Source organism: Pongo abelii, chromosome 13, assembly GCF_028885655.2.
Source record: "Pongo abelii isolate AG06213 chromosome 13, NHGRI_mPonAbe1-v2.0_pri, whole genome shotgun sequence".
Lineage (NCBI taxonomy): Eukaryota > Metazoa > Chordata > Mammalia > Primates > Hominidae > Pongo > Pongo abelii.
This window is the reverse complement of record NC_071998.2, coordinates 95,041,102-95,113,190: the sequence shown is the minus strand read 5'-3', so window position 1 is coordinate 95,113,190 and position 72,089 is coordinate 95,041,102. Positions and strand designations below refer to the sequence as shown.

General features: G+C 36.0%; 1 protein-coding gene across 2 annotated transcripts; it reads right to left on the bottom strand.

Moving 5' to 3' along the window:
- Positions 1-48,527: 48,527 nt before the first annotated feature.
- Positions 48,528-53,461, bottom strand: LOC103891512 (uncharacterized). Of its 2 annotated transcripts, none has more exons than XM_054520389.2 (2): positions 53,080-53,461; positions 48,528-50,862 (listed from the first exon to the last, which is right to left on the bottom strand). In XM_054520389.2, the coding sequence occupies exons 1-2, from the start codon at positions 53,417-53,419 to the stop codon at positions 50,828-50,830; spliced, it is 375 nt and encodes a 124-aa protein (XP_054376364.2). In that variant the 5' UTR covers positions 53,420-53,461; the 3' UTR covers positions 48,528-50,827. The 2 variants fall into 2 exon arrangements, with proteins under 2 accessions (XP_054376364.2, XP_054376365.2); XM_054520390.2 differs by lacking the exon at positions 48,528-50,862 and adding an exon at positions 52,427-52,756 and having other exon boundaries at positions 53,080-53,455.
- Between the last annotated feature and the right edge of the window lie 18,628 nt (positions 53,462-72,089).

Here is a 72,089-nt window from a genome sequence, read left to right as displayed (position 1 = left end):
CACTACCTGACTTCAAACTATACTACAAGGCTACAGTCACCAAAACAGCATGGTACTGGTACCAAAACAGAGATATAGATCAATGGAACAGAACAGAGTCCTCAGAAATAATGCCGCATATCAACAATGATCTGATCTTTGACAAACCTGAGAAAAACAAGCAATGGGGAAAGGATTCCATATTTAATAAATGGTGCTGGGAAAACTGGCTAGCCATATGTAGAAAGCTGAAACTGGATCCCTTCCTTACACCTTATAAAAAATCAATTCAAGATGGATCAAAGACTTAAACGTTAGACCTAAAACCATAAAATCCCTAGAAGAAATCATTCAGGACATAGGCATGGGCAAGGACTTCATGTCTAAAACACCAAAAGCAATGGCAACAAAAGCCAAAATTGACAAATGGGATCTAATTAAACTAAAGAGCTTCTGCACAGCTAAAGAAACTACCATCAGAGTGAACAGGTAACCTACAAAATGGGAGAAAATTTTCTCAACCTACTCATCTGACAATATCCAGAATCTACAATGAACTCAAACAAATTTACAAGAAAAAAACAAACAACCCCATCAAAAAGTGGGTGAAAGACATGAACAGACACTTCTCAAAAGAAGACATTTATACAGCCAAAAACACATGAAAAAATGCTCACCATTACTGGCCATCAGAGAAATGCAAATTAAAACCACAATGAGATACCATCTCACACCAGTTAGAATGGCAATCATTAAAAAGTCAGGAAACAACAGGATGTGTTGGAGAGGATGTGGAGAAATAGGAACAATTTTACACTGTTGGTGGGACTGTAAACTAGTTCAACCCTTGTGGAAGTCAGTGTGGCGATTCCTCAGGGATCTAGAACTGGAAATTCCATTTGACCCAGCCATCCCATTACTGGGTATATACCCAAAGGACTATAAATCATGCTGCTATAAAGACACATGCACACGTATGTTTATTGCGGCATTATTCACAATAGCAAAGACTTGGAACCAACCCAAATGTCCAACAATGATAGACTGGATTAAGAAAATGTGGCACATATACACCATGGAATACTATGCAGCCATAAAAAATGATGAGTTCATGTCCTTTGTAGGGACATGGATGAAACTGGAAATCATCATTCTCAGTAAACTATCGCAAGAACAAAAAACCAAACACCGCATCTTCTCACTCATAGGTGGGAATTGAACAATGAGAACACATGGACACAGGAAGGGGAACATCACACTCTGGGGACTGTTGTGGGGTGGGGGGAGGGGGGAGGGATAGCATTAGGAGATATACCTAATGCTAGATGACGAGTTAGTGGGTGCAGCGCACCAGCATGGCACATGTATACATATGTAACTAACTTGCACATTGTGCACATGTACCCTAAAACTTAAAGTATAATAATAATAAAAAAAAGAAAAAAAAAAAAGAAAAAAAGGGCTCTCAAAGGAAGCATTAAACATGGAAAGGAACAACCGGTACCAGCAACTACAAAAACATACCAAATTGTAAAGACCATCGACACTATGAAGAAACTGCATCAACTAACAGGCAAAATAACCAGCTAGCATCAAAATGACAGGATATAATTTACACATAACAATATTAACCTTAAATGTAAAGGATCTAAATGCCCCAATTAAAAGACACAGACTGGCAAATTGGATAAAGAGTCAAGACCCATCAGTGTGCTATATTCAGGAGACCCATCTCATGTGCAAAGGCACACATGGCTCAAAATAAAGGGATGGAGGAATATTTACCAAGCAAATGAAAAGCAAAGAAAAAAAAAAGGCAGGAGTTGCAATCCTAGTCTCTGGTAAAACAGACTTTAAGCCAACAAAAATAAAAAAGACAAAGAAAGGCATTACATAATGGTAAAGGGATCAATGCAACAAGAAGAGCTATCATAAATATATATGCACCCAATACAGGAGCACCCAGATTCATAAATCAAGTTCTTAGAGATCTACAAAGAGACTCATACATTTTCTTGGATGTTGAAATTTGGGGGGGATTAATTTTTTGAAATTTTGTTTGGGACTGTATTGAATCAATAGATAAAATTGAGATGAAGTTACATGCTAACTATATTGAGTCTTCCAATTCATAAATATGGTATGTCCACCATTTAGATCTGTATTATTTATTCCAACAGGATTTTATATTTTTCAATATATAAATTCTTGACATATCTTCTTAGATTTTTATTTCATTTTTTTCCTTCAATATTGTTTTCAGTGATTTTTTTAGTCTCAAATTCTGAGACTTTATCCAATGATACATATACAATGAAAATGTGACATTTTCATTTATCAGTGTTGTATTGTGCAAACTTTCTAGACTCACTCATGTTTTTGGAGCTATTTTTGTAGATTGTCTGAAATTCTCTACATAGGTAAGCATGTCCTCTGTGAATACAGACAGTTTTCCTATATAATCTGTAAGGCTTTTGTTTTAATTTCTTGTTTTATTGCCCTGGCCAATATTAACAGTACTGTACTGATTAGGGGTGATAAGAGTACATCTTTGCCTCCTTCTCAATCCTAAGGGAAAATGTTCAGCCTCTTATCATTAAGTATGATGTTAGTTATAGGTGTCTTTTTAAAAAAGAGATGTCCTTTATCCTGTTAAGGAGACGTCTTCCTATTTCTAATTTGTTGTGTTTGAATCATAAATAAATGCTGAATTTTGGCAAATGCTTTGTTTATGTCTGTGGAGATGATCATAAGAATTTTCTCACTCAATCTGTTAATATGGCCACCCATTTGCACATGATGTATTATCCTTTATATATATATGTATATATAAGATATATATATAATATATTGTTGAATTTAATTTGCTAATGTTTTGTTAAGGATTTTTTAGTCAATGTTCAGGGATATCAGTTAATGGTTTTCCTTTCTTGTAATGTCTTTTTCTGGTTTTATTATAAACATAATGTTGGCCTCAAAATGAGTTTGAAATTGTTTTCTTTACTAATCCACCCCCATGAGGCTTTCTTTTCCTACTGCTCTTATAATTGCAGAAGCAGCTTTCTATTTTGTTATCTTTGTGTGTGAGCTCATATTTGTTTTATCTTGGTTTATGGAAATCAGGAGGACCTATATCTGATGTGCCTTCCTTCAGAAAGGATCTACACTTGCTCTGCTCTTGCCAGAGCCTCATGCCACTACCCAATGTGTTGCCATTTTAGCCTTCTTTGAAAATTCTTAACCTAATACAAGATTCTTAGTTTCAGCCTTCCCACTTCATAGCTGACCTAAGGTATTGTCTTCTGATAGCAGCCCTTTTACTGGAATTTGTACAGGGCCAACTAAACTTTTTGATTTTAGCACTATTAAAAAAAACTTAGGGGTGGTTACTAATTTTTTATTTTATTGTTATAAGTCCAGCAATGCCTTAGAAAGTGTATAAATACATACAAGATCTAGTTGCTTACTCTTTAGAGGGCCCTTCAGAATATCTTGACTCCATAGGACTCTGAAGTCACCTCATCATTTGAATCCGAAGTGCACCCCCCAACACATTTTAATAATGAGACAACTGAGAATAAAGATGATACATAGTCTGGCCACAATTGTATGGCTAGGAAGTGACAGATGTATGATAGGTCCAGAGTTGTCTTCACCAAAGTCCATGCTGTTTCCCTAAAACCACATTCCTGTAATCTACAGGGTACATGTACCAGGAAATATAATATAAGGCATTTAAAGTTCCTCATTCTTATACATGCTTTCACATTAGCTTATGTGCAGGAAATCAGTTGTTGATTTCATTAAGAAACTAGACGCTTTATTGTTATGGCACCTAACCTTTTGCTTTTATCTCTGCTTCCTCTCTTTTCTTTTCCACTAACCACACTGAGATTTGCAAGAGTAAGAATTTGTGCTTATTGGCTAGAATTTCAAGACTCCTGTATTCTGGTTGTCACCATTTATGTGGTCTGTCACTTTTCAGCAATTAGAGAATCCAGTTTTGGTTTCATCAAACCAATGCTGAAATCACAGCTAGTGTTTCCTGTAATTGGAGTACATTAATATTAAATATATGAATTTGAAGCCTTGAATGAAAGATGTTTATCCAAACCTTTTTTTGTCATCATAACCATTTTGTGATTCAAAGATTTTTAAGTATGTTGCATTATTGTGTACTTTTCTTTTTTTTTAAGCAATAAAAATCCACACCTAATTTGACATGATTTCTTTGGCAGTTAATACGTACACATTATACAGTTTAATGAATCTGCAAACTAAATAATGGTTGTAGTGGGTGTGAAAATAGGGATATTTAAATGCATAAGGAAATTTAGCACACATCCCAGTAGCCATGTAAATAGACTTCTGATTCTTTTATAAATTGCAAATACTTTCTTGTGCAGAAACACAGTGAAAAATATAGTGTCGCATCCACACATAGATCTCATTATCACACCTCAGAATGCTCGCTGCATACCTATTATCCACTTAAAAGCTCCATTAAAACACCCAGTCTGTTTCAGCAGCAGCTAAACAAGTCAAAAACTAAGCCTCATTTGTCACTATTTATCCCCAGAGATTAAAGACAGCTGTATTGATGAGATGTATTTAAAATTACATCTCCCGTTATTTTGATAAAAAGCTTTTAAATATGACCCTGTGTCATATAAAATCAGTATTCAAAAGCTCATTATCGGCATAAATTCTAGAACAGACAAACTTGAGAGAAATGTTTATGAAGAAAAATGATCATGGGCAATAGACATTTGGTGGATTGTACTGTTAACTTGCAATACAAAACTTAACCTTTTGGTATAATAGTTGTTTATTATTTACAATCGACATACAAAAAATGTTAACATATTCGATGTTTTATATAAAAGTAAACTAATTAACAAGATAGCATATTGCTGAGAAAGATAAATTGAGTTCCAGCTTAGAGCCAGGTAAAGAAACCATTATACATAGAGGCTGATAACATTCAGAATGTGCCACAGTGGTGATACATTTGAAACCTGTGTTTTTAAAAGCCATGAAATTTTCTCCTATTTTCACTGTGCTCCATCTATCCTTTATTTGGATACCATTGACCATTGTTTTATAATTGCTGTATTGCCATTAAATGGGCAGATGGTAGCAGTGTACATAAACACAAAACAGGATGTGCTAGATTATGTTTCTAAAACAAATACAAAATGCACGTCTAGTCATATGGATATCAAGAAATTATTTGTATGCACTATGCCTGTCCTTTGGATGTACGCCATGAGAAGAATGGTGGTATCTATATTTAGGTGAGCTTAGATTCAAACCGTGTGTGTGTGTGTGTGTGTGTGTCCTTTCTCATGTTTAAACATACAAAAATTTATTACTATCTTGATTCATTCCTCGGTTTTTATGGAAATATAATTGTTAGGAACTCAATAAACATATTTTTCAGCAATATAAAAATGTCTTTCAGAGTGAGTATTGAAAAAACATTCCTAAAAATAAAGAGATGCATATCACTGTTTAACTATTGTGTTTAAGCATTTGTCTCTCCCTCTCTCCCTCCCTCTCTCTCTAAAGTCTGGACTAATGCTACCATCTTGTTATTTCATGATTTCTAGATACAGCAGATTTTGGTTGTCTAATAACTATTTTCTTATCCACTGTCTCCTTCCTTCTTTCATTTAAAGAAGCCTGATTTTGTTTAGTAGGCAGCAAGCTAAGTTAACAACATTAATTATGATTAGTCTAAACACTTCCCTATTTCAGTGGTTGGTGAAGGAGTAAGTAGGTGACTTGTTTCTGGCCAAGAAGGTGCTCGGAGGTGTAGGGCTTCTATGAAGGCATTTGCTCTCTGATTAGAGGAGAGAAGACCTGGTGGCCCTTTCCTGCCTCAGAAATGTTCTGTGGAGACATGATGCTAAACACCATGTTGTACCTTACATCATCAAGTACCTTACTTACAAGTGCAGTGGATCGATTGGAAAGAAAAAATGTTTATTAAGGAGTAAGAGGTTGTTACATGGATCTGAACTAAAGAAATGGCAGTGGAGATAGAATAGATGGGTTACATTTCAGAGATATTTGAGAAGTAAAATTGACAGGAATTCATGATGTGTTTGATAATAAAATGAGAGCAGGAGTTGAAGATGACATTGACTTTTCTGACACTGAAATGGTGGTGTGCTGTTAACCAGGACAGGTGAAAGATAAGATTTCATATACCTCTAAATGTCAGAGCAGTGTTTTACAGAAAACAGTTGAGTAGGGATAACAGCTCAGGTAAATTATAAGGACTAGAGCTTTATATCTGGAATCTTAAGTTTATTAATATTAGTTAAATTCATGGGTATAAATGAGGTTAAAAGATATGTGGGACATTTCTATAAATTATTCTTTCTCTTTCTTCTTTGTCATTTTATATCTTTGGTTTTTGTAAAGCTTAATTCATTTCCAACATATACAACTCTAATGAATGTCTTTCTAACTGGAAGCCCTTATAGGCACCTCAAAAACAGAATATATAAAATTGAATTCCTACTTCTAACAAATCCAATCCTTCTATTCTGTTCTTTACTTTCAAGAAAAATAAAAAGTATCCTTTCAGTGGCAGAATTTTAGTCATTTAGAATCCTGCCTTTTTTCAGGATTCCACATCTACTCAGTTATTTTACTTCCTTAGTGTACCTTTATAACCTTTTCTCCATTTGAACATAGCCTCTGTTTTTTTCCTTTTATTTTTATTTGACATAAAATAATTGTACATATTTATGGGATACAGAGCGATATTTTGATAAGTGTATACAATGAGCAATGATCAAATCAGGGTAATAAGCACATCCATTACCTTGGACATTATTTTTTGTGTTGGAAACATTCAAAAATCTCTTCTAGCTTTTTGAAAATATACACTAAATTGTTAAAAATGTTTACTATACTGTCCTACAGAACACTAAAACTTATTCCTTCCATCTAGCTGTAACTTTGTATCTGTCAACCAACCTCTCCCTATCCTCCTTTCCCCTCCCCCTTCCCCACCTCTAATAAACACAATTCTGTTCTCTACTTCTTAGACTTCAAGTTTTTGTTTTGTTTTGTTTTGTTTTTAGCTCCCACATATGAGTGAGAACATGCGGTATTTATTTTTCTGTGCCTGGCATTTCATTTAAGATAATGCCCTCCAGGCTCATTCATGTTGCCACAAATGACAAGATTTCATTCTTTTTAATGGTTGGATAGTATTTCATTGTGTATATATACCACATTGCCATCCGTTTAGATAGACACTTAGGTTGATTCCATATCTTGGCTACTGTGAATAGTGCTGCAATAAACATGAGGATGTAGGTGCCTCTTTGATACACTGATCTCCTTTCCTTTGGATAAATACCTAGTGGAATTGCTGGGTCATATGGTAGTTCTATTTGTAGTTTTCTGAGAAACCTTCATATTGTTTTCCATAATGGATGTACTAATTTACATTCCCATCAACAATGTATAAGAGTTCCCTTTTCTCTGCAGCTTCTCCAGCATTTTTTTTTTTGTCTTTTGGATAATAATAATTTTAGCTGGGGTGAGATTATATCTCATTGTCAGTTTGATTTGCATTTCCCTGATGATTAGTGATGTTGAGCATTTTTTCATACACTTTTTGGCCATTTATATGTCTTCTTTTGAGAAATGTCTATTCAGATACTTTCCCCATTTTGTAATAAAAAATGTGCAGGTTTTTTGTTTCTGTTAAGTTGTTCAAGCTCCCTGTATATTCTGGATATTAGTTCCTTGTCATATGAATAGTTTGCAAATATTTTCTTCCATTTACCAGTTGTCTCTTCACTCTGTTGGTTGTTTCCTTTGCTGTAAAGAAGCTTTACATTTGATATAGTCCCTTTTGTCTTTTTGTTTTTATTGTTTGCTCTTTTCAAGTCTTAGCCATAAAATTTTTTCCTAGATCAATGTCCAGAAGGATTTCCTCTATGTTTTCTTTTATTAATTTTATAATTTTGGGTATTATGCTTAAATCTTTAATCCATTTTGAGTTCATTTTTAATTATGGTGAGACATAAGGGTCTAGAAACATTCTTCTACATATGGATATTCAGTTTTCCCAGCACCATTTATTAAAGAGGGTGTCTTTTCCTCAATGTGTGCACTTGGCACCTTTGTCTAAAATGAGTTAGATTTAAATACATAAATTTCTTTCTGGGTTCTCTATTCTGTTGCCTTGGCCTATGAGTCTTTTTAAGCTATGATAACTTTATGTAATAAAATTATATATTATTATTATATGTAATAATTTTGAAATCAGATACTGTGGTGCCTCCACCTTTGTATTTTTTGCTCAGAATTTCTTTGACTATTCATGGTCTTTTGTGGTTACATACAAATTTTAGGATCTTTCTTTCTATTTCTGTGAAGAATGTCACTGGTATTTTCACAGCAATTGCATTTAATCTGTAGATTGCTTTGGGTAGTATGGTCATTTAAAAACTATTAATTCACAGCCAGGTGCAGTGGCTCATGCCTGTAATCCCAGCATTTTGGAATGCCGAGGCGGGCGGATCACAAGGTCAGGAGATTGAGACCGTCCTGGCCAACATGGTGAAACCCCCTCCCTACTAAAATACAAAAAATTAGCTGGGCGTGGTGGCAGGCGCCTGTAGTCCCAGCTACTTGGGAGGCTGAGGCAGGGGAATCACCTGAACCTGGGAGGTGGAGGTTGCAGTGAGCCGAGATCATGCCACTGCACTCCAGCCTGGCGACAGAGCAAGACTCCATTTCAAAAAAAAAAAATTAATTCACTCCATGAAAATGAGATGTCTTTTCATTTTTTTGTGTTCTCTTCAATTTTTAAATCAGTGTTTTACAGTTTTCTTTGTAGAGATTTTTTATCTCCTTGGTTAGGTATTTTGTGTAGCTATTGTAAATTAGATTGCTTTTTAAATTTCTTTTTCAGCTAGTTAATTATTGGTGTACAGGAACATTATTGGTTTTTGTATGTTAATTTTGCATCTTGACATTTTACTAAATTCCTTCATCAGTTCTAAGAGTTTTGTGGTGAAGTCTTTACGTTTTTCTATATATAAAATTGTGTTACCTGTGAAGAAGGATGGTTTGACTTCCTCTTTTCCAGTTTGGATACCCTTCATTGCTTTCTCTTGCCTAATTGCTCTGGCTAGAACTTATAGTATATGTTGAGTAAGAGTAGTGAAAGTGAGCATACTTGTCTTGTTCCAGTTTTTAGAGGAAAGGCCTTTATCTTTTCCCCATTTAGCAGGATGTTTGTTGTGGGTTTGTCATATATGACCTTTATTGTGTTGAGGTATGTTCCTTCTATATTTAATTGTTGGGAGTTTTTATCATGAAGATATGTTAAGTTTTAGAAAATGCGTTTACTGCATCTATTGAGTAACCTTTTGTTTCTTTTCATTCTGTGAGATGTGGTATATCACATTTATTGATTTGAATATATTGAACCATTTTTGCATTCCTGGGATAAATCCCACTTTATCATGTTGTGTAATCTTTTTAGTGTGTTGTTGGATTCCGTTTGCTAGTATTTTATTGAAGAGTTTTGCAACTACGTTCATCAGACATATTGGCTGTAATTGTTGTCGTTATTGCTGTTGTGTCATTCTCTGGTTTTGGTATCAGAGTAATGCTGGCCTTGTAAAATGAGTTGTGAAAAATTCCATTCTCCTTAATTGCTTGGAATAGGTTGAGAAGAATTGATGTTAGTTCTTCTTTAGAAGTTTGGTAGAATTCATCAGCAAAGCCATGGAATCCTAGATTTTGTTGGCAGACTTTTTATTACTGATTCAATATCATTACTTGTTATCATTCTGTTCAGGTCTTCTATATCTTCCTGTGAACATAGCACTTCTTGACTAGATTATAGATAGTCTCCCAACTGATTTACCAACTTCTGGTTTTGGCCCTTCCAATTTATCTGCCATTCAAATTATTGTTAGAGTGGTTGTCATGAAGTAAAAATGAACAAACAAAAAAATCAACTAACTGTAAAATCCTTCTGCTTAAAATCTTTAAATGGTCATTACTGTCATTCAGGATAAAATTTACATTCTTAACTTGGCATACCAGACCCTTTACTGTCTTTCACTGCATTATTTATTCACCCTTTCCCCCTATATTCTCTCTATATAGCACCTTAATTTCCTATTATTTCTGTGAAGAATTACCACAAACTTAGGAGCTCAAAACAACAAATACTTATTCAAGTACAATTCTGGAGGTCAGAAGTTATTAATGGTTTGTCAGGGCTGCATTTCTTCTGGAAGCTGTAGAGGAGAATCCAGTTCCTTGACTTTTCCAGCTTCTAGAAGCCCCCTGTTTTCCAGCTTCTAGAAGCCCCGTGTATTCCTGGACTTGTGGGCCATTCCTTCATCTTTAAAGTCAGCAGTGTGGCTTTTTCAGTCTTGCTCCTCTCTGCCCTCTGCCTCTGGTCCTTTCCTTCTCTAATTCCCCTCCTGCCTCTCTTTTCCCATTATAATGGCCCTTGTGATTACATCGTGCCTACCAGGTTAATGCAGGATAATTTTACTATCTGAAGATCCTCAACTTGACCATATCTGTAAAGTCCCTTTTGCTATATAAAGTAATATATTCACAGGTTCTGGGGATTAGGAATATTGGCATCTTTGGGTGAGATGTTATTCTGTCTATCACACATATACTTTTAGTAACTATTAAAACCATATTTCTCTCCCTTCCTGGAATGACATTCTCCTCATTCCTATTTTCATTAGCATCAGGTATTATTATAAAACAAAGCTCAGCTTCAGGTTTCAATTCTCTTTTCTATGGAAAATCACACACAAACAAGAAGAAAAAGACACATACTCTAAACACATACTCTAGATAATGTCCACAACTTTAAAATATTAGTACATGGAAATGGATGGCACAATAGCATCTGATTTATCAGAATGAAGAAATTGAAATCTAAGAGCTTGTAGAGAGAGATACTGTAAAATGCAAGCAGCTTTGTTTTTTTCTCCACAGCATCTTGGAAAGGCCCAAAGAATTAGAAACATCAGATACCATAAAAGATCGAACAGGATAAAGTCAATGAGGTAAGTGAAAATAAAGTGGTTTGAAAATCTATATTTCAAAGAGAAGTAGAAGCTATTACTCCACATTGTCAACCAGACTCTCATCTTTAAGGTACCCAATCTCCACCCACATCCCTGCAGAAGACAAGAAATATTTCTGGAGAAACAGAACCAGAAAATCTTCAGGCTGTTTAAAGGTGGAGGTAACAACACAAAATTGAGTTTATGCCAAGCATAAACAGCTGAATTGCCTTTCTAATCATATAGCACATGCTGATCAGCCCTATGCAAGCCTAACCAATTCCCATTTCTCTAATTCTATCCCAATGTACCATCAATAATTGTTTTCACTATGTCTTGCAATTTTCCATCTGTATTGGGTTTGTAAGGAAAGAAAAATTGATATGAATAACAGTTCTTAGTAGCAAGCTCATTCATGGAATCTGCATACCAAAGGGTCGTGCTATTTGTACTTTTAGCCATAAAGTTAACAAAAACTAACAGCAATACATTGATTACTAGGGAAAACACTAAAGATGTTTCTCAAGTTCTTTCTTCAAACAATAAGGAAGACTCCTGGCTGAAGTAGAGGCAGAATCATAATTGGAGGATGAACAGAGCCACTGAGTATTCATAACACTGAGTATTCATAACTGAGTATTTTAACATTTCTTATTAGGATAAAAAGATGCTAGAGTTTGCAATGTGAAATAAGCAACGGAAACATCAGTGATCAGAAAATGAGACACTTGCAGAAAGTCATCAAAGTGCCAACTTTTTATATGCTTGGTCCTCTACCACCTAAGGGCATGGGATCCCTTCAAAGGCTTGCTTTGCCCAAGTCTATAACATGGAGATGGCTCCTCTCAAAGTACTGTAGTTTACGAAGGGACTGCAGTGCCTGGCTAAAATAATATTCCTTCAGTGCTCACTCTTTTTTTTTTATTTTATTATTATTATACTTTAAGTTTTAGGGTACATGTGCACAACGTGCAGGTTTGTTACATACGTATACATGTGCCATGTTGGTGTGCTGCACCCACTAACTCATCATTTAGCATTAGGTATATCTCCTAATGCTATCCCTCCCCCCTCCCCCCACCCCACAACAGTCCCCAGAGTGTGATGTTCCCCTTCCTGTGTCCATGTGTTCTCATTGTTCAACTCCCACCTATGAGTGAGAACATGCGGTGTTTGGTTTTCTGTCCATAAATCATGCTGCTATAAAGACACATGCACCCGTATGTTTATTGTGGCACTATTCAAAATAGCAAGGACTTGGAACCAACTCAAATGTCCAACAATGATAGACTGGATTAAGAAAATGTGGCACATATACACCATGGAATACTATGCAGCCATAAAAAATGACGAGTTCATGTCCTTTGTAGGGATATGGATGAAGCTGGAAACCATCATTCTCAGCAAACACTCCTTTTTTTAAAAAAAAAAAACAACTCTATAAAATCTGGAATTTTTAAATGTTGAGACTTTTAATTGGGCTTTTGACTTTGTGATCTGATGATGTTGCTTCATGACTGATGAACACACTGCTGGCAAACCTCATTCATTGGGTGGAAGTAGAATTAGTGACAATTCTACCAGGCTTAATACCTGGATGGCAAAATTATCTATACAACAAACTCCCATGACACAAGTTTATCTATGTAACAAGCCTGCACATGTACCTCTCAACTTAAAATAAAAGTTGAAAAGCCCCTCCTTGTTTTACTTTCAAGGAAACTAGATAATATAATATGACAATGTGGTTTAAGAGAATGTTTTTGGGAAATAGGTTCAATGAATAAATAAAAACAATCGTAATTAGCCTATCATCCCATGTATTTATACGCAAATGATGCCTTTACATTACTTGAGATTGCCTGAAAGTAATTTCTTCTTTGAATTAGTTACAAACTTTAAGCATACTGTTCACAATGGTTTTGCTCTATTAATTTGCCTAACAAACCATTTCTTTATCATTAGCACAAAGGTAAACATCAACATAATTAAGAAAATTTCCAAATTATTGTAATCTATGTAAGGGAAATTCATCTTACTGGGCAGAAGCAGATGTAAACCTAAATATCAGAAACAGTCACTAGCTATCACGTGAGTGTTTCTAATGCATGTTTGATCATCCAAGATTTAGCATAAGTGCCAGTACTAGTTACAGGATAATATTGCTTTTAAGGCTGCCTATGACACAAAGTCAAAGCACAGAGTCCACTTCTAAAGACTTTGTATCTCATAGTTCCACGCAGCATGTATGATCAGAAGAGAATCGTGTGACACTTTAGCTCAGAAAAATAAGACATAGAGAAAGCAGATTTCTGAGTGGTAGTGATGTTAAGGACTATTGAGTGAGTGGGAGCTGCCAAGCAGAATCAGCTCCTGTGACAGATGCTCTCAGTTTAAAGAAGCAAATGCAAAACCACAAGAAAAATAACTTTACAGCACAAAAGCTTAGAGGCCCTTGAGGATAGATGATGCCAGAAAAATGTGAGATTATTGTGTCCGCCAGGGTATATTAATACTATAAACATAGATGATTTACTGAGAAAAAAGATCCTTGAAAACGTACCAAATGCATGATGCTGAATATAAAGTTAAACATCAAAAACAGAGTGCCAACAAAACATAGATTCCTTGCCCTTCTTTCTTTTCCAGTGTACAGAAACATGACTGATGTCTCATAGAGATCCAGCGGATTCAACTGGGCACCAAACTGCATTCATTCATTTTCTTTCTCATTCTTCCTTCTCTTTTTAGATTCTTCATCTTCATTAAACTTATAGATAACCATCTACTAATTGAAGAGCTTAATGCTCAAGTTCATTATTTTGTTCAACAAATGTTTATCAAACAACTTTGAAGTGTCTGACACTCTTCTAGGCACCTAGGATATATCAGTGAACAAAATATACGAATTTCCTGCCCTATTGGAACTTACATTATAGTGGCAGGAGATGGTATAGACAGAAAACAATAAACATAACGAGTGAGTAAATTATATTGTGTGGTAGAAATTGCTACGGAAAGCAAGTAGATCACGTAAGCAGGGGGACCAAATTGTGGTGAGGGGGCTGGGCGTGGTGGCTCATGCCTGTAATCCCAGTACTTTGGGAGACAGAGGCGGGCAGATCACTTGAGGTCAGAAGTTTGAGATCAGCCTGGCCAACATGGCAAAACCCCATCTCTACTAAAAATACAAAAATTAGCCAGGTGTGGTGGTGCGTACCTGTAGTCCTAGCTACTCTGGAGGCTGAGGTATGAGAATCGCTGGAACCCAGGAGATGGAGGTTGCAATGAGCCAAGGTCACGCCACTGCACTCCAGCCTGGGCGACAGAGCAAGACTCTGTCTCCAAAACAAACAAACAAACAAACAAACAAAAAAAGAATTGTGGTAAGGGATGGTGGGAAGAAAGTGTTGCCATTTTAAATTGGATTGCCAAGGTAGGCTGAAATTGACCAAAACTCAATTCCACTTCTGGCCTCTTATTCCGTACCTGTTGTCAAACCTTGTTGAGTTCAGTTCTACCCACCCAAAATGTTATCTCCTCTGTGATTCCTGCCCTGAATCCCTCACCCTCCTTAAACTCCCTTACATTCCCATGCATAGCTGACTGTGTTGTTGCTCATCCTGTTTGCCTTCTGAGCTGTGGACAGGTGTCATGCATGTGCATGTGTGGTCTGACAATTTCTCAGCACAAGGGCTTTTGTCTCTGCTCCTCTGCCTGAGAACTTTTCCCAGTGCAGTGCTTGTAGTGCAGGGAAGCCCTGATGTGCTGAGGATATAACAGCCCCTAGAGGTAACCCTCAAACAATGAAAGATGTAAGTGAATAGATAAATATCTCAGCTTCTCAATCCCCGGTGGAGCCATTTTAAAATGCATTCCACTTAACTCCTCAGAGGCTTCTAGCAGAATTAAACATCAGTTGCCCCTGGACATTTCTATTTATTAATGCACTGTTTATTGGTATCTTGCCTTTCCCTGTCTCCCTCTCTCTACTCTCTTGCTTGTGCTTTCTGCACTCACTTTGTACATAACCTATCCATAGCCCGAATCTAAATTCAGACATTGTAATATTTCTTTTTTTTTTTTTTTTTTTTTTTTTTTTTTTTTTTTTTTTAAATATCAATGAAATGCAAGTAAAATGCAATTTATTATACACAATATCATGTAATATGTTTCTGAACTCTTTATGGTTTTACTAAATTTTTCTTTATATTTTATTATTCATGGGCATTTGCTTCATCTACTAACTTGTGAATTCCTTAATTTACATCCTGAAAATTCTATATTACTAAACATAGCTTTTGACCTTTAAGCAAAAATATTAAGATATTTACATATTTGATAAAGGTGACCTGGGTTTAATTAATCTATTATGTGTGTTCAAATCCTGGCTCTGTCGTTTGGTGACTATATTGGTGGACACTATTCTGTGCATCTGATTTCTCAATTTCTCGTTAGTAAGCTGAAGATAAAAATATCTACCTTGGGGGGTTATACTAAGGATAAAATAAGATGACATATGTAAAGTTCTCAGTATGGTGCCTGGACATATATTAACCACTCCATCAATGAAAGCCCTTTCCTGACTCTCCCTGCCTTAGTTTCTCTTGGTAAATTCAGTTCTTTAAAATAAAGGAACTGGAACAGGAACAGACTTTCCAGTCTGATGGAAATATTAACATAGTAAAGCAGAGGCATTTCATCTGAGTAAGAAGTACAACCATAAACTGATACGTATTTCTGTCTTTCCCCTGTATTCTTTTTAATTCAGTAAAGAATGAAGTTTTGAATTTGGCAACCTGTATGGCAAGCTTCCATTTATCTCTTTAAGGTGTTCAATATATATTGTAGAAAAGCACTGACAATAAAATTACTTTGGCAAGCTAGTTACCTAGGGCAGATGCATGCAAAAGATGTATTATTTGTAGCATCTGTTTGCCAACCAAAAAAATGTTAATTATTAGATACTTATTTTTCCCTCTTCTATACTTATTTTTTCCCTCTTCTATGTTTTAAAATACTAAGTTGAGGATAGGGACATACTTTTCTTAGTGTGAAACTTGCAAATTATAGTAAACAGTACTACTGCTCAACTCACTAATAACTGTACATTGTGAAATGTTTTCAAAATATCAATTTTAATAACTATTTACTCAATATGCAAAATTCTGTGTCAGATGTTTAAAGCATACTGAGAAGAGCATGAATAGGCAGAAGATTTAGCATTGTGCATAAAACTGTAGAATGTGGTTAAATCAGTGTAATGAGAGAAAATGTGAATTTATTGCAATATAGGTTTAAAAGACACAAGGATAAGATTCATTTCAAGAATCAGTAAACTTTCATGAGGAGATAATATCTGAGATGGGTAGGTCTGGAGGGTTTTAGCTTTCAGAAAATGAACAGAAGATATTTCTGAAATGTGGGGCAACCTGTATAAAGACGTTATAAAAATTAAAGTATATTAAAAATAGATTCTGGTCTTCCTCTAAAAAGTAGAGCGTACTGAAACATGTTTTAGATAAGAAGGAAGAAGAAGCTGTAGGTAAGGAATACTGAAAGCCAGAAAGAGAGAGAGAGAGAGAGTAAGAAAGAGGCAGACAGATGTATTAGCTTGCATCAAATGGAATGCTTTCAGCAGCAAGTAATGAAAACTCCACTTTAATTCATTTAAACAATAAGGAAAATGTATTATCTCACACTAGCAGAAGAGTATCCTGCTTTTAGGGGCAAGTTACCCACAGTTTTGGTTAATTCAGTATTTCAATAATATAATTAAAGAACCAAGTGATTTTCATTTTTCTCTCAGGCTAGGATGTCAGCTTTGTCTTCCGCTAGCTCACCTCATGATCACAAACTGGCTACTGAAGCTTCAGGCATTACATGCAGACAAGACATCAACCAGAATAAGGATAAGAAATGTATCCATAATCCTTTTTCGTGAATCTCCTTTCCTGAAACAAACTACCTCTCGCTTTTCAGAGGCTAGAATTAGATTATATCCTCCTTCCTAAATCAATTGCTGACAAAAGGAATGCAATGCAATGTCTATGTTGGCTAAGAAAATTCAGTTTATATCACTAAATCATTTTTAGGAGGAGTAAATGCTTAAAAAAAAAGCTGGGTTTTTTTTTGTTTGTTTGTTTGTTTTGTGTGTGTGTGTGTGTTTTTTTTTTTTTTTCCAGAAAGAAGGGAGGAATGATTGTTGAGTAAGCGATCAACAGTCCTTGTGGAAGTTAAAATGACCATGCATTTTGGTTTGCTTGGACAATTCCAGTTCATATGTGTCGTCCCAATGTAATTAATAATAGTGTCCTTTTTACTCTGAAAAGTATACTTATTTGGATAATAAATTATATGCTCACTGCAGCTAAACTGGTGATGGATAGACAATTAAGGATTTGAGTATGAGAGTTATGATTAAGAGTGATTAATTAGTTAATAACATGATCAAAACATCCAGAAGTGAAGACCAGGAGAAGAATTAGAAGATGATTAAGACAGATTCAAGCAAAAAAGTCTAAACTAGTGTGTGGCAGTGGGAATGGAAACAAAGAGGCAAAGTGTCCTTACAGAAGTAATAATTAAAAATTTGGCATCTGTTGATGTAAATACAGCAATAAGGGAGAAGCATAAAAGGTGAAAAGAGGCTTAAATATCTAAATTTGCATGACTGAGAGGATCGCACTGCATTAATGGAAATAGTAAAGTCAGGAAGACATAGTTTGATGGGTAGAATAACGAGTTTAGTTTTGACATGTTGAGTTTAGTTCTGTTAAGAAAATTGAGTTGAAGTATCAAGTAAGTATATTGAGAATTTTCAGTAGCCTCTGTGATAATTTAATTAGCTATATAGTTTTTTGATAGGCTGTCATAGGGTTTATAACCCAGTAAAAGTATGCAAGTAAACAAAAAATTCAATTTACCATTTACTTAATAAATAATTACTAAGTACCAGACTGTTCCAAGAGCTGAGGACTCAGCAGTAAACAAAGAGACCAAGTCTCCACTCTCTTGGAGCTTATATGCTAGAATAGGGAATCGCAATAAACAATGCATGTATATCATGGCATATTTTTATAAAAGCTGTGAAAGAAAAATAAAGATTTTGGGGTGAGCAGAAAAGTCTTTTGTGATAAGGTGATATTTGAACAAAGAACTGAAGGAAATAAGCCTACTGATATCCAGGCAAAGAATGTTCTAGTCTGAGAAACAGGAGATATAAATGCCCTTATGGGAAGGTTCCTGGAACCTGCAGGAACAGCAACGAGAGGAGAGTAGTATGTCTGGAGCCCAAGGAATGGGGAAGACGGTAAAAGGTAACAACGTCAGACAGGTAACCAGAGGCCAGGTTGGATATGGCCTTATGGGTCCTGGTAATCACTCTGGATTTTGAATTGAGTAAGGCAGAAAGCTATGAGGATTTTTAATGCTGATGAGTGGGGAAAAGGCTGTTAACAGGTAAGGATAATGAGTAGAGTAGGGATACTAGTTAGAAGCCAATTATGAAAATTTACTTGTAAAGAAATGATCATGCTTTGGAGTAGGGAAGCAGCAGTGGGGATGGTAATAAGTGCTCATATTCAGAATTTATTTTAAAGGAGTATGCAGGTAGGAGAAAGGTTAAAATAAAGTGGTATTGTAGATGGCAAGAAAGAAGAGTATTTCATGAAGGAATGGTGAACTGTTGAGGGTCCAGTGAGAGCAGAAAACATGGGGGTCATTGGAGACTTTAACAAGAACAGTTATGTAGAGATGGTGAGGGTAGAAGAGAAACTGCAATGAATTTGAAGAATGAACAGCTAGGAGGAGTGTAGAGAGCATGATGTGGCAACTCTTGTGACAAGTTTGGCCCAGAAAGGGAACAGAGAAATGGGAACAGAGAAAGAGGAGGTCAGGAAACATTGCTCCCAGATGGACTGTGGTAAACAGCAGTTGCATGCTAGTGGGAATACTTTAGTATAGATGGAGAGATTGGTGATGCACAAGAGACGTAGAATAATCAGGCAGCAAAGCCCTTCAAAAGGTGAATGGCAAAAGGACATGGACTTGTAAAGTTATCACCTTTGCTGAATGTTGGGAGGGAGATGCCTCCTCCATTGCATTTAAAGGGCAGAAGAAGATGAGTGCAGAGTTAGGTAGGTTTGTTGATTTGGTGTTGGGAAGAAGAGGAACTCCAATACAATGGCTTCTGCTTTATCTGTGAACTGTGAGGCAAGATCATCCCAATACAGTGGTGGTGGTGGGGGGAGGTATACAAAAAGCAATAAAAAGCAGCTGATTGGGAGGCCGAGGCAGGTGGATCATGAGGTTAGGAGATTGAAACCATCCTGGCTAATACGTTGAAACCCCGTCTCTACTAAAAAAAACAAAAAACAAAAAACAAAAAAATTAGCTGGGTGTGGTGGTGGGCACCTGTAGTCCCAGCTACTCCGGAGGCTGATGCAAGAGAACTGCATGAACCCAGGAGGTGGAGCTTGCAGTTAGCCGAGATCGCACCACTGCACTCCAGCCTGGGTGACAGAGCAAGACTCCGTCTCCAAAAAAAAAAAAAAAAAAAAAAAAAAAGCAGCTGAGTAGAAAACAGAAAAATAAGCTACTTAGAGAAATGCATTGGGATTACAGGGTGCTAGTGAATATCTACTATGGGCCGGTGATCATGGTGTTTATGAATTTAAAGTGACACTAATTACATCAATTTCTCCAGCTGTGTGATTTTGTCAGTAATTTTTATTATGTTGTGATTAGAAATCAAAATGAGGTTGTAAATATATATATCGAAAAAGTAACATTTATAATGTTTAAAGGAATGGAAGTTACCAATTTCCCTTCAACAGGCACTTATTGAGCACCTGCTATGTGTCAGGCACTACAAATTCACAGATAGAAGTTATGGTCCCTGCTGTGAAACCCACATTATAACAGTGCCACAAGTAATTTCAGAATAACTACAATCCACTCAGGATAGAAGAGCATGCTGGTCTAGGCCATGTAAACATAGTTTTATCTTGCATATGTGAGGTCTTCCAGCTCGAAGAATTCAGAACAACTTTATGATAAAAAACCAAAAATTATCAATACCTGATACTCCATCAATCATAGGATTATAAAACATCAGGCATTTCTGATGTTCTATTCCCTTTCCTACAGATAAATATCGAAATATTCGTCTACAATAATTGTCAAAGCAGCCTGATATTTTGTATCCTACAGAATATCAGACTCTCCAAAAGTAAATTATATGTGTTTTTGCAAATTTAAATACTGATTCTGTTTACATGTGTACATTCTGCCTCTCAATAATATGTGCTAAGCATTTAACCCTCATTATCTCATTCAAACATCAGACATACATGAAAAGTAGATGTCATTACTACCACTTCTTTTTAGATGAAGAAATTGAATCTAAGAGAAGTAGGTAAATTGCTGGGGATCAGAGTCTGCAGCTGATTAAACTAAAGCAGGCTTTAAATCTAATCTCCCTCAGTATGTACTCGTAAGAGACACTGCTCTAATTTTATTTTGACAAATATTTTTGTAAATTGTTTTAAATGTTCAAAATATTACAATTTTACTGTGATACTATCACCATCATCCCACATCAACCCAGACAGAGCATTCTTGTACATCTGACGATGTTGAGTTTTTGGACATTTCCAATAAGAAAAATATTTTTTCCATGTTATCTCTGAATAAATTTCTATTTTGCTCTTAATCCTCATCCAAATGAGCTTATGATGTGTTTCTCCTTAGAATTTCTGAGGGCAGACATTGTTTTAATCCTCCATTTATTCCTACTTTTTGGGTTCAGGTTCTGGCACAGAGAGCTCAAAAATGCCTGTTTATCTGAACTAAAGATTGGACATGATATCCTGTGTGGTTTCTCAGAAGACACTGCCATAGGAGTTTGACCAGCTTTAGCTCTAGGCTTAGATCATGGTGTTCTCTGGAAGTGCTGACCAAACGCCTCAGCAATGCCCAGTGATTTGTGAACAGCATTGCCTCCAGGATGTTTGAAAGACCATGTATGTGAGATAAATAGTGATCTCATGAGTATGGGGTTTTCTTTGACTAATATTCAAGGTCAGGTCTTTCTGAGTGGCAGAGACCAAGAAAAGTGAGGCAGTGACTCTTTCATGCTTTTATAGCATGGTTGTCTGGCAACTGCTAACTATATAGCTCTCATCCCATGGTAGTGAAAGAAAGGTAAGGAGTAGGAGTGAGGGGCGGGGGTTGGCAGGGGGGCTGGGAGGGTAGGGGGTGGGAGGAGGAGAGAGAGACATGTTCAATTCCTCAATCTACTACTTAGTAGCTCTATAACCTTTAGTAAGTAACTTCTGTGAATTTCACTTTTCTTACTATGCATTTTTCTTCCAAAGTTGATAGGGTTTATATTTCTTGTGATAAAAAGCTGGAAGTCTGCATAATGCAGAAAATGTTGAAAAAGTGGTAGCTGTTGATAGTGAGACATTTTTAGATTATGATTTCTTTGAAGCCAGGAATTATATCTTGTCAACCTTTATATTCTTGATGACAAGTCTAGCCCAACTTAGAGTAGTGAATCAAGAAAGAATTAATAATAGTGATAGCATTATTCCATTTTTTTGTCTTTTGTCTCCCAAAGACCAGTGACCTTTAGGAATCTGAGGTTATGCATCAGCAGACTTTTCTAATCACTTATTAAAATCATAGAGAAAACTCCACAAGAAGTCTGGTTAAACAATTACGAGGTACACATTTATGTTTTTAGTTATTAATCACAAACATTAAGTTAAATTGATTCTTTTTTCACTCAACCACTTGTCTAAGTGACAATAAACATAATCATTCTCATTATAAACTAATTTGAAAAGGTAATTTTCCAATTAATAAATATACACCAATGTAAAATGTGTCCTTATGATAAAATAATTAAAATAGCTGTTGACAACTTTGGAAAGAAAACAAAGAATTTTGTTAATGGCGAGACCTAATAAAAAATCTGATGGGCTAAACTAGAGAAACTGACAAGCACAATTCCCCCCACAAGAATAATTTGTTACCAATGATGAAACTGAGAAATCAACCAGAATGAAAGTTGTGAGATTTATAGTGAAAGCCCTCCGGGTAAAATTAATTTCTTTATAACACAGTTTAAAGGCAAACAAAAGGAAATTGCTTGTGCCAGATGGGGTACGGAAGGCATTGTGAATGAAAATGAGCATCTCTTTTCTGCTTACAAATATTTGAATTAAGATGATACCAGCGTGTCTAGTTAATGGAAAACAGTATTGATGGTTGTACAACTTTTAAAGATTTCCTCATTCCTTTTAAATGGACTTTGTCAACACAACAAAGTACTTTAAGCAATATATTAAGCCTGCCACTTACTATCACAGCACATGTATTCTCCTTGAATTATTGTTTCAGGCAAAACAGGAAGAATGCAATGGCTAGAATGCTGGGCTTAGAGTCAGAGAACCACTATGTAGCTTTTCTTCAGGTTCTATTGCTGAGCAGAAGGAGTCTAAGAAAGTCAACCAGTCTCTAAAGGACAATTTCTTCATTAGTAAAATTAAAACAGAAACACCTGCCCTTCTATCAGCTGAGTCTCATGAAAATTAAATTATATAATGAAGGTGAACATTTCTTGTAAACCATAAAGTATATGCATATAACCTTTCATTTTGTGGTTATCTTTCTGGAATTAGTCTAGAAATTGTCTCCAATTTTGCCTCGTATTTTATCTGAACTGTTGGTTCACAGCTGCTGGCTTTCTTTTTCTTGTAACCTCACGTATTTTCATGCATAACATTTCAAATCTAATCATTGATGTTGCAGCTGATGGTGATCTCTCTCTGCTCTAAGCACCTATAATAGTTATTTAGCACTTATGCTATACCACCATTTATCTTCATTGCCTATATCCTCTCTACTTGGCTGTAACATCAACTCTTGAATATTAACACTTGTACTAAAAAGTCTACTACTAATAGCTAACATGTATGGTTTACTGCATGCCAGACACTGTACTAAGCATTTTAAATGGACTATTAAATTTAATAAGAAGCAGGAAACACATTGTGTTTTACAGTGGGATCACATAATACATTTATTATATAATATGTATTAACATTTCACACTCGGCGAGGCATGGTGGCTCACGCCTGTAATCCCAGCACTTTGGGATGCTGAGGCAGGTGGATCACCTGAGGTCAGGAGTTTGAGACCAGCATGGCCAACATGGTGAAACCCTGTGACTACTAAAAATACAAAAATTAGCTGGGTGTGTGGCACACACCTGTAGTCCCAGCTACTCGGGAGAGTGAGGCAGGAAAATCACTTGAACCTGGGAGGCAGAGGTTGCAGTGAGCCAGTGAGCTGAGATCACGCCACTGCACTCCAGCCTGGGCGATAGAGTGAGACTCTGTTGCAAAAAATTAATTAATTAATTAATTAAAAAATAAAAAATAATAATTTCACACTCAGCAGCTCAGACTGTCCACATATCAAAAAGCCAAGATACTAAAAAGATATAGAAATATAAATTTATATAGGGTAAACATTTATCCTACCATTTTATTTAATGAGTTTATTCCCTAGAGTAAGAGTGAGATGGGAGAGGTAAATCTACTCTTTCTCCAGGTGAAGTCACTTCCCATATACCACTTGTTGTGTGTGCATCTTGCTATGGAATGTATAATGTTTAAAGACAGATATTTTTGGTACAACATGGACTGTGAATGCAGACTATATCTGTTACTAAACTAAAGAAACAGTTTAATGCTAGAAGAAAGCCTAGCTGTATTAAATGCAAGAGATGGTATGTCAGTCTCCAATGTGTTAACTTTCAAGAAATTTTCAAGACTAATTCGACTCTGTAGTTTTCTCTATATATGTTGAGTTGCCAATGAAGGAAAAAGTAATGACATAAACTTAAATTGAGAAGAGGAAGGAGGCTTTAAATGTTTGAGTAGAGAGGGGAATGTGTGAAATGGTTAGTAGTATGGTAGAGTTGGGGGTAAATGAATTAGGGAAGTGTAGATTTATCTGGCAATTGTAAAAATATGCTATGAATTTGCTACTTTGAATTTAAAGTGAAAAGGAAACAAAAATGAAAGGTTATATGCATACACTTTATGGTTTACAAGAAATGTTCACCTTCATTATATAATTTAATTTTCATGAGACTCAGCTGATAAAATTAGCAAGCTTGTGGTTTTTTTTTTTTTTTCCTCCCAGTAGGTTTACCTGCTTAAGTGAAAGACGAAGTAGGGAGAGGCTTGTGATTAATAGGTTTTACCATATAAGTTCTTTCAGAGTGGAGGAGGGTAAAAAGAAATGAGCATATTTGCATAGGGGTTATTTTAATGCTGGGCCATAGAATGAAATTTAAGCTGAGTAAGAAGAAAGGGAGACATAGATTGAGGGAGTAGACACTGAAGAAATGGTAGGGTCAGTGTGTTGAATATAATCTGTGAGTGGGAGTATAAGAAGGAATTTGCTAAAAACTCAAGAAGTATTTTTCCTAGAATGGGATGCTAGACATAAAAAATATTGGAGCTGATGCTGTGATTGGTAATGACAAGCTTTAAGGTGTGACTACGGGAATGGGTTGTTGAGGACGGGCAGATAAGCAATGTTTATTTCTCATGACTATGGAGACCATTATTAGTCATAGTTACTATTATAACTATGACTTTATTGTCCTAGCCCTTTGATATGGTTTGGATCTGTGTCCCTGCCTGAATGGCATGTTGAGTTGTAATCCCCAGTGTTAGAGGTGGGGTCTGGTGGGAGGTAACTAGATCATGGGGGTGGATTCCCCTCTGGTGCTGTTCTCGGGATAGTGAGTGAATTCTCTTGAGATCTGGTCATTTGAAAGTGTGTGGCACCTTCCCCGCTTCCTCCTGCTCCAGCCATGTGAAGCTCCTCATTCCCCTTTTGCTTTCTGCCATGGTTGGAGGCTTCCTGATGCCTCCCCACAAGCAGAAGCTGCAATGCTTCCCATACATCCTGCAGAACGATGAACCAATTAAACGTCTTTTCTTTATAAATTGCCCAGTCTCAGACATTTCTTTATAGCAGTGCGAGAATGGACTAATACATCCTTCCATCCAGAGATAAACTTTGATGAATCATAAAACAACTTTTTCACTGTCTATTGGGAATCTGGAGAAAACATTTCAAATTAATCACTGGACTGCAAACTAACATTTATTTTCTAGGCCCACCCTGTCCACCACTGTGTCCAGTATCTCTTTGCTTAGTGGCATAGAAAACAAATTATAACAAAAATCTGCAGGCCTGATTTCCGTTGCTATCCTTGGCGAACACTAACAGCTGATATTCTGTCAGTATGTACAGGTATGACCATATCAACTATTAAAGTAATGAAGGAATTCCATGCAATTTGACAAATTGTCATTTGCTATCTTAAGGCTTCCTCGTTCCCACGGCATAGATAACCAAGTCCTTCTCTTGGGACTACTCTGGTTCTCCCCAAGCTATAAGCGAAGGTTGAAATCTAGCCCAGAGAGAGCTTCTAAGATTTAATACTTGTGTGTCATCCATTCTGATCGACAGGATCAACTCTACCAACACCAAAAATAGAAGATTCTCGTGCTATCTACCCTCTCACTGCTCATACCTCCCTTCCCCACCACCGTGCTGTGCTTCTTTTCTACAGACCCATTTCTCCCATTCTTGCTTAACTTACTGACAAATCCTTTCTGTTGTGCCTTCAATTTTATTGATGACATTGAGAGCATCAGGCAGGTATTTCCTCTGTTATCGCCTACAAATTTATGATATTTATGATATTAGGAGTCACATTTAACAACTTTGCTTCAATTTTATAGTCTATTTGAAATACATATCTCTACCTGAAATTTGGAACCTATCTCTTTCTAATTCTTTAGGAATCTTGTGAAATCAATAATTTTCTTTCTACCAGTTTGTATCACCCCAAAAAATACATTCTATGTTCTTCCACATTAAAATAAAAGACCCTTCCTTTGCCACACAGTCCTCACTAGCCTAGATCTCACTGTGTCTCTATAGCCAAGCTTTTTGATAAGGAATCTCTTCTCGCTGAAGAACTGGTTTCCTCACCTGCCAGTTCCACTTCAACTTACTGAAATCTGCCTTCTGCCTCTGGCACCAAACTGAAACTACCCTCATGATGGTTACCAGTAATATCCTAGCTGCCAAAATCAACATTTTTCTTTCAGTCCTTACATTATTTGAACGTTCAGCAGCAGCACCCGACGCTGTTGATTACTTCCTCTTTCACAGGACTCTGTCCTCCCTTGGTTTTGGGGTCATTACCCTCACCAGTTTATTGTCATGTATCTGGGCCAATTCTTCTCAGTCTCCTCTGGTTCTGTTCAAGCCCTGTTAGTTTTCTCCATGATTCCCTCATCTTTCTGTTCTCATGCTATGTATTGATCCTGTGTGACTTAATCTAAATTTTTGTCACAAAATACCTCCGATGTGTTGTTGACTTTCAATGATGTAGCTTTTCTCTTTTTGTCCCATTTGATATCAATCCTATTTTGTGTCTTCTATTTATATGTTCTCTATTTTATTTTTAAATTTCAACTGTCTCATGAATATCTACGATTGCATCTTTCACTAACACCTTAACTTATGTGTACTTGAGCTGAATGATTTATTCTCTCCCACAAATTTGTATAATCTACAGTTCTTTTTTTCTTCCTTAGTAAATGGCACCATCTTCTTCCTAACCTCTGAAATAAGAATTCTAGGGCTTACATTATATTTCTGTGTCTTACTCATTTTTCTTCACCTCACAGTATTCACTAAATAAATAAGAACTGTAGCTTCTATGTTCTGATATCTTGTATCTGTATTGTTTACAACAATTATAGCTCATCTCCTTGCCTTCTGTAAGCCATTTTCACCCTGCCCTATCCCATTCTAGGGTATTAGTTCATCAAATGAAGAGTATGACTTAATTAATTCATTCATAAAATATTACTTCATACACTAAACTAGACATCTACAGATGTCTACTAGACAATCTGCGTTATTTCCATTTGACTTGCCAACAGGAAAATTATGCCATAGCTTCCAGTAGATTTCAGGATGAAGAGAACATAAGGGCCTTCACGATCTTGCTTTTGCTTGCTTATTCATTATTGCCATCACATTCCCTCTCCTAACTGCATTACCATGCACTAGTTAGTTGCCCCAATCATGCCTGCAGTTTCCACAGTAAGTATGTGACTTACCCTGCTTTTGCATGTCTTTTGCCACGAAACTGTATCTAAACATTTTGGTTTTCAATAAATGCCTAATAAATGAATTCCCTGCACAATGCTTTTGGAACTTAATCATCTGTTGTAATCTTTCATTTCAAAAAATGACATAGAATTCTATGGCCACTTAAAATTGATTATAAAGATCCTGAGTACATGAATTTCATTGTATTCCCTATACCACCTAATGTCATTTTAGGAGGTACTGAAATGTATTTGTTAGAAATGCATAAATAATTGAGTAAATGAATAAATGAAAACATTGTCTTTGAAACACATCACCACGTTTATGATTTGTTAGTGATTATCTTGCTTCATCTGGTGACTGAATTTAAAAATCTGAATTCTAGTTCAGTAGGAAGGCATTTTAAAAGTCTTGTGAGATTCCATGACTTTTTGCCACAAACAGCCCTGAAATAAGGTCCTTTCAAACCTTATTTCAAACCTAGAGATAAATAAGGTCCTTTCAAACCTAGAGATTTGGAGGTTCAGACTCACATCAATGGTTTAGTACTTTTAGGGTATTATTTTATCAATTGGAGAGTATGACTTAATTAATAAAATATTACTTAATACCTACAATAAACTAGACATACAAGAGTGAGCAAAAGAAGACTCAGTCCCTGCTCCAATGAAGTGTACAATCTTGTGGAAAAGACAAGTTTAATGTTTAAGTCATAGAAATAATGTAAATTATAAATATTTTAAGCACTGCAATGAAAAGACATATGGTGTTATAAATACTCATGAAAGAGAGATTTAACCTAGTCATGATGGTCTTAAAGGAAATGGTATTTGACCAGGGACCCACTCAGCCTTTTTGAATCTCTGGTTTTTCATCTCTGGAGTATAAAGAAAACCTTCTTTTAATCCTTAGAGGACTGCTGTGGAGTTTGGACAAAATAATACAGTCATGTGCTGCATAAGAATGTTTTGGTCAATGACAGACTACCTATAGGATGGTGGTCCATATGATCATAATACTATATTTTTATTGTACCTTTTCTATGTTTAGATACACAAGTACCATTGTGGCATAGTTGCCTACGGTATTCAATACAGTAACATGCTGTATAAATTTAAAGCCTGAGAGCAATAGGCTACACCTTATAGCATAGGTTGGTATTAGGCTGTACCATTCAGGTTTGCGTGAGTACACTCTATGATGTTCACACAATGACAAAGTTGCCTAATAACTCATTTCCCAGAATGTATCCCCATTATTAAGTAACACATGACTGTATACATGAAAGGGTTTTGAAACTATATTATTTCCACTGTATTTCTGCCTCCTCTATATGTCATATTTCCTTCTCTTTCAAGTGAGAGTAGGGCTTTGTTGTAAGTACAAGTCACAAAGCCATAAAGTTTTGATCATTGAATGAAATACTTTTCTTTTTTTATTTTTAATGTCTTTTAAATACAGATGGAGTCTCACTCTGCTGACCAGGCTGGTGTCAAACTCCTGGCCTTAAACCATCCTCCCTGAGATCTCAGCCTCCCAAAGTACTGGGATTACAGATGTGAGCCACTGCGCCCAGCCCATTGAATGAAATACTTTTATTTTTAAAGAAAAATAATTATACTGCCTGTCCCTTCAGGTCTTTAGTTTTTCAGCTCACATTTCAAATTTCCCAGGGATGGATTACAGATCATTATTGAATAGATGTTAATCAAGTGAATTAGCAGAAATAGGTAGCGAATCAATGGATTCAATAAACTTTGGCACATACTATCTTATCTTAGACAATGTGGGTTTCTGGAAAAGTAGATGGTTACGTCAAGCCTCCATAGCACTGCTGTATTCCACAACTAGGGCTTCTTGAGTATCTCACTCTGTCTGTATCTGTATGTAGTTTTCCCTCATCATCTCTCCAGCATGTGGCATTGCTAGCTAGACTTCCTACGTGGCAGCTCAGGGCTGCAAAGGTTCATGCCTGGGAGAGAGGGAAAGCCTACTAGACAATATTCTCTGTTATGACCTAGCCTTGGAAGTCATACAACATTCTATTCATTAGAATTTGAAAATGCATTTCAATATTGGTAAACACCACATAAGTTTAATTCTAAGTTACACTATTTTTTTCATTGATACAATTTTTAGAAGTTATTCCCAACACGGAGAAATAGCCTTATTTTCTCAATTCCACATAGGGGCATATAGAATAAAAATGAGACTTTTCTCTTTTTTTTTTTAAATATGCAGTGTCCTACAAAGGAATAGCAACTTAATTACATTAAACAATTTGTCTTTACTGAAAGAATACGTGAAATTTGGATGCTTTAGCTAATCACACCAATAGATCACAGCTGTAAATTTGAATTCTGGAAGGAAGACAATACTAAGGATATGAGCAGACATAGTTAATTGGCTGAAATCATACTGTAATCTCAAAGTAAATTTTAAAATCTCCAGAAATTCTTTTCTGTATCTAAGGAAAACTTTCAAACTTCCATAGGAAAATTAAAATTGACTACTAAAATGTTATCTAATGATTAAACATACAAAACAGAAAAATTCTGACTGTTTAGAAGAATTGGGAAATATTACTTTGTTACAACTATAACAAATAACTAATTTTTATGTTTCCAGAAAAAAGGAATAAATGATGGGTTTCGGTGACAAGGAGTACAAATTATATATAGAAATGTCCATGTTTCACTTTTTACTTAGTAACAGAAACTCCAAATTTTAACTTGAGATAATATTAACATTTACTGGCATCCTTTACATCTAGGTTTGGACATGTGATTAAGTGTGCAATTTCAGGGAAATTTAACTACTGGAACAAGGCATGCTTTTCTTTATCCTTTACTCCCAAAGATTGGTTAGAATATGGACTTGATTGATGAGCAAATGTGCAGCCATCTTCGAGAATTCAGCATCATATTACTTTGGGCTGGGCAACATGACAGAATGAGCCAGTTTTGCCAATTTTGTGGGGCCGTCATGCTGGCAGTGTCCTTGTTGCTTGAAATTTTATGTGGAGGATAAATAAAGATTTATTTCATTTAAGCTACTGTTATTTTGGCTTTTTCTGTTATCTTCAGCAAAACCTACTCCTAACTGATAATGTTTTGTGTGTTTTTTTTTTGAGACGGAGTCTCACACTGTCTCCCAGGCTGGTGTGCAGTGGCGCAATCTCGCTCACTGCAATCTCCGCCTCCTGGGTTCAAGCGATTTTCCTGCCTCAGCTCCTGAGTAGCTAGGATTACAGGTGCCTGCCACCATGCCCTGCTAATTTTTTTTTCTGTATTTTTAGTAGAGATAGGGTTTCATTATGTTGGCTAGGCTGGTCTTGAACTGCTGACCTCGTGATCCTTCTGCCTCGGCCTCCCAAAGAGCTGGGATTACAGGCATGAGCCACCATGCCCGACCGTGTTTTGTGTTTTTAAGCACATGGTTCCTTCTTTCTCTCTTCCCTGCTTCTTGGTTGTCCTCTCCTCTGTATTTATGTTCACCCTCTTATTTTATCTTTCTTTTACTACCTCTGTTTCTTTCTCTTTCTTCCCATAAATATCAATAACAGTAATAAACCATTATTTTGGTTGAATCATCCAATAGCAATGAGAGCTAATAGATTTTATTTTTCTTGTTCTTACTTTTTAAAGCCAGAAAATACAATATTTTAGATTTATATTTTTAAAAAACAAATCACCTCATCCTATGAATTTTTTTTTTGACTGGTACTCCACTGAAGGATTTTACCCTCTAGTCAGTCAGAATTTCATGATTGACCAAGGTTTCCTCATGCTGGTTAAGGTCATATGAAGACTATATTTATGCCTTCAAAAATGTCAACAAATCAATGTTTTTTTAGGTTTATGATTAAAATTTTCTGCCTTGAGGGTCTGCTCTACAGTAGGGAACTCTTTCATGGGAGTAATGGCTTAGAAGCAGAAAGTCTGTTAAAAACAAACATAAAACTCTCCACAGCTGGGAGTTGCCCTTTCATTTTTAGAAATTCATTCTTATTTCCATAAATGTAATAAAGGCTTAGCCTCTGATCTCTAGTCATATCTCACATGTTTTCACTAAAAAATAGCTGGCAGAAAATACATCTCTTATAATTTCAGCTACATTAAATTGTCATTTTAAGGTATTCAAAATGCAATAAACAGAATGCAGTAAACCAGAGTACTTAACATCCATCCCCACTGAACACTTAGCCATTATCCTAGAACTAGCCTGGATTCCTGTTTTGCATCTTTATTAAAAGACCACTTTAACCACATGGTCAGGCGATGTACTAAACATAATTGTACAGGGACCTCTTTATAGATCAGCATTTTATGATCTCTCTCAATTTTCTAAAAATGGTTCTATTTTTTCCTGAATAATTAATTTCATGTAAATTATTACTTAATATTTTTTGAAGATGTGAATGAAACTCTTGATCTCTTGGGAAAAGATTAAAAGCACTTTGTGCTCTATCCTTCAAAGTTGCTGTAAAATGGTTATGGATTTTAGTTTGTAATGACTCTGGCTATAATTGAGAAATCTGTTTAATTGTATAAAATATTTTATTTTATAAAAAGACTATGGATTATTCCTCTAATATATACATAAATACACAAAATGTATTGCTAAAACATATGTTAGTATACACACACATATATGAAAAACCACAACGTATGCTGTTCTAAAAGTTAAAGCACAATATACTACACAATACAGAGTACAATACAATTACACTTACAATACAGAGTACACTTACAGTACACTACACAATACAGAGTACACTTACAATATGGAGTACACTTACAATACAGAGTACGCTACACAATACAGAGTACACTTACAACACAGAGTGCACTTACAATACAGAGTACACTACACAATACAGAGTACACTTACAACACAGAGTGCACTTACAATATAGAGTACACTACACAATACAGAGTACACTTACAATACAGAGTATACTACACAATACAGAGTACACTTACAATACAGAGTACACTTACAATACAGAGTACACTATACAATACAGAGTACACTTACAATACAGAGTACACTACACAATACAGACTACACTACACAATACAGAGTCCACTTACAATACCGAGTACACTACACAATCAGAGTATACTTACAATACAGAGTACATTGCACAATAAAGAGTACACTTATAATACAGAGTACACTTACAATACAGAGTACACTTACAATAGAGTACACTACACAATACAGAGTATACTACACAATACAGAGTACACTTACAATACAGTACACTACACAATACAGAGTACATTTACAATACAGAGTACACAACACAATACAGAGTACACTTGCAATACAGAGGACACTACACAATACAGAATACACTTACAATACAGAATACACTACACAATACAGACTACACTACACAATACAGAGTACACTTACAATGCAGAGGACACTACACAATACAGAGTACACTTACAATACAGAGTACACTACACAATACAGACTACACTACACAATACAGAGTACACTTACAATACCAAGTACACTACATGATACAAATTACACTTACAATACAGAGTACATCGCACAATAAAGAGTACACTTATAATACAGAGTACATCACACAATACAGAGTACACTTTCAATACAGAGTACACTTACAATACAGAGTACACTACACAACACAAAGTATGCTACACAATAGAGTACACCTACAATATCAAGTATACTTATAATAACGAGTACACTACACAATACAGAGTACACTACACAATACAGAGTACACTACATAACACAAAGTACATACACAATACAGAGTACACTTACAATACAGAGTACACTACACAACACAGAGTACACTACACAATACCGAGTACACTTACAATACAGAGTACACTACACAATACAGAGTACACTTACAATACAGAGTACACTTACAATACAGAGTTCACTACACAATACAGAGTACACTTACAATACAGAATATACTACACAATACAGAGTACACTACACAATACAGAGTACACTTACAATATAGAGTACACCTACAATACAGAGTACACTACACAATACAGAGTACACTTACAATACAGAGTACACCTACAATATCAAGTATACTTAGAATACCGAGTACACTACACAATACAGAGTATACTACACAATACAGAATACACTACACAATACAGAGTACACTTACAACACAGAGTACACTACACAATACAGAGTACACTACACAACACAGAGTACACTACACAATACAGAGTACACAATACAGAGTACACTATACAACACACTTACAATACAGAGTATATTACACAATACAGAGTACACTTACAATACAGAGTAAGCTCTTTAAAGACTTAACCCTCTTTCCAGGCTATATGATGCCTGGGATATAGAGACATGTTAGCTACCTCTACCCCAATATTTGCTGTAGGAAAAGCTTAGGTGAACATACATTGTAAATATTAAAAACTGTATATACATCTATTTTCTGTGGATTTCCATTATATTATTTTGACTACTTTCCCCTGACTCCTGACACATGGATTTTGGTGGCCCAAAGACAATGGTGGCAATGATGGGAAAATTCGAATTATGGGTTCTTGGTATTTTCCCTGCTTAAAATGAATACAAAACGAAATACAAAAAAACATAATATAACAAAGAATAATAACCCCCCCATGATATAAAGTTGTTATATGGTTACAACCTAGTTATCAAACAAATCTTCCATTGAATCAACAAAATTAGCATAACTGATAGCTGAGTGATATGGAATTATCATCCACTCAATCACAGCCCCAGGAACTGATACAGCACAAATTTCTTTATTTTTTTTTCTTTGGCTTGCTCCTGGGAATGAAGGGTTAGAAAGAGAAGACACAGAGAAGTAAGGAAGTCTGTCCTGAATTTTCTTCTTTCTATGATTTAAGAATTATATATATGCCATGACTCTAGACTGCATACCTTTCTTTCAGATCCAAGCCTCTGGCTTATTTATTCTACTACTTGACATCTGTTAGATGTCTTACAGGATTGTCAAAATTAGTATGCAACAAATAAAACATATCACCTTTTCTATCCTATTCCCACAATTGTCTCAATCTGTCTATCGAATTAACCCAATCCACCCCTATATTCACACTAAAAATCTAAGAACCATTTTTAGACCTTTTACTTTAACTGATATAAATTCTGTCCTAATGACATGTCAATTCTCCCTTCAGAATGCATCCAGAATCTGCTCCACATCATCACCTTTTCAAATACCACCTTAGACCAAGGCATCATCCTCTCTTTCTTGGACTTACTGCACCAGTCTCCTGTCTCTGCCTTCTCTTGCCCACCTTCGCCTTATCAACACACACACTTTATACATGGAAGCCAAAGTATTATTTTAAATATGCAAACTAGATTATACCACTGCCCTGTTTAAACCTTCCCTGTGTCCAGGTTTTCAACTTAATCTACTTCTTGTAGTCTTGCTCATTATACTTCTGCCACCCTCATCTTTTCTGTTATTCAAATACATCAAATTCTTCTCTACCTTGAGACCTCTGTTATTACGGTTTTCTCTGTAATGTTTTCCTCATCCCACCTCTTCATCTTACTGGCTTCTTTTATCCTTTGAATCGCAGTTAACATATTGTTTCTATAGAAATTCTTTTGCTAACTATCCTCTTACTTTCTTTCATGGAACACATTACTTTCCTTGAAAGATATGTAAAGTTTCAGAGCCAAGATCATGAGAACTAAGTGCATTGATTAGCTAGTTCACTTCTAAGCTTGCTAATTCCAGGATATCATTATATCTTTACCTCTCCTTTTCCTTGCTTGGATACAGATAGGCTGCACCCTCAACTGGCTCATCTTATAATTCCTTTTCCAGTGACAACATAAGTGCTAAGATATCCTTGTTAACTTATTATAATTTTATTCTAGAATGTTCTTTCATTGGATATAAAAATCTCTCCTTTTACTTAATATTTCTTCCCTAGTTATCTTTTAAAAATACTTCTAGCAAAGGCTCTCAGGTATTTGCTCTTTCTAAGAACACATCTGTTTCTCAGGTTCAAGGAAACTCAAACGCTTAAAAGGGAAACTAAAGTGTCACATATTTGAGATCAAATTGGTTGGATGTGGGTGAAACATGATACAATTTATTCAAATCTATTTGTTTATACTTCACATCATTCAATGAAGGGTTTGAGGCAGTTTACACAAATAATTAATTTGATAAAATTATAATAAAATAAACAATGGCCCAGATATTTTCTGTAGTTGTATTCCAAATTGGGCTCTGAGTTTTTTGGCAGAAAAGATGAAAGCAGAGATTAGATATGTTACACACTTCTTGTGATCAGAGAGAAAAAACAAAATTCTGTGATTCCTTAAAATAATTAAAGGCTTTTCCTGCACTGATTTCATACTGCTCTTTCTTATAATGACCTTATTGCTGAGAGCAACATAAAACAACAAACAACTAAAAAAAAACTATAACCATAAAACAATAACAACAGCAATAACAGCAATGAAATCAATGTAGTGGTATTGATTCTGTGAAAGGCTAAGGTAATGAATTTAAAATATATATGTTGCTAAAAATGATTCATTTTTTTCAGGTCACATACAAAGACATTCAATTAATGTGTCTTGTGGTAGTAAACTTTTGACCAGCTCTCAGCAATATACAATGTGTGCATTTGAAGTGCTTAATAAATGCTGAGCCAAGTTTTCAAAGTACCCATGCTCCACCTGGATTGTAAGTATTGCACTTTTGAAGGCTGCTGTCTAATAATCTGCTACTTCGTTGTGCTTAGTCTGATTCAGTATTGATTAAGTCCTCAGCTTTTCCGAGCTCACCGCTCTTTTCTGTCAGTTGAAGATGATTGCCTCCAATTCTGTACCATTTCCTGGGAAATGTGTCCTCTTCAAAATGCTGCCTGAACCAATTTCTTAGCATGTGAAGGCAGAGCAAAGGTATGCTATAATGAAAAAGGCATCATCTACAGCACAATTTTTTTTTCTCAAACAAGAACCTGTGGATTTATAGATTTTAGATGGAGAAAACCAATAAATGAAATTTCCTATATAAAATTATATGTGAAGTCCTGAAAAAATTCACTTGATTTTATAATTCATGATCAGAAATTACATAAATCTCTCTACTTGACTTCTTGCCTTCTATGCTGAAATAAGGAAAGGACAAAAAGAACTACATACATTATTTTTTTTTCTAGTTGTAGGATCATTGGGTTTGAAATGGGCAAACTCAGATTTTAGAAGTCAATTTCTCTAAATAGCTATGTGTTCTCAGGCAAATAACTTTTTCCCTCTAAGCCTCCATTTCTACAAGAAAATTTAGCTGAGGAATTGAACTAGATCAGTAGCTCTCAGTTTTATCAAGGACAATATCCCCTTTTATAACAAATATTTCTAGTGCCCAAGAAAGTAAAATACCATATATGTGCATATTTCAATAGGCAAATATTCAGTGTTGTTTCCACAGAAGAACATATTGAAGTGGTCAGATAATTGTACTTTCTTAAAATGGATATTTTGATTTATTAGACATGAAGTGATCAGAAATCATTTTATAGGAGTACAGGAAAATAGAAGAGAGATAAAAGTATACATTAACATAAGAAAAATAGTGATGAGTCAATTAAACACAGGTCAGAATTACTTGTATACGGTAGGGAAAAGAGAAATAACCTTAATGGAAATATGTTAATATGCCAAGAAATGGGGAGGTGGATACAACAAGGGACTACAAAATATTTGGAAATAAAGTGAGCCCCATTTTTAGATATAGCATCAAATAATTCTTTTTTATTACATGGGAAAGGGTAGTGATAGAAACAATATGCCCTTCTATGGGTCTCTAATACTTATAAGGGTCTTAAAAACCAAATTTTTTGACATGCCATGGGGAATAGAGGGTGGATTAAAAGAGTAAACAGTAATAAAGAGAATACAAAGAAGTTGTGTGATCAATCTCTGAAAACACCAGGAAAAGATTGAAAACACATTGGTACACACAAAATAAATAGTTTTTACACCTGTGCTGTAGCAGGATAATAATAGAATATTATGAAATAACTAACATTAGTAAAATACAGAGAGATCTCTGATTTTCACATCTCTGCTAAATAATATTTGGTTCTAAGTTTCTTTTTTTATTATATTTTAAGTTTTAGGGTACATGTGCACAACGTGCAGGTTTGTTACATATGTATACATGTGCCATGTTGGTGTGCTGCACCCATTAACTTGTCATTTAACATTAGGCATATCTCCTAATGCTATCCCTCCCCCCTCCTCGCACCCCACAACAGGCCCCGGTGTGTGGGTGTGTGATGTTCCCCTTCCTGTGTCCATGTGTTCTCACTGTTCAATTCCCACCTGTGAGTGAGAACATGTGGTGTTTGGTTTTTTGTCCTTGCGATAGTTTGCTGAGAATGATGGTTTCCAGCTTCATCCATGTCCCTACAAAGGACATGAACTCATCATTTTTTATGGCTGCATAGTATTCCATGGTGTATATGTGCCACATTTTCTTAATCTAGTCTATCATTGATGGACATTTGGGTTGGTTCCAAGTCTTTGCTATTGTGAATAGTGCCACAATAAACATACGTGTGCATGTGTCTTTATAGCAGCATGATTTATAATCCTTTGGGTATATACCCAGTAATGGGATCGCTGGGTCAAATGGTATTTCTAGTTCTAGATCCCTGAGGAATTGCCACACTGACTTCCACAATGGTTGAACTAGTTTACAGTCCCACCAACAGTGTAAAATTTTTCCTATTTCTCCACATCCTCTCCAGCACCTGTTGTTTCCTGACTTTTTAATGATCACCATTCTAACTGATGTGAGAGAAGAATCAAATAGATGCAATAAAAAATGATACAGGGGATATCACCACTGATCCCACAGAAATAAAAACTACCATCAGAGAATACTATAAACACCTCTATGCAAATAAACTAGAAAATCTAGAAGAAATGGATAAATTCCTCAACACATACACCCTCCCAAGACTAAACCAGGAAGAAGATGAATCTCTGAATAGACCAATAACAGGCTCCGAAATTGAGGCAATAATTAATAGCTTACCAACCAAAAAAAGTCCAGGACCAGACGGATTCACAGCCAAATTCTACCAGAGGTAGAAGGAGGAGCTGGTACTATTCCTTCTGAAACTATTCCAATCAATAGAAAAAGAGGGAATCCTCCCTAACTCATTTTATGAGGCCAGCATCATCCTGATACCAAAGCCTGGCAGAGACACAACCAAAAAAGAGAATTTTAGACCAATATCCTTGATGAACATCGATGCAAAAATCCTCAATAAAATACTGGCAAACCGAATCCAGCAGCACATCAAAAAGCTTATCCACCATGATCAAGTGGGCTTCATCCCTGGGATGCAAGGCTGGTTCAACGTATGGAAATCAATAAATGTAATCCAGCATATAAACAGAACCAATGACAAAAACCACATGATTATCTCAATAGATGCAGAAAAGGCCTTTGCAAAATATGTCTTTATACATAAAATGAAACTAGTTTATCAGGCTCAGATAACTATAAACAGATTTTCTACCTACATAACTATCTATCTAGGGCTACAGTTTTCAAAGTATGGTCCCCTGGATCAGCAGCATCAGCATCATCTGGGAACTAGCTAGACATGCATATTATCTGGCTCTGTCCTGAGCCCACTGACTCTAAAACTGGGGTGAGGACCAGAAATCGGTGCTAACAATACCTCCAGGTGATTCTGATATAGGTTAAAGTTTGAGAACCACTGATCTTCCAGGAATACTTTCAAGTCCCATAGGATGTGACAGATGTCTTCATTTGGGGTAGCTGTCCTATACATTACAGGACATCTAGCATCTCTGATTCCCACTCTCTAAATACTAGTCACATTTTCAGTAACTGCAACAACCAAAAAAGAATGCACCCACAGATTCCTAAAATGCTCTCTAGAAGGTGCTATTCCTCCTACTGAGAAACATTGGATTAGAAAATGGCCAGTCACATTCACGTAGGCAGCAGGAACCTAAGAGTCAATGGAATTTATACTTGATAAGTTGAAAACTTAAACCATTTAGTGAGATTCCAATAGGACATTTGTCCGGAGGCTAAACTTGTGTTCAAACACAGACGTTGCTGAGTCTCATTCTTCTGAGGTTATTTGAAAGCATAACTTAGCAGGCAGAGTGGAAGGGTATAAAGTGAAGCTGAAATAAATTATAGCTTTAAATGTCTCAGGTTATTGCTTCAGATTTCAAGATTCTTCTTCTGAAAGCCCTAGAAGATGGCTGCTTTGCACCATTGGTTAGTTAAAATAGAGCAGATCATTAATTTCCATGATAGATTTGTAGGGTGGAGGATGTCAACCCTTATTGCTTTGTCAATGTTCCTCAGTCTCACCTAATACATGAACTTCAGAGAGTTCTTTAGTCAGACCCATGACAGATACAGAAAGACCCAACCAAGATTTCACAAGCATAGTGGAGTTATATTATTTTTATTTTATTTTTTATTTTTTTATTTTATTATTATTATTATTATTATTATTATTATACTTTAGGTTTTATGGTACATGTGTGCAATGTGCAGGTAAGTTACATATGTATACATGTGCCATGCTGGTGCGCTGCACCCACCAACTCGTCATCTAGCATTAGGTATATCTCCCAATGCTATCCCTCCCCCCTCCCCCCACCCCACAACAGTCCCCAGAGTGTGATGTGTGGAGTTATATTATTAGCAGAAATTTAAACTAGCAACTACCATGAATAGAGTTTAAAACAGCTAAAATTTCTTCATGTTGAAAATTAGAACTGACTCCCAGATTAGGTTTAACATATTAGTCAGGGTATAGCTTACAATTATATTTTTGAGGTAAAATATTAATGAAAGTTGGATTCATATTTGTATATTTGTATTCTTGGTCAGTAGCAGGATACCCAACATTTTAAATTATAGTGATTCATTGGTAATCTGTCTTCTCACATCATTTTTTCTTCCTTTTGGCTAATTTCCTCCCCACCAGACAATTAACATAGAAAAAAAATAATTCACATGAAATGTAGTCTTGTGACTTTTATGCTAATCAAACAACTTGCCGATAAGAACAATCTACTTTTAAGACAAATTGCTGGAGTGACAGCTCTTTAATTGATCAATTGACCTCTTGGCAGGATCCAAGAAGGAAAGATATCCTCCTTCAAATTTGTGTTCAGAGCTTCTGTGTCATTTTCTGAAGCTTTCATTATATGAATGTTCAGTAAATTTGTGTGTGACTTATGATATCAGTGTTGGTTTTCCTTTTCCTTAGACTCTCCTTTTTTAGTGTTTATCAATCTTGACAATTCCCAGTTAAGGTGTAAGCTTTTCAGTTAACCAAGGAACTTGTTTTGAGTATGTCATCTAAAGTCAGGGCTCTGTCCCTTTTTTATGTATTCCACAAACATGGACTGAGTACTAATGTGTGATCATCTCAATGCTAGTGGTTAGTAACACAAAGATAAGTAAGACATGGCACAATTAGAAATAAGACAATGCCATATGTGCTAATGAAATTTAAGGGCAGAATATAGATGAAGCACGAAGGGGGATGGTTTGATTCATTCTGACTGATAATTTCAGGGAAGCCTTCAGAGAACAGATAACTTATGTGCAGATGAAAAACAAATGTACTGGACCCAGATGATCAAGGTATAAATATCCTCAGACTGAACAGTATCTGTTCAGGAGCATATTATATCTTTCACATTCAGTAACATATGAGTCCTAAAGATTTTACTCACTTTGTAAAATTTTTTTTTAAATTCTGATTTTGTTAAAATTAATTTTAATTTTAAGTTCTGGGGTACATTTAGGGATGTGCAGATTTGTTACATAGGTAAATGTGTGCCATGGTGGTTTGCTGCACCTATCAACCTATCAACCCATCACCTATGTATTAAGTCCAACATGCGTTCGTTATTTTTCTAATGCTTTCCTTTCCCCTTCTGACTTCTGGTAACCGAAAATAATTCACAATATATTATAATTTACTTGATTATTCCTTTATATTTAAATGTTTAGGGTATTTCCATTTTTTTTTAATTTAAGAAAACTACTGTGTACAGATTTCTTAAAGTTTTGTTTGTATCTCACCTTGGAAAGTGAGGAAAAGAGAACAGGCATTATTCTGTGCAAGGGAAAGTGCTTACAGAACGTTATGTGTTACCATCACACATGGGAAAAGGGGTAAAATCATACGGAATATGTGTTGTTAGAGAATATACAGTGACTCCGAGTTACTTTCTATATATCACACAATTTATAGCTGGGAAAAACTATAACAAATACAAATATATGTGCTTTTGTCCAGCTAATTTAGTTTTACTCGGTATAAATTTTGTTGTAATAAAATTAGGAAGTCCATACATTTTTGCATTTTTTTGTTTTGTTTTGTTAGGTAAGGGGTCTTGCTTTATCACCCAGGCCAGACTGCAGTGGCACGGTCAAAGCTCACTGCTCTTGCCTCAGTCTCCCGATCTGGATGTGAGCCACCACCCTCAGCTAGGAAGCTCATAGACTTTAGATATCAAAAGAAGAGGATTAGGTGTCATGCCTATAACTAAATTTAAATGTAGTCTGTATTTTAATCTAATATTTCACCTGATGGTAGATAAACTTAATTTGGACAATTCTAGGTAAAATTAGTACATCTGGGTTTGTTTTTAGAATCTTTAGTGTTATTTAAGCAAATTGATTTTTCCTCCTCTTTACTTCTTCTTATAATTGCATCTTAATATTGAGGGACTATCAGAAGAAGGCAGAGGTGGATATACATGGCATCAGGTTATCAACAGAAGGTAATAATGAACATATGCTGGCATCCACTGAAAAGCGTCCTGACTGGCCTTTGGCCATTATCATCCCTTCATATAGCATTTGCTGGTGTCCATCTTTACATCTGCCTGCAGCTGGGTTGTCCACTCTGCATCTGGGAAACCACTTTAGAGCCTATGGCTCTCTATCCCCAGTTAACTTCTTCATCTCTCTTAGAGACCTAGGGAAGGTGTGGGCCTTCCCTGGCGTCATGGGAAATTAGTAGTGTTGCTTCAGGCACTTCAGGCATGTGAAGTCTCAGGCAATCATCTCTACTGTGCCTGTAATATGGTGGCATCTGAAACTCCTGTTATGGCTTCTGGGGGTCCCACATGTATTGTCCTTATTGCTATTTTTAAGAGGGATTTAATAGATCTCTTCTATTATTGGGTCTAGCATCTTGTGAGTCTCCTGCCACCTACCTTCTTAATGCTAAGTTGGGGCAGGTTCAGGACTCTGTCTTAGAGAATTCCCACCCCACCACTGTATTAGTCTGTTTTCACACTGCTATAAAGATACTACTTGAGGCTGGGTAATTTATAAACAAAAGAGGTCTAATTGACTCACAATTCCACATGGCCAGAGAGGCCTCAGGAACCATGATTATGGCAGAAGGCCAAGGGGAAGCAAGGGATATCTTACATGGTGCTAGGAGAGAGACTGAAACCAGGGGAAACTGCCGCTTATAAAACCATCAGATCTCACTAGAACTCACTTGCTATCACGAGAAGAGCGAGGGGAAATCCCCCCATGATCAAATCACCTCCCACCAAGTTCCTCTCTTGACACGTGGGGATTACAATTTGCAATGAGATTTGAATGGGAACACAGCCAAACCATATCAACCACCTTAAATGCTAACTTGCAGCAGGTTTAAGACTCCGTCTTAGAGACTTCCAGTAGTGCCATCTCCTTGTCTTCCATTTACAACCCAGAAAGATTCTCATTGTTAAAAACTTCTTAGGTAAAAAAACCAATAGCTCAACAACCATCCTCTCATATTTTTCTGTGTTTATAAATTGATCCTTAGTTTAGTTGTTTTTTAAATTAAACTAGGAATGTCACACCCTTTCTGGATCTTTTCTCTTGAGGGATCTGGAGGTAACAGTTTCAAAAGCCTAAATAGCCAGAGAATTCCTTCCTGCTCTTTCCTTCTAAGTGTAGCTAAAAACCTGGAAATTATGCAAGGGGCAATTGAAAAAGAACTCTGAAAGGCACAGAGAGGAAGGCAAACTTGTTAGGGAACCCAGGATTGGAGGGACAACATAGCCACAGGGCAACTCCCACCCAACAAAAGAAAACAACTCAGGTCTGGTGTTTCCAACCCCCAACCTAGCAACAGAGGATGGTCTAGCTGGCTCATTCCTCACCCAGACTGACTGTACGCTGCAGACAACACGAGTAGAACAGGCAGTGCCTTCAAGGGTAAATCCATTGGAAGCTCTGCTGAACATAATTGTCCGGGGGAAGTTCTCTCCTTCCCTGCTGGGCCTAAGACCCTTCTGTCACCCAAAGACATCCAGCAGCCTAGTGGCACTGGCCAGGGAGTTTTTCCAAAATAAGCAGACAGGAAAGCAGACTTATCTTTTAGTTTCCTCATCCCAGGGCCAAGACTCCCTCCCCCACTGAGAGAAATGGGGGAAGCCATAGCTCACTGGCCATAGAGACTCTGCCACAATAGAGGCTGGCCTCTGGTATATTCCTTATTCCTGTGGCATTGAGATTCTCTTCCCCAAATCTGGGGCAACACGAGAATCTCCTCCTCACTGGACAGTAGCAGAAAAGACGAGTGGAAGCCCCAGAGGTACCAAATCAACTGAGCCAACCACAATCGCACTGCAAAGACACTGAAAATTACATTGCCATTGAAGTCACAGCCCAAAAATGTAGGCCAAGACCTGTGTGCTCAGTTTAAATAGTATGACTGCTGATAAAACAAAAGACCTAAAGAGGACCCAGAATCTCCTAATATAATAGAAAAAATATTCAATGTACAATAGGAAGTCACCTGTTACACCAAAAGCCTAAATGTGGAGAGTCAGGGATACAGGAAGCATATGTGTGAATAAACATTGGTTCACAACTCATAGTATCATTTAACCAAATGAAAATTTTTTCTTGGTATATTTTAGTTAAATCTGGTATACTTAAGTAAGTTAAAAAGTTGAATATATCTTAATTAGGTCTACATTTTTCTGAATAAACCATAAGTGGAAAGAAGCCAATGACAGATAGATACCTCCTAAAATTTCACTTCTAATTTGTCCCATTTCCCATACTCCAACTTCTGATGTTACAACCTTGGAACAGAAAGGACAGGGAGAGGTAGGCCATGTTATAATTGATAAGAGTGATAGACCAGGGTGAGGGAATGCCGTAAATGCTCTGAGGCCTGAACTCTGGTACATGGGTTTGTCCAGTGGCATCTTGTCTATTCTGTTGAACAATCCCAGCCACATTCATTCCAAGGGAAGATGTCTAAAGGCAGAGGTACAATTCTGCCCTAGCATCCAGGTACTGAGTAATCAGACTGTTGTTGCCTTCTCTCTTCTCACCTCTCTCCTCCCCACTCTTCTCCTGTCTCCTCTCTCCTCACTAGTGTCTCCTTTGGTTGAACACTATGGCTTATTAGAGACTGCAGAGGCACATGAATTGGAAGGCTCACTGATGATAATTTTCATTAGACAAAATATTAAGAATAACTTTGTTAGGTAAAAAATTAGAAAAAATATTTAAGGGCTTTGATGGATATATATATTTGTGGTTTTCGGTTGCTCTGTTTTCTAAATTTAGGTATTTGTATTTTATACTGTTGTATTGCTGTTGTTGATTAGGCAAGCTAGATGTTATCTTAATTTTTTTCCCAAATGAGGTCTCGATCTATGGTTTCATTTTTATTCAAACTTTTTAATGACCACTGTTATCTTTTAAAGAACTATATTCTGCTTTTTTAAACAATTTGATTTGTTTTCCTTTTTTACATTTTTAGTTATATATTTTATGTTCATGCTTTCTTTTTTTAACATTGAAAACATTTAGGGCTTCAGGAATACTGAATTTTTGCTTTGTACTATTCTAATTTTTATTATTCCTGTGATTCTAATTTTCTTTTTTCCATTAGTTCTCATTATTTATTTTTAAAAAATTGGATTTAAAAAACTATTACTATTTTTATTTAATTATGATGACAAAGTGTGGTCTATTTAATTTATATTATTTATTAAAATTTTAGTAGAGACAATATATACCAATTATTCTAAATTTTCTGTGGAAGTTTGGCAATAAGATATAAGGTATCTAATGAAGTATATTCTCTTTTCGAGGGTAGCGTGTTCACTATTCTTCTTCTGAGTCAACTTTATCTTATTATTTTTCTCTATGCTCTTAGGTAACTCATAGGCCTTTAACTTCCCGGGTTTTCAGGGACTGTCACTTAAAAAAACAGCCTATGATAGTTTGAATCCCCCTCCACTTGATGAGCAGAGATTTGCATCTTTTGGGGGGTTCTCATTTTCAGACATTGATGATGGGAGGGAAGGAATGAAAGTATGTCTCCAGGTTTAGATATACCACAGTCCCACCTGCTGTTTCTTGGTCACCTTAGCCAATCCCCTTGTTTCTGACAACTGTTACACTTTTTATAGATCATCATTTCTCACTAGTAGTTGCTATTTTACACAGCCCTTCTTCCAAAGCACAGCTAAAACCAAATTGTAACATATAACAAAACAGGCTCATGGTTGTGTTAATTTTTCTAGGGCTGCTGTAACAAATTACTGCAAACTTGGCGGCTTAAAACCACAGAAATATATTCTCTGTAGTTCTGGAGGCCAAAAGCACAAAATCAAGGTGCCAGCAGGGTCACACTCTCTCCAAAGGATCTAGGGGAAGGAGAATTTTTTCTTGCCTCTACCAGCGTCTGGCATTCCTTTGCTTGTAGATGCACTGCTCCCATCTCTGCCTCCAGAGATTTCCTCTGCCTTTTCTTCTCTGTGTATCCCTTTTTGTCTTGAATAGGAATACTCCAATTAGATATATGGCCCACCTGAATATAGTATGCTCTTATCCAGATCCACACCTTGATCACACCTGGAAAGACCCTATTTCCAAACAAGGTTGTGTTCTGAGATTCTGGGTAGACATCAAGTTTTGGAAGACACTATTCAACCCACCATAACTGGTATGAGCAGAAGAAAATTAAGATGGACAGAAGAAAGTAAAAAAAAACTAAACATGGGCCGGGCGTGCTAACTCACGCCTGTAATCCCAGCACATTGGGAGGCCGAGGCGGGCGGATCATGAGGTCAGGAGATCGAGACCATCCTGGCTAACACGGTGAAACCCCATCTCTCTAAAAATACAAAGAAATTAGCTAGGCATCGGGCATGATGGTGGGCACCTATAGTCCCAGCTACTCAGGAGGCTGAGGCAGGAGAATGACGTGAACCCGGGAGGTGGAGCTTGTAGTGAGCTGAGATCATGCCACTGTACTCCAGCCTGGGCGACAGAGCGAGACTGTCTCAAAACAAAACAAAACAAAAACTAAACACAGCATTCAGAGTTCAAATGCATACTGTTATGTATGATGCTAATAAAATATTTTTCTCTCTAAAATATCTATAGGCTCAATTAAGATGTGGATTTGACTTGTGAAATATTGTCAACAACAGTAAAATAAACCAAAAAGGAGGAATAGAACATAAATGGAATTACTAGGCATCACGTCTATACATACATTCATAGTAAATATGTATTCCACTTTAGATAATTTGTATTTAGATATTTATTTTGTTCCCCCTCATGTTTGCATGCCCCTCTAGGGAAAAAACCATGCCTCATTCATCTTTGCCCATTAAAAATTTTTGTATTCTTCAAGTGCTCAAAAGCTATGTCTTTGAAATTTGTATTAACAAATGTAATATAGTAATAGTGCTAACAAGTGCAATACTAGAACAAGTGCAACACAGCCTCAAATCTACGCTAAAATAGAAAAGATGGAAATCTGAATGATTTTAACAGCAAGTAGAGGAATTTTATCTCAAATAAACTTAATCATAAGTGATTTTATTATTATTTTAAAATCTCCATTACCAAAAGCAGAGAGATATAAGAAGCTTTGCAACTGACTGGTAGAAAGACTCTTTCTTCTCTCCACTCTGTAATCTATAGAGAATCTGCATTTTAAGACTGATTCCCCTTGTGGTTGTCAGAAAATTGCCAGAAGCAGTTGATAATGACCTCTTAGAACCTCTCTCAGCCTTCCCTTTTAACAGGTAAAGGAAATAGTCCCCAAAGAAATTAACTATTTGGTTCAGAGACACATTAATTCATTAATTTAAAAATATTTATTTAATGCTAATATGTGTAATATATTGTTCCGAGTGCTGGGGATGGAATGGTGAAATTAAATAGACAAAACTTCTTACCCTTGTAGGGATTACACTTTAGTAAATGCAACCAGTGCTGTTGATAAATCAAATTTGTGGTGTGTAAAAATGGTTTAGGATGGCTTTTAATAATCTGGTATAAAATAAGTTCTTTATAAAATGCACAAAGATTTTAAGAAAATATTTTAACAGATATCAATACTATTGGGCCTGTTTGAACAAGTTTTAAGTTGCAAAACTTTATATCAGCTCACCTAAAATTATAGCTATTACTTTAGCCATAGTTAAATTAATGCCTCAATATTTCACACCAATTGATACAATAAATGTATGCGCCATTATAGCCCAGTGGCAACTTTTCTTTAGAGTAATAATGACACAAGCTATTCAAGTAACCATTCTACCCAGGATGATTAATTCGACAATAAAAATAAGCTTAGTTGCCAGTGCATCATCCCTATCTACCTAAGTCCTCCCCCAAACCAAACCAAACCAAAACAGAAACAACAAACATGTTTTCAGTTAACAAATATGATAAAGGTGTAATGAGCCTCTTTGTTGATTGTTTCATTTGATTTCATAGCAACATCTAGTCATCTCCACACATGTATAATTATCTGTTGGCACCTCATTTTTCTCTCTGATGAAGAAAGTACTACAAAGAAATATTACTAAACTAAGTCTGAGTTAATTTTTTATGTTGCTGAAAAGATGGTGTGATAAAATACAGTAAGAATTGACTTTGGAGTTAGATGGTACTATTTTCAAATTGTGGCTCCAGTATTTTCTATTTGCGTGATTTTTGGGAAAGGTACTGAAGCTTTCAGAACTTCAATTTCTTGATTTAGAAAGTAGAAATTGGTGGGAAATATGATTAGATGCAATTAACATATAGGAAAATAAAATAGCTGAAAGCTTGGGACATTGGAGGCATTCAATAAATTTTTTTACGGGTTTTTAAAATAATCTTTATTTTTAAAAAGTTAATATGTGCAACATAGAAACTGAAAAACACAAGAAGCAAAGAACAAAGTCATTCACAATCGCACGCAGTTTATAGTTTGACATGTTCTTCTAGGTCCTGTGGGTGTGTAGGCACAACATCCAATTTTATGGGACTGAGATCGTACAGTATGTATCCTGCTTTTTCACACATCATGAATATTTACCAATTCAAAATCCCAAAGCTATATGAGTATTTTGATAACTAAGAATACACTATACCAACTCAATCTGTTAAAAACAAAATGTAATCCTGCCTTTCTTGGGACAAAAATTTCATAGAAGACGAAAATGGCAACACGCCTCTAGATAAAAGCATTGGCAGAGTTCCGATTTAAATACTGCATTCCCTTAATGCTCAACTTAAAATGAAACATACAGCAACAGAATACACTAAGTATAATGTTTCTAAGATAATTCATTAGCAGATCTATAGCACTGAAATATTAGCAAGGTATATTTCCATTAAATTACTTAATGTATTCCTATAGTACAGCCAAAAGAGATGCACATACATCAATGGCTATCGTCAAAATGTAAATATGGACACATCTGCATACATCTCTCCTATATACTTCCTTCTGCCCCTCTGCTGCCAACCTAATGAACAAGTCCTGACATACACTGCTCAGAGGTGGTTAAATAATTCCATGTCCAAGACGCATCTCTTCTATCAATTATAACAAAGGTATTTACAAATTGGCTAATTCACTAGCTCTAGTTTTTATCATATATTGTCACTCCAGACATCCATAAAGTTTAGATATTGCAAAATAATGAACTTTGTCCACAATAAACACAGAGAATTTACTAAAAATGCTCATATAGACCTGTGGTTACCATCTAAAACCATCTTCTAGATATGGAGATACTAGCAAAGAGCCCTTCCCTTCACCCTTCCTCTTCTCCCTCTTCCACCATCCCCAGTGGCTAAGTATAGGACATCTAGCTCCAGGAGGTGGACTAATAAAGGTCACCCCCAGAAGACGGACCTTCCTAAAAACTAACAAAAGGACATTTATAAAGGGATTGTTTTACTACATCTAGTTTTAACATACTTGGAGCATTAGGACTTGTTTATCCTTTAATACACAATATTAATTAAAATACACAGATAGAACAATGGTCAGACCATCTGAACTAATCTAACTCATGGGCTCAGATCCCTTCTCCCTGCATACTTCCTCCTCCCTAACCCATTGCCACCCAATGAATAGTCAGCATATGCTCCTAAGCATCAAGTTTAAAAATTCCATTCCCAAATGCAACCACTCTTAGGAAGTAATGAAAACAAATGCTGAGAGGGGTGTTACTTTAGCCCTTTACTTTTAGTCTATGTTGTGCACTTTTAATCACCTAAAAAGACTAGATGTTTCAAATAGGACTAAAGTTTTCCTTTATATACACAATAGCACTGAATAAATGGTGCATATACATAACACAGACTCTAATTTGAGTGTCTTCTAAATAGGAACATTCTGGCCCAGAACCCTTCCCTTTCCGACCTCTAGCAACCCCATAGACAGCTTTAAGTCATCTGTAATGCTTAAGGGGGATTTTAACAATTTCACTTCTGTGTTTTTAAGACGTCTTCCCTATGAATTTTAACACAAAGTGTACTCAATGTATTAGTTTACTAACTCTACTTTTGTCATACACTGGCAACCCTTTAACATCGACTAGATGTAAATTAGGACTCCTTTGTCCGCTTATATACACTATATACACAGCACAGTAAATTAAAATGCAGACATAAGGGACAATGGTCAATGGGCATCATCATAAACACACTGGTAGAAAGCCCTTCGCACTTTGTGCTCCTCCTTTCCTATGAACCAGCACAAATATAATAATGTGTACTGCTCAGAGAACTGATCAATTTCCAAAAGACAATATTTCATGTCAAAAGGATAGCTACAAAATGTGTTATTTACTACCTCTACTTTTAACATACTTTGTACACTTCTAAACATCTAGAAAGACTATGTTTCTACCTCTACTATATTTACTGCCTCTGCTTTTAACATACTTTGGGCACCTCTAAACATCTAGAAAGACTTATGTTTCAAATAAGGACTTAAGTTTGTCCGCTATGTACACAGTAGTGTTGAATAAACTACACACATGTAACAGTGGTTACATCTGAAAGTGTCTTCTAAATAGGAGCATTCTGGTCTAGAATCCTTCATTCCTTCCAACTCCTCTCCACCACCAACCTGGTGGATATAGGCACATGTGTCAGAGCTGATGTTATCATTTCACTTCCAAAAGTCCTTTTCAGAAGACAGGCTTTCTGTGAATTTTAACAAAGTGTACAAAATGTGTTAGTTTACTAACTCTACTTCTGTCACACATTGGCAACCTCTTTAATATCTAGAGACTAGATATTATAAAATTGGGACTCATTTGTCCAGTATATACACAATATATACAGTATAGCAAAGTTAAATGAAATGCATGTAACATATAGGCAATGGATTAAGGTGATATTTTCTAATAAACAATGGCAAAACACCTTTTGCTATTTCTTCACTCTCATCTCCCAGGTAGTTCAACAATTCCACTTCCAAACAGCATTTCCTATCAGTTTTTAAAAACTGTTTACAAAAAGTGTTATTCTACTACTGCTTTTAAATACATCAAGCACTTCCAAATATCTAGAAAAACTAGATATTTCATATAACTTGTCCACCACGTACACAGCACTGTTAAATAAAATTGCACAAATAGAACAATGGTTATCAACTGAGGTATCTTCTAAATGTGAACATTTTGGCCTTCAATCATTCCCTCCTCACTTCCTTCTCTCTCTGACTTTAATACAGTGGACAAGTACAGGCGCGTGTAATGCTTAGGGATGGTTGAACAAATTCGTATGCAAAAGTCATTCACAGAAGACAAGTTTTCCTACGAATTTCAACACAAAAGCATACAAAATATGCTAATTTTACTAAATACTTTGTCATACACTGGCAACCTCTTTAACATCTAGAGACTAGACTAGATGCTGCAAAATTAGGACTCACCTGTCCATTATATACACTATATACAGAGCAAAACAAAATGCACAAAAGATACAGAAAAATGGTATCTGAAAACGTCCAACTATGAACACACTAGCGTATTACCTTTCACAATTTCTTCCCTTCTACCTCCTCTGAACCATTGAACAAGTATAGACAGCACTATACTTCTCACAAAGGTGGCTTCACAATTCAATTTCCAAAAGACAGTATTTCCTATGAATTTTAGCAAAAAGATATTTACAAAATGGTATTTTACTATCTCTACATTTAACATTCATCAGGCACTTCTAAACATCTAAATAGATTAGATGTTTCAAATAAGGAGTTAATTTGTCCACTATGTACAAAGCAGTCTTGAATAAACTGCAAACATGTAACAACAGTTATAATTTGAAAGAATCTTCCAAATATGAACTTTCTGGCCTAGAACCCTTCCTATCTCTATCAACCCAGTGGGCAAGAATGCTCAAATTTTCAGAGGACAGTCTTTCCTAGGACTTGTAAAACAAAATGTACAAAATATATTAGTTTACTAACTCTACTTTTGTCAGACACTGGCAACCTCCTTAGCATCTAGAAAGACTAGATGTTGTAAATTAGGGCTCATTTGTCCTTTATGTACACTACATACACAGATAAGTAAAACAAAATGCACAGAAGGAGATGATTCATCTTGCCTCGCTGTAGGCAGGGTGGCATAGAGCTCTCTGCACTTCCCCCTCTTCCCTCCTCCACTGAACCAGCGCACAAACACAATGAGTATTACTCAACAGGTGATTTGGCCATTCCCCACCAAAGCAACATTTTCTATGAATTGTAACAAAAAGATATTTACAAAATGTGATTTTATTACCTTTAATTTTAACATATATCAGGCACTTCAGAACATATAAAAAAACCAGACATTTCAAAAAAGCTTAGCATTGTCAACTATATATACAGTAGTGAGGAATAAAATGCATACAAAACTATGGATAGAATATGAAAATGTCTTCTAAATATGACCAGTCCGTCATAGAACCTTCTTCTCTTCCCTCTCATGTCTTTCAGCTCCATGTCATCTAACCCACTGAACAAACATGGATGTATCGCTTCCAGAGGCCGTCTAACAACTCCATTTCCAAAAGTCATCTCCAGAAGACATTTATTTTGTACAACTTCCTTTAAACAAATGAGAATCTACAAGATGTGTGATTTTCTAACTCTATCATACGTCGGGAACCTCTTTCCATCTAGAAGGGCTAGATGTGACAAATGTTTTCTATTAACAGGCTGGGGGGGGAGTTGAGAGCAGGTTTTTCACATTATATACACAGGCCTTCAAAAAATGGCCAGTAAATCTTCCCAAAGGGTGGTGGGCATTTCCAACGGGCCAAACGTGGCCTGTCACTCTACCATTTCTCCCAACAGCAAGATCTGGTAGAAGGAAGACCAGCTGCCCCATGGCCCCTAACCTTCCACCCGTTTTTTGGGACCTCGCTCACCTCCCAGGCCCCTTAAGGCCTTTGTCGGTACGTTAAGGCCTTTGTCTAGGTAGGTCTCGCCCAATGGGGACAGAGCAGTCGCCCGGGGTTCCGGATCTAGGCGGCTCCATGGCCTAAAGAGACAACCGAGCTTGCGTGCGTCCCTAGGCCGCCTTCCGGTTCCTCCACCCCCTAAGAGCTTCCACCGCCTGGCGTTTGGGTGGCCGCGATGCTTCCGGGCCCGCCACTCCCGCCGCCACCCAAAGACGCTGCGTCCCGGCGGCTTGGCGGGCCCGGCAGGCTTGGGCTGGGAGACCCGGCGTTGGGTGGGGTCCCAGCAGGGACAAGCCGCTGCCGCCATCAGTCACCGAGGTGGGGTGGGGAAGAGAGGTTCGCTGCGGCTTCAAGGCCTGGGTCCGGCCAGTAGGCAGCCACAGCGGTGGCCTCAGGTGTCTGCAGGGCAGAGGGCGCGGCCTGTCCTGGGGACCCCCAGCTCACCCGCCGGCCCGCGGCCGAAGGGCCTGGAGGGCCCTGGGGGAGCGGGCCACACTCTGTGTCTCTCCAATAAATCTTAATATAGCTAAAATTCTAATTAATGTAATGAATATAAACAACCCACTATTAAGATATTGATTTAGCCAACAATCAATTTTGATAAATCACTACCGTATTGTTGCTTTTTAAAGGCCGTCATCTGAAAATATGAATTCAAAATAGGAGAGTATCTTTGTTCACTCATTTGTAAAAAGACAGTGTCGTAGCAAAGTGGAAAAACCAGCAGAATAGAAATTAAGAAACTTCTAGTCTCAGCAAGGCCACTTTCTATTTGTGTGACATTGGGCAAGTCAGGTAGTACTTTAACAGGACCCCATATATGTTTCCTGTTTTCCTGCCTAGGTTTGCCTCATGTCACTTTCCCCTCTTTATCCATTGTTGGAATGGGTTAGCCTCTCTCCCACCTAAAACCTTTCTAACGTGATGCCTAGCCTTCTTTCTTTTACTTTTTACCCGGGTAACTCCCAATCATCCTTGTGATTTCAGCTTCAAAATCCCTTCCTCAGAGAAGGCTTTCCTCACCTTACAATCTAAATTATACCATACTGTTATAATTTATGATTGCACCCTTTTCCTCATAGCATTTGTTATAGTTAGTAGTATAACATATTTAAATCCCGTTTCCTTTACGGGATTTAAGACCCATGAGCACAGAATCCATGTTGATTTTATCATAGCTATATCTTTCATGCCTTTCTTGTCTAACACCCAGAAAATTCTCAATAAGATTTTAAAAATAAACTCTCCGGATCTTGATTTCCTCCCCTGTAAATAGTAAATAATAATCACAGTATTGTTGCAATCAATGTGAGTTAATATATATTTTAGAAATAGTAATCCAGTATATTTTTTGAATAAACCAGGTTTCATTACTAATAAACTAGTGTATCTCAATATAAAAGTTGAAGGAAGACATTTTATAAATATACTTTTATATAATTATGAAAACACTTTTAAAATACACTGGACAATGCACAATTCAAAAGCTTTGGATTCAAAGTGGGCCTGCCAAACGATGGATATTTCCTGTGGGACTGTTACCGGTCTTTCAATTGCAGTCCTGATTGAGAATGCTGCAGTTGGAAGAAGTGATTTGCAATGACAAAGGAATACTGGTTGAACTCTGATGAGTAGACTTATCATGTGTGGCAGGAAGTAAGGTTATCTGTGTCCAGGAAACAGATGGAAACCCATAGACTGCTTATGAAAGAAATGAATTCAGGGGATTAGAAAGTCATACCATTTACTTTTGAGGGGAAATTATTGGTGGAGTTTGCAGTAATTTGGCTTGTCATCCCCAACATCTGTTTCCTTTGCCGTTAACACTACTTAGCTCCTGATGACAAATTGAACAAGATCAGAGTGAGTGCATGATAACTAATAAGCATCTTCATGGGTAAAATCAGTTAACATCAAAAACAGGCCAGTGGCATTAGTGTATGCAGTTTCCTGGTAGTAGTCTCTTCATTTTTACTATGCTTAGATAATTCTTTCACTCCTCAAGGATTCCTAATTGTCTCTATGCCTTCTAGAAAAGACTTTAATTATAGTATCTTGCTTATAGAAGTGGCCCTAAAAGAAACACATGTGTAATACAATTATAAGAATATCTGATATATGTTTTCTGATGTAGGATTATCAATCACAGTCATATCTGTAATGAAACTGGAAAAAAAACTACACGGAAAAGAATTCAAAATGATTTGGCACTGCCTTCTGCTTGGCCCATCTGCTGTTATTTCTTTTCTCCTACTGGTGAAATGTTAGACAATATTTCAACTTAGCATCTCATAGGCAGTTAAACAACAGACAAAATAAACTATATTAAAGTTCCATTTTTTTAGCTCCGTATACTGTTTTGTTTTTTTTCCCGTCAGTTAAGAGCAAGGTTAAATAGATCATTATGCTTTATTTGATTCAGCATGTTTCATTCCTTAGAAAAAATATTTTACATATCTAGCTTTCCTTTATACTCTATAGTGGATAAATTGGAGTTCTGTTCCATGGACAAAGAAACTGATGTACAGTAGTCCCCCCTTATCACAGGGGACTTTTTCCAAGACCCATAGTGGATGCCTACAATAACAGATAGTACCAAACCTTATATAGGCATACCTCATTTTATAACACTTCACAGATTTTGCAATTTATTTTTAACAATGAAAGATTTGTGGCAACCCTGCATCAATCAAGTCTATCAGGGTTATTTTTCCAACAGCATGTGCTTACTTCATGTCTCTGTGTCACATTTTGGTAATTCTCACAGCATTTCAAACTTTTTCATTATTATTATATCTGTTATGGTGATATTTGCTGATTTGTTGATGTTACTATTGTAATTATTTGGGGTACCACAAACTACACACATATAACATGGCGAACTTAATCCATAAATGTTGTGTGTGTTCTGACTACTCCACCAACCACCTATTGTCCTGTCTCCCTCCCTCTCCTTAGGCATCTCTGTTTTATGAGATATGACAATATTGAAATTAGGACAATTAATAACCCTACAATGACCTCTAAGTGTTCAAATGGAAGGAAGAGCTGTATCTCTCTCACTTTAAATCAAAAGCTAGAAATGATTAAGCTTAGTGAGGATGGCGTGTTGAAAGCTGAGACTGGCCAAAAGCTAAGCCTCTTGAACCAAACAGTTAGCCAAGTTGTGAATGCAATGGAAAACTTCTTGAAGGAACTTAAAAGTGCTACTCCAGTTTTAATGGTCTGGATAGAAGTTCAAACCAGCCACAACATTCCCTTAAATCAAAGCCTAATCTAGAGAAAGGCCCTAACTCTCTTCAATTCTATGAAGACTGAAAGAAGTGAGAAAGCTGCATAGAAAAGTCTGAAGCTAACAAAGGTTGGTTTATGAGGTTTGAAGAAAGAAGCTGTCTCATAACATAAAAGTGCAAGGTGAAGCAACAAGTGCTAATGCAGAAGCTGCAGCAAGCTATCCAGAAGCTCTAGCTAATATAATTGATAAAGGTGGCTGTGCTAAACAATAGATTTTCAATGTATATGAAACAGCCTTATATTGGAAGACGATGCCATCTAGACTAGAAAGAAGCCAATGCCTGCCTTCAAAGGACAAAGGGCAGCCTGATTTTCTTGTTAGGGCTAATGAAGATGGTGATTTTAAGTTGAAGCTAATGTTCACTGACCATTCTGAAAATCAAAGGGCTCAAGAATTATGCTAAATCTACTCTGCCTGTGCTCTATAAATGGAACAACAAAGAATGAATGACAGCACATCTGTTTACAGCATGGATATTTTAAGCTGACTGTTGAGACCTACTGCTCAAAAAAGTTCCAAATATTACTGTTCATTGGCAATGCATCCGGTCACCCAAGAGCTCTGATGGAGATGTACATGGAGATTAATGTTGTTTTTATGCCTGCTAATGACATCCATTCTGTGGCTTGTGGATCAAGGATTAATTCTCACTTTCAAATCTTATATAAGAAATACATTTGGTAAGGCAATACCTGCCACAGGTTATGATTCTTCTGATGGATCTGGGCAAAGCTGAAAACCTTCTGGAAAGAATTATAGCATTCTAGATGTCATTAAGAACATCTGTGACTCATGGAAAGAGGTCAAAATATCAACACTAACAGGAGTTTGGAAGAAGTTAATTCCAACCCTCATGGATCGCTTTGAACAGTTCAAGACTTCAGTGGAGGAAGTAACTATAGATATGGTAGAAATAAATAAAAAGAACTAGAGCTAGAAGTGGAGTCTGAAGATGTGACTGAATTGCTTCAATCTTATAATACATCTTGAATGGATGGGGAATTGTTCCTTATGGATGAGCAAAGAAAGTGGTTCCTTGAGATGGGATCTACTCTGGGTGAAGATGCTGTGAATATTGTTGAAATGACAACAAAGAATTTAGAATATTTTATAAATTTAGTTGATAAAGCAGCAGCAGACATTGAGAGGACTGACTCCAATTTTGAAAGAAGTTCTACTGTTGGGTAAAATATTATCAAACAGCATCATATATGACAGAGAACTCTTTTGTGAAAGGAAAAGTCAATCCATGTGGCAAACTTCATTGTGGTCTTATTTTAAGAAATTGCTACAGCCCCAAAACAAAACAAAACAAAAAAGAAATACAATTTGTAACGACTTCTGGATTCTGGCAAAAAAAAGAAAAAGAAATTGCCACAGCAACCCCAATCTTCTGCAATTTCTGTCCTGATCAGTCAGAAATCATTAATGTTGGGGCAAGACTCTCCACCAACAGAAGATTAGGATTCACTGAAGGCTCAGATGATCATTAGCATTTTCTAGCAATGTAGTATTTTAATATTAAGGTATGTGCATTGTATTTAGACATAATGCTATTGCACACTTTAAAAATTTTATTTTTATTTCAATAATTTTGGGGGTACAGGTGATGTTTGGTTACATGGATAAGTTCTTTAGTGGTGATTTCTGAGATTTTGGTGCACCTATCACCCAAGCAGTGTACACTGTACCCAATGTGTAGTTTTTTATCCCTCACCTGCCCCACACCCTTTCCCGTGAGTCGCCAAAGTCTGTTGTATCATTCTTATGCCTCTGCATCTTCATAGCTTAGCTTCCACTTATAAGTGAGAACATATGATGTTTGGTTTTCCATTCCTGAATTACCTCTTAGAATAATGGTCTCCAATTCTGTCCAGGTTGCTGCAAATGTCATTATTTCATTTCTTTTTTGTGGCTGTTATTCCGTGGTGTATGTATATATATACCACATTTCCTTTATCCACTTGTTTGATGGGCATTTGGGCTGGTTTCATATTTTTGCAATTGTGAATTGTGCTGCTATGAGCAACCATGTGTAAGTGTCTTTTTCATATAATGACTTATTTTCCTCTGGGCAGATACCCAGTAGTGGGATTGCTGGATCAAATGCTAGATCTCCTTTTAGTTCTTTAAGGAATCTCCATACTGTTCTCCATAGTGTTTGTACTAGTTTACATTACCATCTGTGGTGTAAAAGTGTTCCCATTTCACCACATCCATGCCAACATGTATTATTTTTTGATTATGACCATTCTTGCAGGAGTAAGGTGGTAGCACATTGTGGTTTTGATTTGCATTTCACTTGATTGACAATAAACATTTATAGTTTATAGTCATATATATATATAATGTTTACAAGTGTAAACATTACTTTTATATACACTAGGACAAAGTGTATACTTTTATATACACTAGGACACCAAAAAATTTGTGTGACTTGCCTTACTGTAATATTTACTTTATTGGGGTAGTCTGGAACAAAATGCAGAATATCTCCAAGGTATGTCTGTATGGATTATGTTTTTTCTTCTACATATATACCTATGATAAAGCTTAATTATAAATTATACATCATAAGAGAGTAACAACTAATAATAAAATAGAACTCCATTATAATACTGTAATAAAGGCTATATGAATGTGTACTCTCTTTTTCTCTCAAAATATTGTACTGCATGCACCTATTTTTGGATCTTGGCTGACCACAGGAAACTGAAGCAAAGGAGCAAAACTACAGATCTGAGGAGGGACAACTGTATAGTGTTAAAAAGCTTGCAGTTCATTATAGGTTTAGGATGATAGACTTAGCAGTGAAACTAGGACATGTGCCAGCCACTGAATTAAGCTTTTAAAATAATTAACTCCTATCTGAAACACACCTTCAATAAAATGAATTTACAGTTTCCTACTGCGCATAGACCTGAACACTGGATTTTGGTAAAAATTCCCACCTCCATTCCATCATGCATATCATTCATTCATTTATTCAATCTTTTATTTAACCTGAATGATTTCAGGCCTCACCAGCTTTGAATAAATATGAGGTTATATGAACTTTATCACTCAGCTTCCCATGACTCTTATTTCTAATTTGCATGATTGCAGAACCTCAGCTTGCTTAACGCTTCTGGAGTATCCACAAATATTTCTGGGAATCCCCAAGAGAAGGCTTATGAGTTTGCATAAATTCCTTTATGTTTCTCTGCTCCAATATTTTGCTAAAGTGCTAGCAACACTTTGCTAACGTGTATTTGATGCCCAAAATATGCTTCGGGGAGAAACTCTGCACCTGCTATGACTACCATGCTATGACTTTCTGTAAGAAGGAGACTGCTGGGTGTCTTTATCTCCCCTGTACTTGTTGAGAAGAGAGATTCTCCATGGGTCACCACTCTCAACCCTCTGAGACTATGGTAGCATAGGATGGTTACTTTGTAATTACCTCTGTAAAATTCTGCCATGAGGACCTCTGAATTAGTACTTCTTTCCCCAAGTCTTACAAGATTCTTATCATGATCCCTTTAGCTTCCCCCTGTTGTTGCTCTTTCTGTCTATGTTACTTCTACTTTTTAGACTGGGTCAGGATAGGCAAATCTTATCTTCCATTTCTCTGTCTTTCCAGATATCAGTGCAAAAAAAAAAAAAAAAAAAAAAAGAAAGAAAGAAACAAGTGGTAAATGGAAGTGTTCTTTCTTTTTTCCATCCAAAGTAAAATTAAAAATGTTTATTAATAAATTGATTCCCCAGGCTGTCACTGATCTACTATTCTGTAAAGAACCAATCTGAGTCTCAGTTTTGCTCAGAACAAAAAACGTTATTGAATAGCTACCATGAGCTAGGCTTATATTCAATGCTGGGTCAGAAATTAAAAAGAAAGTCTCAGCCCCTGCCTTCAATAAACTCTTGGTTTGAGAAAAGGCATTCAATGATAAAAATAACTAGTAATTAAAAATATAGATATTATAATAAAAAGAATGAGGAATTGTTGTAAACATACATGGGGATGACTAATTTGGCCGGGTACAGCATTTTGAGAAAATATTTTGGAGGAAGTGGCAGTTAAAATTTGATTGGTATTTTGGAGGGGTATGAAAAGGCTGACTTGAATCTCGGGAGGCAGAGAAAGAGATTAAGGGCATCCAGCAATACAATGAGTATTGCTTTACAATGAGTAAAGTCAAGGCATTCTCAAATGCTCACAGACCTCTGAAAATAGAAGTCCTATGTGGCTGGGATGTTACGTACATGAAAGAGGATTTTAAGAGTAGTTTGGGGGTAGGATTGTTAAGGGATTTTGATTGTCAAACTGAGCTATGTGGACTTTATCCTGTTAGATGATGAGCAGCCATTAGAGGCTTTAAACAAGAATCTGACACATAATTGTGTCAAAGCAAATGAGGAGGCCAGGCTGTTGGCCCGAGGTTATCTCTGTACTGGGAGCTCTTAAGCAAGCAAGCTGAAACTTAACTTGAAGGCATTTCTTGTAATTGACTTAAAAACCAAAGCAAACCAAACAAAAACAACTGAACTTCTGACAGTCATAAACAGCCAACTAGCTGACTGATTCTGTAACTAGGGACCTTCCATTGAATCATACCAAAATAAAGGAAATGCCTAGCTGGAGCCAATCAGGTAATTTCTTTGTTTTGTGATCAGCCTATAAAGCTTGCTGCTCATGTTACTACTGGAGCAGAGCCCATAACATCCTTTCATATTGGTGCTTTCTGATTACGGATTGTTCAAGTAAACTTTGTTAAATTTCTTTTGTCTAAAGTTCTTCTTTTAACAATTGTGTGTTAAGACATAACTCTGGGATCATTTTGCAAAATGCACTGGAACAGGGAGAAAATGTTGGCATGAGGATGAGTTTGGATGCCTTTGAAATAATCCAGGCAATAGGTAAGAAGGGCCTGAATTAAGGATGTAAATGGGATAGAGGAGAAAATTTGGAGATGTTTTAAGAGTTTGAGTGTGGAAAGGATTGAGAGAGGAATCACTGTGGTTTTTAACATTTCCAACACAGGATATTAGTGAAAGAGCCTGTGATAGGTCAATACAGAGGGATAGGTTTTACTCAGTTTTTAAAACTTCAAATAAACAATGTACCTGTTTTGTAGGTAGAATAATGTCCCCTCAAATATGTCCATGTCATACTCCCTAGAACCTGTGAATCTATGTTTCTTTACATGGTAGAAAAGTTTTTGTAATTGTCATTAAATTAAGGAATTTGAGATGGAGAGATTACTCTGAATTACCCAGCTGGGTTCATTGTAATCACAAAGGTCCTTGTAATAGAGAGGCAAGAGAGTCAAAGGCAGAGAGAGAAGATGTGATGACAGAAGCAGGGTTAGAGTGATGTGCCTTGAAGATGGAGGCAAGGAATGCAGGCAGCCCCTAGAAACTAGAAAAGGTTAAGGAAATAGGTTTTTTTCCCCAGAGCCAGGGATACAGCTTGGCAGCTATGTTGATTTTAGCCCATAAGACCCATTTTGAACTTCTGAATTTCCAGAGTTGTAAGGTAGTAAATTTGGGTTATTTTAAGGCACTGAGTTTCTGGTAACACAACCTGTTATCCCCAGATGATCTCTGTGCATGTTAACTGGGAGAATATTAGTATTTTTTCCTGAGTGGAACAAAGATAAAACTCTCCATATGGTAACTATTTTTATTTATATTTCAGATAACTTTAAGAAGAGATGGGAGTGTTCCAGGTGGAGTAAATAGCTTCTGCAGAAGCCCACAATCTGAATGCGCAACAGGGAACATCTGCTTGGAACTCCCTTTGCTTGCTCTTCGCCAATGCCTTTGACTTTCATCACGCCTGTTCACCAGCTCTATCAGCTTGGTAGAAGTGAAAGCCCTACTCCTGGCAATGGGTCATTTGAGCTTAGAGAGTAAATGTTTCTGGATCATTTGACCCTCTGGGCTGTGCCTCTGGTTTCTGTGCCTTTCTCTGTAACCCTTGCCGTGATGATTCATCCTGGACTGTCTTCTCTTGCAATGCTCTATCAATACTGATTCTGTCACTTACAAAGCTGTGTTAACTTTGTCAGTACATACATCTCTTTATCAGAGGGTCTGTTACTCATCCATAGAATGGGAATAACAAACCCAACCTCCCTGGGTCAGGATTTTTGGCCATTTGGCTTCTTGATGCACAGCAGTGACAAGTTTAAGGTCCCCCAACCTGGGGTTACCCATATTAAGGGCCAACTTCACCTACCCTTCCTGCCAGGGGGACTCAGTCTACTTGGCTTTTTAAAAATTCCTCTTTTCCTTGCCCACAGGGCTTCATGTTTGTCTTGAGGATGAGACTCCTGTTTCTTCTGGATGTATGGGTGGGAGGAGAGTGAGGGGGTGAAGTGAGAGTTTCTGCTAGAAGACTCTGGATATAATTGATGTCTGGAAGACTTTGTAGGGGCATGTCATATCATAAATGACAACTAACATGGGTTGAAACGAGGTCATTAGAATTCAAAGCCTACATATTAATATTTTCTGGTGTTTCAATTCACTTGTGGGTGGGTACAACTTTTTTTTGATATACTCTTTTTACTTTCCTTTTTACTACTTCTTCCTATTCCAGCCCCAACCACTGACTTGAAGATGTAAGTAGATGACTAATGTGGTTTACACAGAGTAGAAGAATCTCTTCGCCCCATTTCAAATTAATGACATGCCAACAACATATATCCTAAAGACTCTGAGTATTTTGATGTTGACATAGAGGAAAACCAGCCCAACTAACATCTGTTGAGTGCTTGGAATGTGCCAGGCACTGTACTATGTATTTTGTGTCTATTCTAATTTAAAACTCATATCAAATTTAAGGTGTTAGTGTTAATGTTTTAGTTTTACAGATGATTAACGTATCTTCTGATGCTTAATGAGACTTGTGTGTTGCCAATGTGCACACAGCTAGCAATGGACAGTATTGATATTAGAATTTAAGGTCTATTTAATTCCAGAGTCAATGCTTATTTCTCTGCCCCCTAATCTCTACTATAGGAACTAATACATTCTGGGAATTCTTTTATAAGATGTCATTGGGAGGATAGTGCAGAAATTATAGAATTTCAACTGAAAAGATCTGAATGTATGCAGAATTTTGTTATGAACTAGATGTGTGACTTTGGACAAGTTATTTTCTCATCTTTTTGAGTCTCATTATTACTAGTGGCATCACACATGTACTGGTAAGGTGTTTGAAGTTTGGGTTCCAGCTCTGTAATGAGTTAGCTGTGTGGTTTGGGGAAAATCACTTTACCTGTGTAGGCCTTAGTTTTGTTTCTTTGTTTATTTTATCTGTAAAATGAGAGGACTATGGAAGGCTTGTTCCTTTTAGGTTTGAAATTTTGTTATACTAAGGGTTTCAATTTCAATAATAATAGTTACGCCCAGGCAGCTAGTGGGAGCAATTCTAACAGTTCATTAATACAGAAACGATCTTCTCTGAACAATGAAATACTATCCTGGCCAGCCTGGGATCCAGCCAGATGTATTTACAGAACATCCTTTAGCTTGAAATAGAAATTTATTGCTCAACCATCTGTTACAATTAAGAAAAGATTTGAAAATGTTTTCTATGTGTTTGACTAATCATGTTTTAGGGCCCTGTGGGTACTTTACAAATTATATGCCTTCCCTTTTTCTTGGCATCATTAAAAATCTGGGATCTGTTTCCAAAATTTATCAGCTCTCACTCTCTATTATTTTCTCTTTCTCTAGAGAAACTTGTTCAGAGCCCCAAATGGAATAGAGCAAGCAAATATGTCTCAAGACAAAGTTAGCCTGTAAAGCAAATGAATTGTCTTTGGTGAGTGAGTGGTTTGGAAACAAGTGAATGAATATTGCAACATAAATATCTAATTTGTATTCATTGGATTATGACCTACCTGGTATTAGCGATGAGAGGACATTAAGACCCAATTACTAAGCAGGGTCTCTTGTTTCCTTCTTAAGAAAATAGGGATATAATTAAAATAGCCCACCTGTGTGGCCAGTACTCAGTAAGAGAATATTGCAAAGGAAAGCTCTGGAACCCTCCCACCTCATTCTACCTTTGCACATCTTCTCAGCTCTCTCTTGTACTTTGCCTCTGTGTTTCATCTCATACTTGACTCAAGAAGGTAAAAAGTAGGCTTTTGGAAAATGATATTTTCCCAAAAACTTTTGTTTCCTTTTAACTCTAAGAATCTTTCAGTTGTGTTCAACTAGTTCATGTGAAGAAGAATAACTGTTAAGTAGTCTAGATTCTGTAGTATTCTTTTTCAAAGTGCTCAGCAGAATCCAGCTATTTCTTTCAAAGTAGTTTTATTTGTTTTGAAAGTACCTTTTTCTAAAAAAAATTATTTTTCTTTCAACAGATTTAGCAGTACAAGTGGTTTTGGCTATATGGATGAATTCTATAGTGGCGAAGTCTGAGCTTTTAGTGTAACTGTCACCCAGATAGTGTACATTATATAGAATATATAATTTTTCATCCTTAACCCCTGCCATCCTATCGACTTCTGAGTCTCCAATGTCCATTATACCATTTTATATGCCCCTGCATACCCGTAGCTTAGCTTCCACTTATAACTGAGAACATGCAGTATTTGGTTTTCTATTCCTGAATTACTTCACTTAGGATAATGGCCTCTAGTTCCATTCAAGTTGCTGCAAAATACATTATTTTGTTCTTTTTTATGGCTGAATTGTGTTCCATGGTATACTACTTCCATAGTATTCTCTGTGTGTGTATACACACACCATTTTTTTTATCCATTCATCATCTGATGGGCATTTAGGTTGATTTTACATCTTTGCAATTGTGAATTGTGCTGTGATAGACATACAAGTGTAGGTGTCTTTTTGATGTAAGTGCAGGTGTCTTTTTCTTTGGGTAGATATCCAGTAGTGGGATTGCTAGAGTGAATGGTAGATCTACTTTTAGATCTTTGAGAAATCTCCATACTGTTTGCCATAGAGGTCTTACTTATTCACATTCCTACTAACAGTGTCTAGGCATTCCCTTCTTACCATATCCAAGCCATTTATTGTTTTTGACTTTTTAATAATGACTATTCTATCTGGGGTAAGGTGGTATCTCACTGTAATTTTAATTTGCATTTCCCTGATGATTAGTGATGTTGAGCATTGTTTAATGTAATTTTTTTTTTTTGCCATTTGTACATCTTCTTTTGAAAAGTGTCACTTGTCCACTTTCTAATAGGTTTTTTTTTTTCCTTGCTACTTTGTTTGAATTCCTTTTTGGATTCTGGATATTGTCCTTTGTCAAATGTACAGTTTGTGAATATTTTCTCCCATTCTATATGTTGTCTGTTTACTCTGTTGATTATTTCTTTGCTGTGTAGAAGTTTTTAGTTTAATTAAGCCCCATTTATTGATTTTTGGTTTTCCTGCATTTGCTTTGGAGTCTTAGTTATAAATTCTTTGCTTACACCAATGTCCAGAAGAGTTTTTCCTAGATTTTCTTCGATAATTTTTATGGAGTTTGGTCTTACATTTGAGTCTTTATTCTAGGGATCCAGTTTCATTCTTCTGCCTGTGGCTATCCAATTTTCCCAGCATCATTTACTGAATAGGGTATCCTTTTCCCAGTTAATGTTTTTGTGTGCCTTTATTGAAGATCAGTTTGTTGTAGGTATGTGGTTTTATTTCTGGGTTCTCTATTCTGTTTCATTGGTCTATGTGTCTGCTTGTATATCGGCACTATGCTTCTTTGGTTACTATAGCTCTATAGTATAATTTGAAGTCTTCTAAAGTAACACCTTCATATTTGTTCTTTTTGGTTATAATTGCTTTGGCTATTCATACTCTTTTTGGTTCCATATACATTTTAGGATTATTTTTTCTTAAATCTGTGAAAATGACATTGGTATTTTTTGACAGAAACTCCACTGAATCTGTAGATTGCTTTGGGCAGTATGGTCATTTTAAAGACGTTGATTCTTCCAATTCATGAACAGGGGATGTTTTTCCATTTGTCTGTGTCATCTGTGATTTATTTCATTAGTGTTTTCTAGTCCTTCTTGTAGAGATCATTCCCCTCCTTAATTAAATACTGATACAGTTTGAATATATGTCCCCACCAAATCTCATGTTGAATTGATATCCCCAGTGCTGCACGTGGGGCATGGTGGCAGGTATTTGGGTCATGGGGTGGATCCCTCTTGGCTTGGTGCTGATCTGGAGATAATGCATGAGTTTTTGAGAGATCTGGTTGTTTAAGTGTGTGGCATATCCCCTCCCACTCTCTCTCTTGGTCCTGCTCCCACCATGTGATACATTTGCTTCCTTTTCACCTTCTGCCATGATTATAAGTTTCCTGAGGCTCTCATCAGAAGGTGAGCAGATGTTGGTGTCATGCTTGTACAGCCTGAAGAACTGTGAGCTAATCAAACCTCCTTTCTTTATAAATTACCCAGTCTCAAATATTTCTTTATATCAACACAAGATGGACTACTACAAATATATTCCTATGTATTTTTTTCTTTTGCTAAATGAGATTGGCTTCTTGATTTGATATACAGCTTGGTTGTTATTAGTGAATTGGTGCCACTGATTTGAGTATGTTGATTTTATAACCTGAGACTTTACTGAATTCAAATCTTTGTCAAAGCGGAGTCTTTCAGAGGAGTCTTTAGGGTTTTCTAGGTATAAGATCATATCAGTGGCAACCAGAGATAGTTTGACTCCCTCTTTTCTAATTTGGATGCCCTTTTTTTTTCCTCTTGCTTGATTGCTCTGGCTAGGACTTCTAGTACTACGTAGAATAGAAGTGGTGAATGTGGGTAACCTTGTCTTATTCCAGTTCGGAAGGGGCATGCTTTTAACTTTTACCCATTTAGTGTGATGTTGGCTGTGGGTTTGTCATATATGGCTTTTATTATTGTGAGGTATGTTCTTTCTATGCCTAGTTTGTTGAGGGTTTTTTTCGTGAAAGGATGCAGAATTTTACAAAATCCTTTTTTTTTTTTTGCATTTATTGAAATGATCAGATAATTTTTGTTTTTTATTCTGTTTATGTGGTGAATCATTTACTGACTTTGTATGTTGAACTGTTCTTGCATCCCTAGGATAAAACCCACTTGATCATGGTGAATTATCTCTATGATATTCTGTTGTATTTGGTTTGCTAGTATGTTGAAGATTTTTGCAGGTATATTCGTAAGGGATATTGGTCTATTGTTTTCTTTTTTGTCGTTGTGTTCTGTCCTGGCTTTCATATCAGTGTAATACTCACATCATAGAATGAGATAGGGAGGATTCCCTCCTTCTCAATCATTTGGAATAGTTTCAATATTATTGGTATCAGTTCCTCTATCAATATCTGGTAGAATTTTGATGTAAATCCATCTGGGACTGGGATTTTTTTGTTTATGTTGGGAGATTTTTTATTACTGATTCTATCTCATGCCTCTTATTGGTCTGTTCAGGATTTCTATTTCATCCTGATTGAAGGTAGGGGGGTTGCATGTTTCCAGGGATTTATCCATTTCCTCTAGATTTTCTTGTTTATGGGCATTTAGGTGTTCATAGTGGTTTCAGATAGAAAGTACTTTTTTGAAAGTATTATTGTGAAAGTTTTTGGCTGACAATTTTTTTTGTTTGGAAAGTGCTCTTTTAGCTCAGACATCATATTAAGAATTCTCTTTTGGTCAACCGCCAGATTTCTGCATCGAGGGAAAAAGTGTACATTCTTTGTCCAGGTTTTTACTGTCTTTTCAACATTTTTAAGGGGTCTTATGTTTGTTTAAGAAAGCTAATCACTTTTGTAGCATCAACTAGAATGTAATTCATTTTGTCTTCACCTTCCTGCAAAGAAAGCAGTGTATTGAGAAAAATGTGAGGATTTTTTTTTTTTTTAACAATTAGAGAGCTAGACCTTCTGATAGAGCCAACCATTGATGGGATACCATTAGGACAGATGCCAGTGCAATTTCTTCAACATACACCTTTATTTTTTTCAAAGTATGAAGACAAAACGTTAAATATGTCTTGAGTTATGTTGCTTTCAGCAACTTATTGCAGTAGCAAAATTATTCTTGAATTTCTCCATCCTTTACAAATCTTAGAAATATGATAGCATGACATTTATTGGTAAAATGTTTACTAATCAATCTACATAGACAAGCCCTTCCTTTTCAGTTCATTACATAAAGCCTCTTCAATATTATGTGATATGTCATCACTACATTAACTTATTCAATTTTTTAAGACTGAAATATTTTCAGTTTCTCTTATTGCATCTTGTTTTAGTCACTAAAAGCTGGTATTTTAGTTTCTCACCAACTTTGTAACTTTTTCCTTCTAAGCAATGTATTTTGTTATTCAGAAACTTGATTTTTGAGATTTTTGATTGTATGTGACTTTTCTTGACAAAGTCTTAACTCAGTTTTGAAATTCCAATAGCTGTTTAAAATAATCACTACTCTTCCTTGTCACATGGATGTAATTTGCAGTTAAGTGTCTTTTCAAGATTTCTCATGGCATGGCAACATTCTAACTTGTCTGCCACAGACAACATGGAATGGGTGCGGCAACTTGGATTACCCGACCATGTGAAACCCAAGGATAAGTAGCTTTCCTTGTAAACACAAAACTTTTTGCTCTCTTGATATGCTAGTGCAGATAAATAATCCAGAAGATTCTAATTCTTCATCATTAACATTATGAGAATTGTTCGTAATTGTTCATAAACCTAAGTCTAAAATCTTTTTCTCAGCACATTTTGTCTTCAAAAATTGCCACATCAGACCATCAGAGTTACTTGCAAAATATAAACATGAATAAAGTATAAAACAAAAGGTTATAATAAATAACTAATTGAGAATATTGCAAAAATATAACTTGATAATCATAAGGCAATTTACTTCTAAATCCATATAATCCATGCAAGGCAACAATCCATGTTTTGCAATATTTATAACAACAGCAAAGCAACAATCGGACAGCTGAGTTACAGTTAATAGAGATGCCCTTTTTTATAATGAAAAATTCTGTCTTACTACCTATTATATCAGAGGAGTTCTTCTCCCCCAGTAAATCAGTAGGAGGCATGCAAAGCCAAGAATGCAGGAAGGAATTAAAAGACTCAAGGAAATGGACATGCTGAAACAGATATATTATTTGAAGCCAGAAAATTCATTAGGAATTAATGGGAACTTTCAGGAAAAACACCATTCAACGATGCCTTCAAGAATGCACTAGAGAGATGGGCATGATCATCCCTAAGTAGCACAGTGGTAGCTCTCCTCTGCATGTGGAAGTGCTAATTGTAGGAGAGGTGATCACAACCTTTGCTTATTAATAATAATGAGGATGACATATGTGACACAGCAAAGATATTTCAATTAATATAATGATTCACAAGTTCAGTGGGGCAGTAAGGAGGCTTGGAGATGATTAATAGAATATAATAGCCCTAATGGTAATATACATTAGGAGACAACAATAGTGTTGCTTAATATACACGATCAAAAGAAGGTAAGTGTGCATATGCAAGAGACTGTGGATGGGCACCTTAATTTTAAGTCTTGCTCTTTTGCCAGGATTCTCCACTTGAGTCAGTTTCAGATCCAGAACCTTTTGACTAAAGACATAGTCAAATCCCTGGGAGGAAGGACCATGTAACACCATGGAAGGTATAGTTTGTAATGGTTTCCTCGGTCTTTCCTTAACTATGCCTGTAGCCATTTATTCACTTGACTGAGTTTCAGGGACAGAGTAATGTCCAGACACTTTGAAGGTTATTGGATGCAGGGCCTGAGTTGACATTGATACTTGGAGTCTCAAAATATTACCATGGCCCCTGTTAGAGTAGAAGCCTATAGGGATAAGTTTATAAATGGAGTACTGGTCAAAGTTGGGCTTATAGAAGGACTACTGGTTCTGTGAGTCCACCCAGTGATCACTTCCCAGGTTCTTTGAGTCATAATTAGAATTGACACACTTGGCAGTTAAAGTAACCCTCATCATAGATTCTTGGCCTGTAAAAACAGAGTGCTCCCATCCCTCACCAAAAATATAGTGAATGAAGAATAATATGGGATTCCAGGGGTGGAATTAGCTCTACTCTTAAAGACCTTAAGGATGTAGGAGTGGTGGGCCCTATTATATTACTGTATTAGTCAGGGTTCTCTAGAGGGACAGAACTAATAAGATATATATGATATATATCTTATATATATATATCTTATATATATATCTCATATATATCATATATATCTTATATATATCATATATATCATATATATATCATATATATGATATATATCTTATATATATCATATATATGATATATAATCTTATATATATCATATATAAGATATATATATCTTATATATATCATATATAAGATATATATATCTTATATATATCATATATAAGATATATATATCTTATATATCATATATATCTTATATATATCATATATATCATATATATCTTATATATATCATATATGTCATATATATCTTATATATATCATATATATCATATATATCTTATATATATCTTATATATATCATATATATCTTATATATATGATATATATCATATATATCTTATATATATGATATATATGATATATATCTTATATATCTTATATATATGATATATATGATATATATCATATATATCTTATATATGATATATATCATATATATCTTATATATATGATATATATATGATATATATCATATATATGATATATATATCATATATATCTTATATATGATATATATATCATATATATCTTATATATATGATATATATATCATATATATCTTATATATATGATATATATATCATATATATCTTATATATATGATATATATATCATATATATCTTATATATATGATATATATATCATATATATCTTATATATATGATATATATCATATATATCTTATATATATCATATATATCATATATATCTTATATATATCATATATATCTTATATATATCATATATATCATATATATATCATATATATCTTATATATATCATATATATCATATATATATCATATATATCTTATATATATCATATATATATCATATATATCTTATATATGATATATATCATATATATCATATATATATCATATATATCTTATATATATCATATATATATCATATATATCATATATATCTTATATATATCATATATATATCACATATATCTTATATATATGATATATATATGTATGTGGGAGTTTATTAATAAGTATTAACTCACATGATCACAAAGTCCCATAATAGTCCATCTGCAAACTGAGGAGCAAGGAAGCCAGTCAAGTCCTAAAGCTGAAGAACTTGGAGTCCAATGTTCATGGGCAGGAAACATTCAGGACGGGAGAAAGATATAGGCTGGGAGGCTAAGCCAGTCTAGCCTTTTCAGGTTTTTCTGCCTGCTTTATACCCTGGCCCCACAGCTGGCAACTGATTATGATAGGTGGGGCCCACCCAGATTAAGGGTGGGTCTGTCTTTCCCAGCCTACTAACTCAAATGTTAATCTCCTTTGGCAACACCCTCACAGACATACCTAGGATCAGTACTTTGCATCCTTCAGTCCAATCAAGTTGATGCTCAGTGTTAACCATCACAATTACCATTAAATTAAAAAGTCTTGTCCCTGTAGATAATGTATATATTCTAGAGAATGACTTTAT

Excerpts from the sequence above, each read along its gene's own strand:
- LOC103891512 (XM_054520389.2), bottom strand. The coding sequence starts at position 53,419 with ATGGCGGCAGCGGCTTGTCCCTGCTGGGACCCCACCCAACGCCGGGTC. Across the intron at positions 50,863-53,079 it reads GGCCTTAAGGGGCCTGGGAG|AAAGCCTGTCTTCTGAAAAG; the intron begins GTGAGCGAGGTC and ends TAAAATTCACAG.